The following is a 69,036-nucleotide window of genomic DNA, read 5'->3' on the forward strand; positions in this document are numbered from 1 at the left end:
TCCCAGGAGGCTCCAGGCGCCCAACCCACAGCAGGGCAGTGTTCTCCCCGAAGGGCTGAGTGGAGGGCACAAGGGACCGTGCCGGTCAGGATCCGTCTTTGGCTGCCAAGGCCACACACGTGATTGGGCCCCTGGTCGAGGAGGCCTCCGGAATCCTCTGGGCAGCTGCAGCCGGGCCTGGGAAACGACCTGGTGAGCTTCCAGGTTCCATGCCGAGTCAGCCTGCACCTCTTCCGGACCCCAGGCGCGTGGTGTTGTCAGACGTTGGCGTTGGGTCCTCTTGGGGAGAGAGCCTTAGCTAGGGTTAGGGTTCGGTCCAGGGACGTGGCCAGGGCCGAAGCGACTCCGGTCTCGTGATCTCCCTCGAGGGCTGAAGTGAGGGCCCATGCAGCAAGGCGGCTCCAGTGCAGGGTTAGGGGTCGAGGCCGGCTTAGGTTTCGGTGGAGGGTCCCCGTTCGGTGTGGGGTTAGGGTTAGGGTTAGGTCCCAGGAGGCTCCAGGCGCCGAACCCACAGCAGGGCAGTCGTCTTCCCGAAGGCCTGAGTTGAGGGCACAAGGGACCGTGCCGGTCAGGATCCGTCTTTGGCTGCCAAGGCCACACACGTCGATCGGCCCCTGTTCGAGGAGGCCTCCGGAATCCTCTCGGTCAGCTGCACACGGGCCTGGGAAACCACATGGTGAGCTTGCAGCTTCCATGCCGAGTCAGCCTGCACCGCCTCTGGACCCCAGGCGCGTGGTCTTGTCAGACTTTGGCATGGGGTCCCCATGGGGAGCGAGCCTTAGCTAGGGTTAGGGTTTGGTCCAGGGACGTCGCCAGGGCTGAATCGACTCCAGTCTCGTGATCTCCCTCGAGGGCTGAAGTGAGGGCCCATGCCAGAAGGCGGCTCCATTGCAGGGTTAGGGTTCGAGGCAGGCTTACGTTGCGGTGGAGGGTCCCGGTTCGGGGTACGGTTAGGGTTAGGGTTAGGTCCCAGGAGGCTCCAGGCGCCCAACCCACAGCAGGGCAGTGTTCTCCCCGAAGGGCTGAGTGGAGGGCACAAGGGACCGTGCCGGTCAGGATCCGTCTTTGGCTGCCAAGGCCACACACGTGATTGGGCCCCTGGTCGAGGAGGCCTCCGGAATCCTCTGGGCAGCTGCAGCCGGGCCTGGGAAACGACCTGGTGAGCTTCCAGGTTCCATGCCGAGTCAGCCTGCACCTCTTCCGGACCCCAGGCGCGTGGTGTTGTCAGACGTTGGCGTTGGGTCCTCTTGGGGAGAGAGCCTTAGCTAGGGTTAGGGTTCGGTCCAGGGACGTGGCCAGGGCCGAAGCGACTCCGGTCTCGTGATCTCCCTCGAGGGCTGAAGTGAGGGCCCATGCAGCAAGGCGGCTCCAGTGCAGGGTTAGGGGTCGAGGCCGGCTTAGGTTTCGGTGGAGGGTCCCCGTTCGGTGTGGGGTTAGGGTTAGGGTTAGGTCCCAGGAGGCTCCAGGCGCCGAACCCACAGCAGGGCAGTGGTCTTCCCGAAGGCCTGAGTTGAGGGCACAAGGGACCGTGCCGGTCAGGATCCGTCTTTGGCTGCCAAGGCCACACACGTCGATCGGCCCCTGTTCGAGGAGGCCTCCGGAATCCTCTCGGTCAGCTGCACACGGGCCTGGGAAACCACATGGTGAGCTTGCAGCTTCCATGCCGAGTCAGCCTGCACCGCCTCTGGACCCCAGGCGCGTGGTCTTGTCAGACTTTGGCATGGGGTCCCCATGGGGAGCGAGCCTTAGCTAGGGTTAGGGTTTGGTCCAGGGACGTCGCCAGGGCTGAATCGACTCCAGTCTCGTGATCTCCCTCGAGGGCTGAAGTGAGGGCCCATGCCAGAAGGCGGCTCCATTGCAGGGTTAGGGTTCGAGGCAGGCTTACGTTGCGGTGGAGGGTCCCGGTTCGGGGTACGGTTAGGGTTAGGGTTAGGTCCCAGGAGGCTCCAGGCGCCCAACCCACAGCAGGGCAGTGTTCTCCCCGAAGGGCTGAGTGGAGGGCACAAGGGACCGTGCCGGTCAGGATCCGTCTTTGGCTGCCAAGGCCACACACGTGATTGGGCCCCTGGTCGAGGAGGCCTCCGGAATCCTCTGGGCAGCTGCAGCCGGGCCTGGGAAACGACCTGGTGAGCTTCCAGGTTCCATGCCGAGTCAGCCTGCACCTCTTCCGGACCCCAGGCGCGTGGTGTTGTCAGACGTTGGCGTTGGGTCCTCTTGGGGAGAGAGCCTTAGCTAGGGTTAGGGTTCGGTCCAGGGACGTGGCCAGGGCCGAAGCGACTCCGGTCTCGTGATCTCCCTCGAGGGCTGAAGTGAGGGCCCATGCAGCAAGGCGGCTCCAGTGCAGGGTTAGGGGTCGAGGCCGGCTTAGGTTTCGGTGGAGGGTCCCCGTTCGGTGTGGGGTTAGGGTTAGGGTCAGGTCCCAGGAGGCTCCAGGCGCCGAACCCACAGCAGGGCAGTGGTCTTCCCGAAGGCCTGAGTTGAGGGCACAAGGGACCGTGCCGGTCAGGATCCGTCTTTGGCTGCCAAGGCCACACACGTCGATCGGCCCCTGTTCGAGGAGGCCTCCGGAATCCTCTCGGTCAGCTGCACACGGGCCTGGGAAACCACATGGTGAGCTTGCAGCTTCCATGCCGAGTCAGCCTGCACCGCCTCTGGACCCCAGGCGCGTGGTCTTGTCAGACTTTGGCATGGGGTCCCCATGGGGAGCGAGCCTTAGCTAGGGTTAGGGTTTGGTCCAGGGACGTCGCCAGGGCTGAATCGACTCCAGTCTCGTGATCTCCCTCGAGGGCTGAAGTGAGGGCCCATGCCAGAAGGCGGCTCCATTGCAGGGTTAGGGTTCGAGGCAGGCTTACGTTGCGGTGGAGGGTCCCGGTTCGGGGTACGGTTAGGGTTAGGGTTAGGTCCCAGGAGGCTCCAGGCGCCCAACCCACAGCAGGGCAGTGTTCTCCCCGAAGGGCTGAGTGGAGGGCACAAGGGACCGTGCCGGTCAGGATCCGTCTTTGGCTGCCAAGGCCACACACGTGATTGGGCCCCTGGTCGAGGAGGCCTCCGGAATCCTCTGGGCAGCTGTAGCCGGGCCTGGGAAACGACCTGGTGAGCTTCCAGGTTCCATGCCGAGTCAGCCTGCACCTCTTCCGGACCCCAGGCGCGTGGTGTTGTCAGACGTTGGCGTTGGGTCCTCTTGGGGAGAGAGCCTTAGCTAGGGTTAGGGTTCGGTCCAGGGACGTGGCCAGGGCCGAAGCGACTCCGGTCTCGTGATCTCCCTCGAGGGCTGAAGTGAGGGCCCATGCAGCAAGGCGGCTCCAGTGCAGGGTTAGGGGTCGAGGCCGGCTTAGGTTTCGGTGGAGGGTCCCCGTTCGGTGTGGGGTTAGGGTTAGGGTCAGGTCCCAGGAGGCTCCAGGCGCCGAACCCACAGCAGGGCAGTCGTCTTCCCGAAGGCCTGAGTTGAGGGCACAAGGGACCGTGCCGGTCAGGATCCGTCTTTGGCTGCCAAGGCCACACACGTCGATCGGCCCCTGTTCGAGGAGGCCTCCGGAATCCTCTCGGTCAGCTGCACACGGGCCTGGGAAACCACATGGTGAGCTTGCAGCTTCCATGCCGAGTCAGCCTGCACCGCCTCTGGACCCCAGGCGCGTGGTCTTGTCAGACTTTGGCATGGGGTCCCCATGGGGAGCGAGCCTTAGCTAGGGTTAGGGTTTGGTCCAGGGACGTCGCCAGGGCTGAATCGACTCCAGTCTCGTGATCTCCCTCGAGGGCTGAAGTGAGGGCCCATGCCAGAAGGCGGCTCCATTGCAGGGTTAGGGTTCGAGGCAGGCTTACGTTGCGGTGGAGGGTCCCGGTTCGGGGTACGGTTAGGGTTAGGGGTAGGTCCCAGGAGGCTCCAGGCGCCCAACCCACAGCAGGGCAGTGTTCTCCCCGAAGGGCTGAGTGGAGGGCACAAGGGACCGTGCCGGTCAGGATCCGTCTTTGGCTGCCAAGGCCACACACGTGATTGGGCCCCTGGTCGAGGAGGCCTCCGGAATCCTCTGGGCAGCTGCAGCCGGGCCTGGGAAACGACCTGGTGAGCTTCCAGGTTCCATGCCGAGTCAGCCTGCACCTCTTCCGGACCCCAGGCGCGTGGTGTTGTCAGACGTTGGCGTTGGGTCCTCTTGGGGAGAGAGCCTTAGCTAGGGTTAGGGTTCGGTCCAGGGACGTGGCCAGGGCCGAAGCGACTCCGGTCTCGTGATCTCCCTCGAGGGCTGAAGTGAGGGCCCATGCAGCAAGGCGGCTCCAGTGCAGGGTTAGGGGTCGAGGCCGGCTTAGGTTTCGGTGGAGGGTCCCCGTTCGGTGTGGGGTTAGGGTTAGGGTTAGGTCCCAGGAGGCTCCAGGCGCCGAACCCACAGCAGGGCAGTGGTCTTCCCGAAGGCCTGAGTTGAGGGCACAAGGGACCGTGCCGGTCAGGATCCGTCTTTGGCTGCCAAGGCCACACACGTCGATCGGCCCCTGTTCGAGGAGGCCTCCGGAATCCTCTCGGTCAGCTGCACACGGGCCTGGGAAACCACATGGTGAGCTTGCAGCTTCCATGCCGAGTCAGCCTGCACCGCCTCTGGACCCCAGGCGCGTGGTCTTGTCAGACTTTGGCATGGGGTCCCCATGGGGAGCGAGCCTTAGCTAGGGTTAGGGTTTGGTCCAGGGACGTCGCCAGGGCTGAATCGACTCCAGTCTCGTGATCTCCCTCGAGGGCTGAAGTGAGGGCCCATGCCAGAAGGCGGCTCCATTGCAGGGTTAGGGTTCGAGGCAGGCTTACGTTGCGGTGGAGGGTCCCGGTTCGGGGTACGGTTAGGGTTAGGGTTAGGTCCCAGGAGGCTCCAGGCGCCCAACCCACAGCAGGGCAGTGTTCTCCCCGAAGGGCTGAGTGGAGGGCACAAGGGACCGTGCCGGTCAGGATCCGTCTTTGGCTGCCAAGGCCACACACGTGATTGGGCCCCTGGTCGAGGAGGCCTCCGGAATCCTCTGGGCAGCTGCAGCCGGGCCTGGGAAACGACCTGGTGAGCTTCCAGGTTCCATGCCGAGTCAGCCTGCACCTCTTCCGGACCCCAGGCGCGTGGTGTTGTCAGACGTTGGCGTTGGGTCCTCTTGGGGAGAGAGCCTTAGCTAGGGTTAGGGTTCGGTCCAGGGACGTGGCCAGGGCCGAAGCGACTCCGGTCTCGTGATCTCCCTCGAGGGCTGAAGTGAGGGCCCATGCAGCAAGGCGGCTCCAGTGCAGGGTTAGGGGTCGAGGCCGGCTTAGGTTTCGGTGGAGGGTCCCCGTTCGGTGTGGGGTTAGGGTTAGGGTTAGGTCCCAGGAGGCTCCAGGCGCCGAACCCACAGCAGGGCAGTGGTCTTCCCGAAGGCCTGAGTTGAGGGCACAAGGGACCGTGCCGGTCAGGATCCGTCTTTGGCTGCCAAGGCCACACACGTCGATCGGCCCCTGTTCGAGGAGGCCTCCGGAATCCTCTCGGTCAGCTGCACACGGGCCTGGGAAACCACATGGTGAGCTTGCAGCTTCCATGCCGAGTCAGCCTGCACCGCCTCTGGACCCCAGGCGCGTGGTCTTGTCAGACTTTGGCATGGGGTCCCCATGGGGAGCGAGCCTTAGCTAGGGTTAGGGTTTGGTCCAGGGACGTCGCCAGGGCTGAATCGACTCCAGTCTCGTGATCTCCCTCGAGGGCTGAAGTGAGGGCCCATGCCAGAAGGCGGCTCCATTGCAGGGTTAGGGTTCGAGGCAGGCTTACGTTGCGGTGGAGGGTCCCGGTTCGGGGTACGGTTAGGGTTAGGGTTAGGTCCCAGGAGGCTCCAGGCGCCCAACCCACAGCAGGGCAGTGTTCTCCCCGAAGGGCTGAGTGGAGGGCACAAGGGACCGTGCCGGTCAGGATCCGTCTTTGGCTGCCAAGGCCACACACGTGATTGGGCCCCTGGTCGAGGAGGCCTCCGGAATCCTCTGGGCAGCTGCAGCCGGGCCTGGGAAACGACCTGGTGAGCTTCCAGGTTCCATGCCGAGTCAGCCTGCACCTCTTCCGGACCCCAGGCGCGTGGTGTTGTCAGACGTTGGCGTTGGGTCCTCTTGGGGAGAGAGCCTTAGCTAGGGTTAGGGTTCGGTCCAGGGACGTGGCCAGGGCCGAAGCGACTCCGGTCTCGTGATCTCCCTCGAGGGCTGAAGTGAGGGCCCATGCAGCAAGGCGGCTCCAGTGCAGGGTTAGGGGTCGAGGCCGGCTTAGGTTTCGGTGGAGGGTCCCCGTTCGGTGTGGGGTTAGGGTTAGGGTCAGGTCCCAGGAGGCTCCAGGCGCCGAACCCACAGCAGGGCAGTGGTCTTCCCGAAGGCCTGAGTTGAGGGCACAAGGGACCGTGCCGGTCAGGATCCGTCTTTGGCTGCCAAGGCCACACACGTCGATCGGCCCCTGTTCGAGGAGGCCTCCGGAATCCTCTCGGTCAGCTGCACACGGGCCTGGGAAACCACATGGTGAGCTTGCAGCTTCCATGCCGAGTCAGCCTGCACCGCCTCTGGACCCCAGGCGCGTGGTCTTGTCAGACTTTGGCATGGGGTCCCCATGGGGAGCGAGCCTTAGCTAGGGTTAGGGTTTGGTCCAGGGACGTCGCCAGGGCTGAATCGACTCCAGTCTCGTGATCTCCCTCGAGGGCTGAAGTGAGGGCCCATGCCAGAAGGCGGCTCCATTGCAGGGTTAGGGTTCGAGGCAGGCTTACGTTGCGGTGGAGGGTCCCGGTTCGGGGTACGGTTAGGGTTAGGGGTAGGTCCCAGGAGGCTCCAGGCGCCCAACCCACAGCAGGGCAGTGTTCTCCCCGAAGGGCTGAGTGGAGGGCACAAGGGACCGTGCCGGTCAGGATCCGTCTTTGGCTGCCAAGGCCACACACGTGATTGGGCCCCTGGTCGAGGAGGCCTCCGGAATCCTCTGGGCAGCTGCAGCCGGGCCTGGGAAACGACCTGGTGAGCTTCCAGGTTCCATGCCGAGTCAGCCTGCACCTCTTCCGGACCCCAGGCGCGTGGTGTTGTCAGACGTTGGCGTTGGGTCCTCTTGGGGAGAGAGCCTTAGCTAGGGTTAGGGTTCGGTCCAGGGACGTGGCCAGGGCCGAAGCGACTCCGGTCTCGTGATCTCCCTCGAGGGCTGAAGTGAGGGCCCATGCAGCAAGGCGGCTCCAGTGCAGGGTTAGGGGTCGAGGCCGGCTTAGGTTTCGGTGGAGGGTCCCCGTTCGGTGTGGGGTTAGGGTTAGGGTCAGGTCCCAGGAGGCTCCAGGCGCCGAACCCACAGCAGGGCAGTGGTCTTCCCGAAGGCCTGAGTTGAGGGCACAAGGGACCGTGCCGGTCAGGATCCGTCTTTGGCTGCCAAGGCCACACACGTCGATCGGCCCCTGTTCGAGGAGGCCTCCGGAATCCTCTCGGTCAGCTGCACACGGGCCTGGGAAACCACATGGTGAGCTTGCAGCTTCCATGCCGAGTCAGCCTGCACCGCCTCTGGACCCCAGGCGCGTGGTCTTGTCAGACTTTGGCATGGGGTCCCCATGGGGAGCGAGCCTTAGCTAGGGTTAGGGTTTGGTCCAGGGACGTCGCCAGGGCTGAATCGACTCCAGTCTCGTGATCTCCCTCGAGGGCTGAAGTGAGGGCCCATGCCAGAAGGCGGCTCCATTGCAGGGTTAGGGTTCGAGGCAGGCTTACGTTGCGGTGGAGGGTCCCGGTTCGGGGTACGGTTAGGGTTAGGGGTAGGTCCCAGGAGGCTCCAGGCGCCCAACCCACAGCAGGGCAGTGTTCTCCCCGAAGGGCTGAGTGGAGGGCACAAGGGACCGTGCCGGTCAGGATCCGTCTTTGGCTGCCAAGGCCACACACGTGATTGGGCCCCTGGTCGAGGAGGCCTCCGGAATCCTCTGGGCAGCTGCAGCCGGGCCTGGGAAACGACCTGGTGAGCTTCCAGGTTCCATGCCGAGTCAGCCTGCACCTCTTCCGGACCCCAGGCGCGTGGTGTTGTCAGACGTTGGCGTTGGGTCCTCTTGGGGAGAGAGCCTTAGCTAGGGTTAGGGTTCGGTCCAGGGACGTGGCCAGGGCCGAAGCGACTCCGGTCTCGTGATCTCCCTCGAGGGCTGAAGTGAGGGCCCATGCAGCAAGGCGGCTCCAGTGCAGGGTTAGGGGTCGAGGCCGGCTTAGGTTTCGGTGGAGGGTCCCCGTTCGGTGTGGGGTTAGGGTTAGGGTTAGGTCCCAGGAGGCTCCAGGCGCCGAACCCACAGCAGGGCAGTGGTCTTCCCGAAGGCCTGAGTTGAGGGCACAAGGGACCGTGCCGGTCAGGATCCGTCTTTGGCTGCCAAGGCCACACACGTCGATCGGCCCCTGTTCGAGGAGGCCTCCGGAATCCTCTCGGTCAGCTGCACACGGGCCTGGGAAACCACATGGTGAGCTTGCAGCTTCCATGCCGAGTCAGCCTGCACCGCCTCTGGACCCCAGGCGCGTGGTCTTGTCAGACTTTGGCATGGGGTCCCCATGGGGAGCGAGCCTTAGCTAGGGTTAGGGTTTGGTCCAGGGACGTCGCCAGGGCTGAATCGACTCCAGTCTCGTGATCTCCCTCGAGGGCTGAAGTGAGGGCCCATGCCAGAAGGCGGCTCCATTGCAGGGTTAGGGTTCGAGGCAGGCTTACGTTGCGGTGGAGGGTCCCGGTTCGGGGTACGGTTAGGGTTAGGGTTAGGTCCCAGGAGGCTCCAGGCGCCCAACCCACAGCAGGGCAGTGTTCTCCCCGAAGGGCTGAGTGGAGGGCACAAGGGACCGTGCCGGTCAGGATCCGTCTTTGGCTGCCAAGGCCACACACGTGATTGGGCCCCTGGTCGAGGAGGCCTCCGGAATCCTCTGGGCAGCTGCAGCCGGGCCTGGGAAACGACCTGGTGAGCTTCCAGGTTCCATGCCGAGTCAGCCTGCACCTCTTCCGGACCCCAGGCGCGTGGTGTTGTCAGACGTTGGCGTTGGGTCCTCTTGGGGAGAGAGCCTTAGCTAGGGTTAGGGTTCGGTCCAGGGACGTGGCCAGGGCCGAAGCGACTCCGGTCTCGTGATCTCCCTCGAGGGCTGAAGTGAGGGCCCATGCAGCAAGGCGGCTCCAGTGCAGGGTTAGGGGTCGAGGCCGGCTTAGGTTTCGGTGGAGGGTCCCCGTTCGGTGTGGGGTTAGGGTTAGGGTTAGGTCCCAGGAGGCTCCAGGCGCCGAACCCACAGCAGGGCAGTGGTCTTCCCGAAGGCCTGAGTTGAGGGCACAAGGGACCGTGCCGGTCAGGATCCGTCTTTGGCTGCCAAGGCCACACACGTCGATCGGCCCCTGTTCGAGGAGGCCTCCGGAATCCTCTCGGTCAGCTGCACACGGGCCTGGGAAACCACATGGTGAGCTTGCAGCTTCCATGCCGAGTCAGCCTGCACCGCCTCTGGACCCCAGGCGCGTGGTCTTGTCAGACTTTGGCATGGGGTCCCCATGGGGAGCGAGCCTTAGCTAGGGTTAGGGTTTGGTCCAGGGACGTCGCCAGGGCTGAATCGACTCCAGTCTCGTGATCTCCCTCGAGGGCTGAAGTGAGGGCCCATGCCAGAAGGCGGCTCCATTGCAGGGTTAGGGTTCGAGGCAGGCTTACGTTGCGGTGGAGGGTCCCGGTTCGGGGTACGGTTAGGGTTAGGGTTAGGTCCCAGGAGGCTCCAGGCGCCCAACCCACAGCAGGGCAGTGTTCTCCCCGAAGGGCTGAGTGGAGGGCACAAGGGACCGTGCCGGTCAGGATCCGTCTTTGGCTGCCAAGGCCACACACGTGATTGGGCCCCTGGTCGAGGAGGCCTCCGGAATCCTCTGGGCAGCTGCAGCCGGGCCTGGGAAACGACCTGGTGAGCTTCCAGGTTCCATGCCGAGTCAGCCTGCACCTCTTCCGGAACCCAGGCGCGTGGTGTTGTCAGACGTTGGCGTTGGGTCCTCTTGGGGAGAGAGCCTTAGCTAGGGTTAGGGTTCGGTCCAGGGACGTGGCCAGGGCCGAAGCGACTCCGGTCTCGTGATCTCCCTCGAGGGCTGAAGTGAGGGCCCATGCAGCAAGGCGGCTCCAGTGCAGGGTTAGGGGTCGAGGCCGGCTTAGGTTTCGGTGGAGGGTCCCCGTTCGGTGTGGGGTTAGGGTTAGGGTCAGGTCCCAGGAGGCTCCAGGCGCCGAACCCACAGCAGGGCAGTCGTCTTCCCGAAGGCCTGAGTTGAGGGCACAAGGGACCGTGCCGGTCAGGATCCGTCTTTGGCTGCCAAGGCCACACACGTCGATCGGCCCCTGTTCGAGGAGGCCTCCGGAATCCTCTCGGTCAGCTGCACACGGGCCTGGGAAACCACATGGTGAGCTTGCAGCTTCCATGCCGAGTCAGCCTGCACCGCCTCTGGACCCCAGGCGCGTGGTCTTGTCAGACTTTGGCATGGGGTCCCCATGGGGAGCGAGCCTTAGCTAGGGTTAGGGTTTGGTCCAGGGACGTCGCCAGGGCTGAATCGACTCCAGTCTCGTGATCTCCCTCGAGGGCTGAAGTGAGGGCCCATGCCAGAAGGCGGCTCCATTGCAGGGTTAGGGTTCGAGGCAGGCTTACGTTGCGGTGGAGGGTCCCGGTTCGGGGTACGGTTAGGGTTAGGGGTAGGTCCCAGGAGGCTCCAGGCGCCCAACCCACAGCAGGGCAGTGTTCTCCCCGAAGGGCTGAGTGGAGGGCACAAGGGACCGTGCCGGTCAGGATCCGTCTTTGGCTGCCAAGGCCACACACGTGATTGGGCCCCTGGTCGAGGAGGCCTCCGGAATCCTCTGGGCAGCTGCAGCCGGGCCTGGGAAACGACCTGGTGAGCTTCCAGGTTCCATGCCGAGTCAGCCTGCACCTCTTCCGGACCCCAGGCGCGTGGTGTTGTCAGACGTTGGCGTTGGGTCCTCTTGGGGAGAGAGCCTTAGCTAGGGTTAGGGTTCGGTCCAGGGACGTGGCCAGGGCCGAAGCGACTCCGGTCTCGTGATCTCCCTCGAGGGCTGAAGTGAGGGCCCATGCAGCAAGGCGGCTCCAGTGCAGGGTTAGGGGTCGAGGCCGGCTTAGGTTTCGGTGGAGGGTCCCCGTTCGGTGTGGGGTTAGGGTTAGGGTTAGGTCCCAGGAGGCTCCAGGCGCCGAACCCACAGCAGGGCAGTGGTCTTCCCGAAGGCCTGAGTTGAGGGCACAAGGGACCGTGCCGGTCAGGATCCGTCTTTGGCTGCCAAGGCCACACACGTCGATCGGCCCCTGTTCGAGGAGGCCTCCGGAATCCTCTCGGTCAGCTGCACACGGGCCTGGGAAACCACATGGTGAGCTTGCAGCTTCCATGCCGAGTCAGCCTGCACCGCCTCTGGACCCCAGGCGCGTGGTCTTGTCAGACTTTGGCATGGGGTCCCCATGGGGAGCGAGCCTTAGCTAGGGTTAGGGTTTGGTCCAGGGACGTCGCCAGGGCTGAATCGACTCCAGTCTCGTGATCTCCCTCGAGGGCTGAAGTGAGGGCCCATGCCAGAAGGCGGCTCCATTGCAGGGTTAGGGTTCGAGGCAGGCTTACGTTGCGGTGGAGGGTCCCGGTTCGGGGTACGGTTAGGGTTAGGGTTAGGTCCCAGGAGGCTCCAGGCGCCCAACCCACAGCAGGGCAGTGTTCTCCCCGAAGGGCTGAGTGGAGGGCACAAGGGACCGTGCCGGTCAGGATCCGTCTTTGGCTGCCAAGGCCACACACGTGATTGGGCCCCTGGTCGAGGAGGCCTCCGGAATCCTCTGGGCAGCTGCAGCCGGGCCTGGGAAACGACCTGGTGAGCTTCCAGGTTCCATGCCGAGTCAGCCTGCACCTCTTCCGGACCCCAGGCGCGTGGTGTTGTCAGACGTTGGCGTTGGGTCCTCTTGGGGAGAGAGCCTTAGCTAGGGTTAGGGTTCGGTCCAGGGACGTGGCCAGGGCCGAAGCGACTCCGGTCTCGTGATCTCCCTCGAGGGCTGAAGTGAGGGCCCATGCAGCAAGGCGGCTCCAGTGCAGGGTTAGGGGTCGAGGCCGGCTTAGGTTTCGGTGGAGGGTCCCCGTTCGGTGTGGGGTTAGGGTTAGGGTCAGGTCCCAGGAGGCTCCAGGCGCCGAACCCACAGCAGGGCAGTGGTCTTCCCGAAGGCCTGAGTTGAGGGCACAAGGGACCGTGCCGGTCAGGATCCGTCTTTGGCTGCCAAGGCCACACACGTCGATCGGCCCCTGTTCGAGGAGGCCTCCGGAATCCTCTCGGTCAGCTGCACACGGGCCTGGGAAACCACATGGTGAGCTTGCAGCTTCCATGCCGAGTCAGCCTGCACCGCCTCTGGACCCCAGGCGCGTGGTCTTGTCAGACTTTGGCATGGGGTCCCCATGGGGAGCGAGCCTTAGCTAGGGTTAGGGTTTGGTCCAGGGACGTCGCCAGGGCTGAATCGACTCCAGTCTCGTGATCTCCCTCGAGGGCTGAAGTGAGGGCCCATGCCAGAAGGCGGCTCCATTGCAGGGTTAGGGTTCGAGGCAGGCTTACGTTGCGGTGGAGGGTCCCGGTTCGGGGTACGGTTAGGGTTAGGGTTAGGTCCCAGGAGGCTCCAGGCGCCCAACCCACAGCAGGGCAGTGTTCTCCCCGAAGGGCTGAGTGGAGGGCACAAGGGACCGTGCCGGTCAGGATCCGTCTTTGGCTGCCAAGGCCACACACGTGATTGGGCCCCTGGTCGAGGAGGCCTCCGGAATCCTCTGGGCAGCTGCAGCCGGGCCTGGGAAACGACCTGGTGAGCTTCCAGGTTCCATGCCGAGTCAGCCTGCACCTCTTCCGGACCCCAGGCGCGTGGTGTTGTCAGACGTTGGCGTTGGGTCCTCTTGGGGAGAGAGCCTTAGCTAGGGTTAGGGTTCGGTCCAGGGACGTGGCCAGGGCCGAAGCGACTCCGGTCTCGTGATCTCCCTCGAGGGCTGAAGTGAGGGCCCATGCAGCAAGGCGGCTCCAGTGCAGGGTTAGGGGTCGAGGCCGGCTTAGGTTTCGGTGGAGGGTCCCCGTTCGGTGTGGGGTTAGGGTTAGGGTCAGGTCCCAGGAGGCTCCAGGCGCCGAACCCACAGCAGGGCAGTGGTCTTCCCGAAGGCCTGAGTTGAGGGCACAAGGGACCGTGCCGGTCAGGATCCGTCTTTGGCTGCCAAGGCCACACACGTCGATCGGCCCCTGTTCGAGGAGGCCTCCGGAATCCTCTCGGTCAGCTGCACACGGGCCTGGGAAACCACATGGTGAGCTTGCAGCTTCCATGCCGAGTCAGCCTGCACCGCCTCTGGACCCCAGGCGCGTGGTCTTGTCAGACTTTGGCATGGGGTCCCCATGGGGAGCGAGCCTTAGCTAGGGTTAGGGTTTGGTCCAGGGACGTCGCCAGGGCTGAATCGACTCCAGTCTCGTGATCTCCCTCGAGGGCTGAAGTGAGGGCCCATGCCAGAAGGCGGCTCCATTGCAGGGTTAGGGTTCGAGGCAGGCTTACGTTGCGGTGGAGGGTCCCGGTTCGGGGTACGGTTAGGGTTAGGGTTAGGTCCCAGGAGGCTCCAGGCGCCCAACCCACAGCAGGGCAGTGTTCTCCCCGAAGGGCTGAGTGGAGGGCACAAGGGACCGTGCCGGTCAGGATCCGTCTTTGGCTGCCAAGGCCACACACGTGATTGGGCCCCTGGTCGAGGAGGCCTCCGGAATCCTCTGGGCAGCTGCAGCCGGGCCTGGGAAACGACCTGGTGAGCTTCCAGGTTCCATGCCGAGTCAGCCTGCACCTCTTCCGGACCCCAGGCGCGTGGTGTTGTCAGACGTTGGCGTTGGGTCCTCTTGGGGAGAGAGCCTTAGCTAGGGTTAGGGTTCGGTCCAGGGACGTGGCCAGGGCCGAAGCGACTCCGGTCTCGTGATCTCCCTCGAGGGCTGAAGTGAGGGCCCATGCAGCAAGGCGGCTCCAGTGCAGGGTTAGGGGTCGAGGCCGGCTTAGGTTTCGGTGGAGGGTCCCCGTTCGGTGTGGGGTTAGGGTTAGGGTTAGGTCCCAGGAGGCTCCAGGCGCCGAACCCACAGCAGGGCAGTGGTCTTCCCGAAGGCCTGAGTTGAGGGCACAAGGGACCGTGCCGGTCAGGATCCGTCTTTGGCTGCCAAGGCCACACACGTCGATCGGCCCCTGTTCGAGGAGGCCTCCGGAATCCTCTCGGTCAGCTGCACACGGGCCTGGGAAACCACATGGTGAGCTTGCAGCTTCCATGCCGAGTCAGCCTGCACCGCCTCTGGACCCCAGGCGCGTGGTCTTGTCAGACTTTGGCATGGGGTCCCCATGGGGAGCGAGCCTTAGCTAGGGTTAGGGTTTGGTCCAGGGACGTCGCCAGGGCTGAATCGACTCCAGTCTCGTGATCTCCCTCGAGGGCTGAAGTGAGGGCCCATGCCAGAAGGCGGCTCCATTGCAGGGTTAGGGTTCGAGGCAGGCTTACGTTGCGGTGGAGGGTCCCGGTTCGGGGTACGGTTAGGGTTAGGGTTAGGTCCCAGGAGGCTCCAGGCGCCCAACCCACAGCAGGGCAGTGTTCTCCCCGAAGGGCTGAGTGGAGGGCACAAGGGACCGTGCCGGTCAGGATCCGTCTTTGGCTGCCAAGGCCACACACGTGATTGGGCCCCTGGTCGAGGAGGCCTCCGGAATCCTCTGGGCAGCTGCAGCCGGGCCTGGGAAACGACCTGGTGAGCTTCCAGGTTCCATGCCGAGTCAGCCTGCACCTCTTCCGGACCCCAGGCGCGTGGTGTTGTCAGACGTTGGCGTTGGGTCCTCTTGGGGAGAGAGCCTTAGCTAGGGTTAGGGTTCGGTCCAGGGACGTGGCCAGGGCCGAAGCGACTCCGGTCTCGTGATCTCCCTCGAGGGCTGAAGTGAGGGCCCATGCAGCAAGGCGGCTCCAGTGCAGGGTTAGGGGTCGAGGCCGGCTTAGGTTTCGGTGGAGGGTCCCCGTTCGGTGTGGGGTTAGGGTTAGGGTTAGGTCCCAGGAGGCTCCAGGCGCCGAACCCACAGCAGGGCAGTGGTCTTCCCGAAGGCCTGAGTTGAGGGCACAAGGGACCGTGCCGGTCAGGATCCGTCTTTGGCTGCCAAGGCCACACACGTCGATCGGCCCCCTGTTCGAGGAGGCCTCCGGAATCCTCTCGGTCAGCTGCACACGGGCCTGGGAAACCACATGGTGAGCTTGCAGCTTCCATGCCGAGTCAGCCTGCACCGCCTCTGGACCCCAGGCGCGTGGTCTTGTCAGACTTTGGCATGGGGTCCCCATGGGGAGCGAGCCTTAGCTAGGGTTAGGGTTTGGTCCAGGGACGTCGCCAGGGCTGAATCGACTCCAGTCTCGTGATCTCCCTCGAGGGCTGAAGTGAGGGCCCATGCCAGAAGGCGGCTCCATTGCAGGGTTAGGGTTCGAGGCAGGCTTACGTTGCGGTGGAGGGTCCCGGTTCGGGGTACGGTTAGGGTTAGGGGTAGGTCCCAGGAGGCTCCAGGCGCCCAACCCACAGCAGGGCAGTGTTCTCCCCGAAGGGCTGAGTGGAGGGCACAAGGGACCGTGCCGGTCAGGATCCGTCTTTGGCTGCCAAGGCCACACACGTGATTGGGCCCCTGGTCGAGGAGGCCTCCGGAATCCTCTGGGCAGCTGCAGCCGGGCCTGGGAAACGACCTGGTGAGCTTCCAGGTTCCATGCCGAGTCAGCCTGCACCTCTTCCGGACCCCAGGCGCGTGGTGTTGTCAGACGTTGGCGTTGGGTCCTCTTGGGGAGAGAGCCTTAGCTAGGGTTAGGGTTCGGTCCAGGGACGTGGCCAGGGCCGAAGCGACTCCGGTCTCGTGATCTCCCTCGAGGGCTGAAGTGAGGGCCCATGCAGCAAGGCGGCTCCAGTGCAGGGTTAGGGGTCGAGGCCGGCTTAGGTTTCGGTGGAGGGTCCCCGTTCGGTGTGGGGTTAGGGTTAGGGTCAGGTCCCAGGAGGCTCCAGGCGCCGAACCCACAGCAGGGCAGTCGTCTTCCCGAAGGCCTGAGTTGAGGGCACAAGGGACCGTGCCGGTCAGGATCCGTCTTTGGCTGCCAAGGCCACACACGTCGATCGGCCCCTGTTCGAGGAGGCCTCCGGAATCCTCTCGGTCAGCTGCACACGGGCCTGGGAAACCACATGGTGAGCTTGCAGCTTCCATGCCGAGTCAGCCTGCACCGCCTCTGGACCCCAGGCGCGTGGTCTTGTCAGACTTTGGCATGGGGTCCCCATGGGGAGCGAGCCTTAGCTAGGGTTAGGGTTTGGTCCAGGGACGTCGCCAGGGCTGAATCGACTCCAGTCTCGTGATCTCCCTCGAGGGCTGAAGTGAGGGCCCATGCCAGAAGGCGGCTCCATTGCAGGGTTAGGGTTCGAGGCAGGCTTACGTTGCGGTGGAGGGTCCCGGTTCGGGGTACGGTTAGGGTTAGGGGTAGGTCCCAGGAGGCTCCAGGCGCCCAACCCACAGCAGGGCAGTGTTCTCCCCGAAGGGCTGAGTGGAGGGCACAAGGGACCGTGCCGGTCAGGATCCGTCTTTGGCTGCCAAGGCCACACACGTGATTGGGCCCCTGGTCGAGGAGGCCTCCGGAATCCTCTGGGCAGCTGCAGCCGGGCCTGGGAAACGACCTGGTGAGCTTCCAGGTTCCATGCCGAGTCAGCCTGCACCTCTTCCGGACCCCAGGCGCGTGGTGTTGTCAGACGTTGGCGTTGGGTCCTCTTGGGGAGAGAGCCTTAGCTAGGGTTAGGGTTCGGTCCAGGGACGTGGCCAGGGCCGAAGCGACTCCGGTCTCGTGATCTCCCTCGAGGGCTGAAGTGAGGGCCCATGCAGCAAGGCGGCTCCAGTGCAGGGTTAGGGGTCGAGGCCGGCTTAGGTTTCGGTGGAGGGTCCCCGTTCGGTGTGGGGTTAGGGTTAGGGTTAGGTCCCAGGAGGCTCCAGGCGCCGAACCCACAGCAGGGCAGTGGTCTTCCCGAAGGCCTGAGTTGAGGGCACAAGGGACCGTGCCGGTCAGGATCCGTCTTTGGCTGCCAAGGCCACACACGTCGATCGGCCCCTGTTCGAGGAGGCCTCCGGAATCCTCTCGGTCAGCTGCACACGGGCCTGGGAAACCACATGGTGAGCTTGCAGCTTCCATGCCGAGTCAGCCTGCACCGCCTCTGGACCCCAGGCGCGTGGTCTTGTCAGACTTTGGCATGGGGTCCCCATGGGGAGCGAGCCTTAGCTAGGGTTAGGGTTTGGTCCAGGGACGTCGCCAGGGCTGAATCGACTCCAGTCTCGTGATCTCCCTCGAGGGCTGAAGTGAGGGCCCATGCCAGAAGGCGGCTCCATTGCAGGGTTAGGGTTCGAGGCAGGCTTACGTTGCGGTGGAGGGTCCCGGTTCGGGGTACGGTTAGGGTTAGGGTTAGGTCCCAGGAGGCTCCAGGCGCCCAACCCACAGCAGGGCAGTGTTCTCCCCGAAGGGCTGAGTGGAGGGCACAAGGGACCGTGCCGGTCAGGATCCGTCTTTGGCTGCCAAGGCCACACACGTGATTGGGCCCCTGGTCGAGGAGGCCTCCGGAATCCTCTGGGCAGCTGCAGCCGGGCCTGGGAAACGACCTGGTGAGCTTCCAGGTTCCATGCCGAGTCAGCCTGCACCTCTTCCGGACCCCAGGCGCGTGGTGTTGTCAGACGTTGGCGTTGGGTCCTCTTGGGGAGAGAGCCTTAGCTAGGGTTAGGGTTCGGTCCAGGGACGTGGCCAGGGCCGAAGCGACTCCGGTCTCGTGATCTCCCTCGAGGGCTGAAGTGAGGGCCCATGCAGCAAGGCGGCTCCAGTGCAGGGTTAGGGGTCGAGGCCGGCTTAGGTTTCGGTGGAGGGTCCCCGTTCGGTGTGGGGTTAGGGTTAGGGTCAGGTCCCAGGAGGCTCCAGGCGCCGAACCCACAGCAGGGCAGTGGTCTTCCCGAAGGGCTGAGTGGAGGGCACAAGGGACCGTGCCGGTCAGGATCCGTCTTTGGCTGCCAAGGCCACACACGTGATTGGGCCCCTGGTCGAGGAGGCCTCCGGAATCCTCTGGGCAGCTGCAGCCGGGCCTGGGAAACGACCTGGTGAGCTTCCAGGTTCCATGCCGAGTCAGCCTGCACCTCTTCCGGACCCCAGGCGCGTGGTGTTGTCAGACGTTGGCGTTGGGTCCTCTTGGGGAGAGAGCCTTAGCTAGGGTTAGGGTTCGGTCCAGGGACGTGGCCAGGGCCGAAGCGACTCCGGTCTCGTGATCTCCCTCGAGGGCTGAAGTGAGGGCCCATGCAGCAAGGCGGCTCCAGTGCAGGGTTAGGGGTCGAGGCCGGCTTAGGTTTCGGTGGAGGGTCCCCGTTCGGTGTGGGGTTAGGGTTAGGGTCAGGTCCCAGGAGGCTCCAGGCGCCGAACCCACAGCAGGGCAGTGGTCTTCCCGAAGGCCTGAGTTGAGGGCACAAGGGACCGTGCCGGTCAGGATCCGTCTTTGGCTGCCAAGGCCACACACGTCGATCGGCCCCTGTTCGAGGAGGCCTCCGGAATCCTCTCGGTCAGCTGCACACGGGCCTGGGAAACCACATGGTGAGCTTGCAGCTTCCATGCCGAGTCAGCCTGCACCGCCTCTGGACCCCAGGCGCGTGGTCTTGTCAGACTTTGGCATGGGGTCCCCATGGGGAGCGAGCCTTAGCTAGGGTTAGGGTTTGGTCCAGGGACGTCGCCAGGGCTGAATCGACTCCAGTCTCGTGATCTCCCTCGAGGGCTGAAGTGAGGGCCCATGCCAGAAGGCGGCTCCATTGCAGGGTTAGGGTTCGAGGCAGGCTTACGTTGCGGTGGAGGGTCCCGGTTCGGGGTACGGTTAGGGTTAGGGGTAGGTCCCAGGAGGCTCCAGGCGCCCAACCCACAGCAGGGCAGTGTTCTCCCCGAAGGGCTGAGTGGAGGGCACAAGGGACCGTGCCGGTCAGGATCCGTCTTTGGCTGCCAAGGCCACACACGTGATTGGGCCCCTGGTCGAGGAGGCCTCCGGAATCCTCTGGGCAGCTGCAGCCGGGCCTGGGAAACGACCTGGTGAGCTTCCAGGTTCCATGCCGAGTCAGCCTGCACCTCTTCCGGACCCCAGGCGCGTGGTGTTGTCAGACGTTGGCGTTGGGTCCTCTTGGGGAGAGAGCCTTAGCTAGGGTTAGGGTTCGGTCCAGGGACGTGGCCAGGGCCGAAGCGACTCCGGTCTCGTGATCTCCCTCGAGGGCTGAAGTGAGGGCCCATGCAGCAAGGCGGCTCCAGTGCAGGGTTAGGGGTCGAGGCCGGCTTAGGTTTCGGTGGAGGGTCCCCGTTCGGTGTGGGGTTAGGGTTAGGGTCAGGTCCCAGGAGGCTCCAGGCGCCGAACCCACAGCAGGGCAGTGGTCTTCCCGAAGGCCTGAGTTGAGGGCACAAGGGACCGTGCCGGTCAGGATCCGTCTTTGGCTGCCAAGGCCACACACGTCGATCGGCCCCTGTTCGAGGAGGCCTCCGGAATCCTCTCGGTCAGCTGCACACGGGCCTGGGAAACCACATGGTGAGCTTGCAGCTTCCATGCCGAGTCAGCCTGCACCGCCTCTGGACCCCAGGCGCGTGGTCTTGTCAGACTTTGGCATGGGGTCCCCATGGGGAGCGAGCCTTAGCTAGGGTTAGGGTTTGGTCCAGGGACGTCGCCAGGGCTGAATCGACTCCAGTCTCGTGATCTCCCTCGAGGGCTGAAGTGAGGGCCCATGCCACAAGGCGGCTCCATTGCAGGGTTAGGGTTCGAGGCAGGCTTACGTTGCGGTGGAGGGTCCCGGTTCGGGGTACGGTTAGGGTTAGGGGTAGGTCCCAGGAGGCTCCAGGCGCCCAACCCACAGCAGGGCAGTGTTCTCCCCGAAGGGCTGAGTGGAGGGCACAAGGGACCGTGCCGGTCAGGATCCGTCTTTGGCTGCCAAGGCCACACACGTGATTGGGCCCCTGGTCGAGGAGGCCTCCGGAATCCTCTGGGCAGCTGCAGCCGGGCCTGGGAAACGACCTGGTGAGCTTCCAGGTTCCATGCCGAGTCAGCCTGCACCTCTTCCGGACCCCAGGCGCGTGGTGTTGTCAGACGTTGGCGTTGGGTCCTCTTGGGGAGAGAGCCTTAGCTAGGGTTAGGGTTCGGTCCAGGGACGTGGCCAGGGCCGAAGCGACTCCGGTCTCGTGATCTCCCTCGAGGGCTGAAGTGAGGGCCCATGCAGCAAGGCGGCTCCAGTGCAGGGTTAGGGGTCGAGGCCGGCTTAGGTTTCGGTGGAGGGTCCCCGTTCGGTGTGGGGTTAGGGTTAGGGTTAGGTCCCAGGAGGCTCCAGGCGCCGAACCCACAGCAGGGCAGTGGTCTTCCCGAAGGCCTGAGTTGAGGGCACAAGGGACCGTGCCGGTCAGGATCCGTCTTTGGCTGCCAAGGCCACACACGTCGATCGGCCCCTGTTCGAGGAGGCCTCCGGAATCCTCTCGGTCAGCTGCACACGGGCCTGGGAAACCACATGGTGAGCTTGCAGCTTCCATGCCGAGTCAGCCTGCACCGCCTCTGGACCCCAGGCGCGTGGTCTTGTCAGACTTTGGCATGGGGTCCCCATGGGGAGCGAGCCTTAGCTAGGGTTAGGGTTTGGTCCAGGGACGTCGCCAGGGCTGAATCGACTCCAGTCTCGTGATCTCCCTCGAGGGCTGAAGTGAGGGCCCATGCCAGAAGGCGGCTCCATTGCAGGGTTAGGGTTCGAGGCAGGCTTACGTTGCGGTGGAGGGTCCCGGTTCGGGGTACGGTTAGGGTTAGGGTTAGGTCCCAGGAGGCTCCAGGCGCCCAACCCACAGCAGGGCAGTGTTCTCCCCGAAGGGCTGAGTGGAGGGCACAAGGGACCGTGCCGGTCAGGATCCGTCTTTGGCTGCCAAGGCCACACACGTGATTGGGCCCCTGGTCGAGGAGGCCTCCGGAATCCTCTGGGCAGCTGCAGCCGGGCCTGGGAAACGACCTGGTGAGCTTCCAGGTTCCATGCCGAGTCAGCCTGCACCTCTTCCGGACCCCAGGCGCGTGGTGTTGTCAGACGTTGGCGTTGGGTCCTCTTGGGGAGAGAGCCTTAGCTAGGGTTAGGGTTCGGTCCAGGGACGTGGCCAGGGCCGAAGCGACTCCGGTCTCGTGATCTCCCTCGAGGGCTGAAGTGAGGGCCCATGCAGCAAGGCGGCTCCAGTGCAGGGTTAGGGGTCGAGGCCGGCTTAGGTTTCGGTGGAGGGTCCCCGTTCGGTGTGGGGTTAGGGTTAGGGTTAGGTCCCAGGAGGCTCCAGGCGCCGAACCCACAGCAGGGCAGTGGTCTTCCCGAAGGCCTGAGTTGAGGGCACAAGGGACCGTGCCGGTCAGGATCCGTCTTTGGCTGCCAAGGCCACACACGTCGATCGGCCCCTGTTCGAGGAGGCCTCCGGAATCCTCTCGGTCAGCTGCACACGGGCCTGGGAAACCACATGGTGAGCTTGCAGCTTCCATGCCGAGTCAGCCTGCACCGCCTCTGGACCCCAGGCGCGTGGTCTTGTCAGACTTTGGCATGGGGTCCCCATGGGGAGCGAGCCTTAGCTAGGGTTAGGGTTTGGTCCAGGGACGTCGCCAGGGCTGAATCGACTCCAGTCTCGTGATCTCCCTCGAGGGCTGAAGTGAGGGCCCATGCCAGAAGGCGGCTCCATTGCAGGGTTAGGGTTCGAGGCAGGCTTACGTTGCGGTGGAGGGTCCCGGTTCGGGGTACGGTTAGGGTTAGGGTTAGGTCCCAGGAGGCTCCAGGCGCCCAACCCACAGCAGGGCAGTGTTCTCCCCGAAGGGCTGAGTGGAGGGCACAAGGGACCGTGCCGGTCAGGATCCGTCTTTGGCTGCCAAGGCCACACACGTGATTGGGCCCCTGGTCGAGGAGGCCTCCGGAATCCTCTGGGCAGCTGCAGCCGGGCCTGGGAAACGACCTGGTGAGCTTCCAGGTTCCATGCCGAGTCAGCCTGCACCTCTTCCGGAACCCAGGCGCGTGGTGTTGTCAGACGTTGGCGTTGGGTCCTCTTGGGGAGAGAGCCTTAGCTAGGGTTAGGGTTCGGTCCAGGGACGTGGCCAGGGCCGAAGCGACTCCGGTCTCGTGATCTCCCTCGAGGGCTGAAGTGAGGGCCCATGCAGCAAGGCGGCTCCAGTGCAGGGTTAGGGGTCGAGGCCGGCTTAGGTTTCGGTGGAGGGTCCCCGTTCGGTGTGGGGTTAGGGTTAGGGTCAGGTCCCAGGAGGCTCCAGGCGCCGAACCCACAGCAGGGCAGTCGTCTTCCCGAAGGCCTGAGTTGAGGGCACAAGGGACCGTGCCGGTCAGGATCCGTCTTTGGCTGCCAAGGCCACACACGTCGATCGGCCCCTGTTCGAGGAGGCCTCCGGAATCCTCTCGGTCAGCTGCACACGGGCCTGGGAAACCACATGGTGAGCTTGCAGCTTCCATGCCGAGTCAGCCTGCACCGCCTCTGGACCCCAGGCGCGTGGTCTTGTCAGACTTTGGCATGGGGTCCCCATGGGGAGCGAGCCTTAGCTAGGGTTAGGGTTTGGTCCAGGGACGTCGCCAGGGCTGAATCGACTCCAGTCTCGTGATCTCCCTCGAGGGCTGAAGTGAGGGCCCATGCCAGAAGGCGGCTCCATTGCAGGGTTAGGGTTCGAGGCAGGCTTACGTTGCGGTGGAGGGTCCCGGTTCGGGGTACGGTTAGGGTTAGGGGTAGGTCCCAGGAGGCTCCAGGCGCCCAACCCACAGCAGGGCAGTGTTCTCCCCGAAGGGCTGAGTGGAGGGCACAAGGGACCGTGCCGGTCAGGATCCGTCTTTGGCTGCCAAGGCCACACACGTGATTGGGCCCCTGGTCGAGGAGGCCTCCGGAATCCTCTGGGCAGCTGCAGCCGGGCCTGGGAAACGACCTGGTGAGCTTCCAGGTTCCATGCCGAGTCAGCCTGCACCTCTTCCGGACCCCAGGCGCGTGGTGTTGTCAGACGTTGGCGTTGGGTCCTCTTGGGGAGAGAGCCTTAGCTAGGGTTAGGGTTCGGTCCAGGGACGTGGCCAGGGCCGAAGCGACTCCGGTCTCGTGATCTCCCTCGAGGGCTGAAGTGAGGGCCCATGCAGCAAGGCGGCTCCAGTGCAGGGTTAGGGGTCGAGGCCGGCTTAGGTTTCGGTGGAGGGTCCCCGTTCGGTGTGGGGTTAGGGTTAGGGTTAGGTCCCAGGAGGCTCCAGGCGCCGAACCCACAGCAGGGCAGTGGTCTTCCCGAAGGCCTGAGTTGAGGGCACAAGGGACCGTGCCGGTCAGGATCCGTCTTTGGCTGCCAAGGCCACACACGTCGATCGGCCCCTGTTCGAGGAGGCCTCCGGAATCCTCTCGGTCAGCTGCACACGGGCCTGGGAAACCACATGGTGAGCTTGCAGCTTCCATGCCGAGTCAGCCTGCACCGCCTCTGGACCCCAGGCGCGTGGTCTTGTCAGACTTTGGCATGGGGTCCCCATGGGGAGCGAGCCTTAGCTAGGGTTAGGGTTTGGTCCAGGGACGTCGCCAGGGCTGAATCGACTCCAGTCTCGTGATCTCCCTCGAGGGCTGAAGTGAGGGCCCATGCCAGAAGGCGGCTCCATTGCAGGGTTAGGGTTCGAGGCAGGCTTACGTTGCGGTGGAGGGTCCCGGTTCGGGGTACGGTTAGGGTTAGGGTTAGGTCCCAGGAGGCTCCAGGCGCCCAACCCACAGCAGGGCAGTGTTCTCCCCGAAGGGCTGAGTGGAGGGCACAAGGGACCGTGCCGGTCAGGATCCGTCTTTGGCTGCCAAGGCCACACACGTGATTGGGCCCCTGGTCGAGGAGGCCTCCGGAATCCTCTGGGCAGCTGCAGCCGGGCCTGGGAAACGACCTGGTGAGCTTCCAGGTTCCATGCCGAGTCACCTGCACCTCTTCCGGACCCCAGGCGCGTGGTGTTGTCAGACGTTGGCGTTGGGTCCTCTTGGGGAGAGAGCCTTAGCTAGGGTTAGGGTTCGGTCCAGGGACGTGGCCAGGGCCGAAGCGACTCCGGTCTCGTGATCTCCCTCGAGGGCTGAAGTGAGGGCCCATGCAGCAAGGCGGCTCCAGTGCAGGGTTAGGGGTCGAGGCCGGCTTAGGTTTCGGTGGAGGGTCCCCGTTCGGTGTGGGGTTAGGGTTAGGGTCAGGTCCCAGGAGGCTCCAGGCGCCGAACCCACAGCAGGGCAGTGGTCTTCCCGAAGGCCTGAGTTGAGGGCACAAGGGACCGTGCCGGTCAGGATCCGTCTTTGGCTGCCAAGGCCACACACGTCGATCGGCCCCTGTTCGAGGAGGCCTCCGGAATCCTCTCGGTCAGCTGCACACGGGCCTGGGAAACCACATGGTGAGCTTGCAGCTTCCATGCCGAGTCAGCCTGCACCGCCTCTGGACCCCAGGCGCGTGGTCTTGTCAGACTTTGGCATGGGGTCCCCATGGGGAGCGAGCCTTAGCTAGGGTTAGGGTTTGGTCCAGGGACGTCGCCAGGGCTGAATCGACTCCAGTCTCGTGATCTCCCTCGAGGGCTGAAGTGAGGGCCCATGCCAGAAGGCGGCTCCATTGCAGGGTTAGGGTTCGAGGCAGGCTTACGTTGCGGTGGAGGGTCCCGGTTCGGGGTACGGTTAGGGTTAGGGTTAGGTCCCAGGAGGCTCCAGGCGCCCAACCCACAGCAGGGCAGTGTTCTCCCCGAAGGGCTGAGTGGAGGGCACAAGGGACCGTGCCGGTCAGGATCCGTCTTTGGCTGCCAAGGCCACACACGTGATTGGGCCCCTGGTCGAGGAGGCCTCCGGAATCCTCTGGGCAGCTGCAGCCGGGCCTGGGAAACGACCTGGTGAGCTTCCAGGTTCCATGCCGAGTCAGCCTGCACCTCTTCCGGACCCCAGGCGCGTGGTGTTGTCAGACGTTGGCGTTGGGTCCTCTTGGGGAGAGAGCCTTAGCTAGGGTTAGGGTTCGGTCCAGGGACGTGGCCAGGGCCGAAGCGACTCCGGTCTCGTGATCTCCCTCGAGGGCTGAAGTGAGGGCCCATGCAGCAAGGCGGCTCCAGTGCAGGGTTAGGGGTCGAGGCCGGCTTAGGTTTCGGTGGAGGGTCCCCGTTCGGTGTGGGGTTAGGGTTAGGGTCAGGTCCCAGGAGGCTCCAGGCGCCGAACCCACAGCAGGGCAGTGGTCTTCCCGAAGGCCTGAGTTGAGGGCACAAGGGACCGTGCCGGTCAGGATCCGTCTTTGGCTGCCAAGGCCACACACGTCGATCGGCCCCTGTTCGAGGAGGCCTCCGGAATCCTCTCGGTCAGCTGCACACGGGCCTGGGAAACCACATGGTGAGCTTGCAGCTTCCATGCCGAGTCAGCCTGCACCGCCTCTGGACCCCAGGCGCGTGGTCTTGTCAGACTTTGGCATGGGGTCCCCATGGGGAGCGAGCCTTAGCTAGGGTTAGGGTTTGGTCCAGGGACGTCGCCAGGGCTGAATCGACTCCAGTCTCGTGATCTCCCTCGAGGGCTGAAGTGAGGGCCCATGCCAGAAGGCGGCTCCATTGCAGGGTTAGGGTTCGAGGCAGGCTTACGTTGCGGTGGAGGGTCCCGGTTCGGGGTACGGTTAGGGTTAGGGTTAGGTCCCAGGAGGCTCCAGGCGCCCAACCCACAGCAGGGCAGTGTTCTCCCCGAAGGGCTGAGTGGAGGGCACAAGGGACCGTGCCGGTCAGGATCCGTCTTTGGCTGCCAAGGCCACACACGTGATTGGGCCCCTGGTCGAGGAGGCCTCCGGAATCCTCTGGGCAGCTGCAGCCGGGCCTGGGAAACGACCTGGTGAGCTTCCAGGTTCCATGCCGAGTCAGCCTGCACCTCTTCCGGACCCCAGGCGCGTGGTGTTGTCAGACGTTGGCGTTGGGTCCTCTTGGGGAGAGAGCCTTAGCTAGGGTTAGGGTTCGGTCCAGGGACGTGGCCAGGGCCGAAGCGACTCCGGTCTCGTGATCTCCCTCGAGGGCTGAAGTGAGGGCCCATGCAGCAAGGCGGCTCCAGTGCAGGGTTAGGGGTCGAGGCCGGCTTAGGTTTCGGTGGAGGGTCCCCGTTCGGTGTGGGGTTAGGGTTAGGGTTAGGTCCCAGGAGGCTCCAGGCGCCGAACCCACAGCAGGGCAGTGGTCTTCCCGAAGGCCTGAGTTGAGGGCACAAGGGACCGTGCCGGTCAGGATCCGTCTTTGGCTGCCAAGGCCACACACGTCGATCGGCCCCTGTTCGAGGAGGCCTCCGGAATCCTCTCGGTCAGCTGCACACGGGCCTGGGAAACCACATGGTGAGCTTGCAGCTTCCATGCCGAGTCAGCCTGCACCGCCTCTGGACCCCAGGCGCGTGGTCTTGTCAGACTTTGGCATGGGGTCCCCATGGGGAGCGAGCCTTAGCTAGGGTTAGGGTTTGGTCCAGGGACGTCGCCAGGGCTGAATCGACTCCAGTCTCGTGATCTCCCTCGAGGGCTGAAGTGAGGGCCCATGCCAGAAGGCGGCTCCATTGCAGGGTTAGGGTTCGAGGCAGGCTTACGTTGCGGTGGAGGGTCCCGGTTCGGGGTACGGTTAGGGTTAGGGTTAGGTCCCAGGAGGCTCCAGGCGCCCAACCCACAGCAGGGCAGTGTTCTCCCCGAAGGGCTGAGTGGAGGGCACAAGGGACCGTGCCGGTCAGGATCCGTCTTTGGCTGCCAAGGCCACACACGTGATTGGGCCCCTGGTCGAGGAGGCCTCCGGAATCCTCTGGGCAGCTGCAGCCGGGCCTGGGAAACGACCTGGTGAGCTTCCAGGTTCCATGCCGAGTCAGCCTGCACCTCTTCCGGACCCCAGGCGCGTGGTGTTGTCAGACGTTGGCGTTGGGTCCTCTTGGGGAGAGAGCCTTAGCTAGGGTTAGGGTTCGGTCCAGGGACGTGGCCAGGGCCGAAGCGACTCCGGTCTCGTGATCTCCCTCGAGGGCTGAAGTGAGGGCCCATGCAGCAAGGCGGCTCCAGTGCAGGGTTAGGGGTCGAGGCCGGCTTAGGTTTCGGTGGAGGGTCCCCGTTCGGTGTGGGGTTAGGGTTAGGGTTAGGTCCCAGGAGGCTCCAGGCGCCGAACCCACAGCAGGGCAGTGGTCTTCCCGAAGGCCTGAGTTGAGGGCACAAGGGACCGTGCCGGTCAGGATCCGTCTTTGGCTGCCAAGGCCACACACGTCGATCGGCCCCTGTTCGAGGAGGCCTCCGGAATCCTCTCGGTCAGCTGCACACGGGCCTGGGAAACCACATGGTGAGCTTGCAGCTTCCATGCCGAGTCAGCCTGCACCGCCTCTGGACCCCAGGCGCGTGGTCTTGTCAGACTTTGGCATGGGGTCCCCATGGGGAGCGAGCCTTAGCTAGGGTTAGGGTTTGGTCCAGGGACGTCGCCAGGGCTGAATCGACTCCAGTCTCGTGATCTCCCTCGAGGGCTGAAGTGAGGGCCCATGCCAGAAGGCGGCTCCATTGCAGGGTTAGGGTTCGAGGCAGGCTTACGTTGCGGTGGAGGGTCCCGGTTCGGGGTACGGTTAGGGTTAGGGGTAGGTCCCAGGAGGCTCCAGGCGCCCAACCCACAGCAGGGCAGTGTTCTCCCCGAAGGGCTGAGTGGAGGGCACAAGGGACCGTGCCGGTCAGGATCCGTCTTTGGCTGCCAAGGCCACACACGTGATTGGGCCCCTGGTCGAGGAGGCCTCCGGAATCCTCTGGGCAGCTGCAGCCGGGCCTGGGAAACGACCTGGTGAGCTTCCAGGTTCCATGCCGAGTCAGCCTGCACCTCTTCCGGACCCCAGGCGCGTGGTGTTGTCAGACGTTGGCGTTGGGTCCTCTTGGGGAGAGAGCCTTAGCTAGGGTTAGGGTTCGGTCCAGGGACGTGGCCAGGGCCGAAGCGACTCCGGTCTCGTGATCTCCCTCGAGGGCTGAAGTGAGGGCCCATGCAGCAAGGCGGCTCCAGTGCAGGGTTAGGGGTCGAGGCCGGCTTAGGTTTCGGTGGAGGGTCCCCGTTCGGTGTGGGGTTAGGGTTAGGGTCAGGTCCCAGGAGGCTCCAGGCGCCGAACCCACAGCAGGGCAGTCGTCTTCCCGAAGGCCTGAGTTGAGGGCACAAGGGACCGTGCCGGTCAGGATCCGTCTTTGGCTGCCAAGGCCACACACGTCGATCGGCCCCTGTTCGAGGAGGCCTCCGGAATCCTCTCGGTCAGCTGCACACGGGCCTGGGAAACCACATGGTGAGCTTGCAGCTTCCATGCCGAGTCAGCCTGCACCGCCTCTGGACCCCAGGCGCGTGGTCTTGTCAGACTTTGGCATGGGGTCCCCATGGGGAGCGAGCCTTAGCTAGGGTTAGGGTTTGGTCCAGGGACGTCGCCAGGGCTGAATCGACTCCAGTCTCGTGATCTCCCTCGAGGGCTGAAGTGAGGGCCCATGCCAGAAGGCGGCTCCATTGCAGGGTTAGGGTTCGAGGCAGGCTTACGTTGCGGTGGAGGGTCCCGGTTCGGGGTACGGTTAGGGTTAGGGGTAGGTCCCAGGAGGCTCCAGGCGCCCAACCCACAGCAGGGCAGTGTTCTCCCCGAAGGGCTGAGTGGAGGGCACAAGGGACCGTGCCGGTCAGGATCCGTCTTTGGCTGCCAAGGCCACACACGTGATTGGGCCCCTGGTCGAGGAGGCCTCCGGAATCCTCTGGGCAGCTGCAGCCGGGCCTGGGAAACGACCTGGTGAGCTTCCAGGTTCCATGCCGAGTCAGCCTGCACCTCTTCCGGACCCCAGGCGCGTGGTGTTGTCAGACGTTGGCGTTGGGTCCTCTTGGGGAGAGAGCCTTAGCTAGGGTTAGGGTTCGGTCCAGGGACGTGGCCAGGGCCGAAGCGACTCCGGTCTCGTGATCTCCCTCGAGGGCTGAAGTGAGGGCCCATGCAGCAAGGCGGCTCCAGTGCAGGGTTAGGGGTCGAGGCCGGCTTAGGTTTCGGTGGAGGGTCCCCGTTCGGTGTGGGGTTAGGGTTAGGGTTAGGTCCCAGGAGGCTCCAGGCGCCGAACCCACAGCAGGGCAGTGGTCTTCCCGAAGGCCTGAGTTGAGGGCACAAGGGACCGTGCCGGTCAGGATCCGTCTTTGGCTGCCAAGGCCACACACGTCGATCGGCCCCTGTTCGAGGAGGCCTCCGGAATCCTCTCGGTCAGCTGCACACGGGCCTGGGAAACCACATGGTGAGCTTGCAGCTTCCATGCCGAGTCAGCCTGCACCGCCTCTGGACCCCAGGCGCGTGGTCTTGTCAGACTTTGGCATGGGGTCCCCATGGGGAGCGAGCCTTAGCTAGGGTTAGGGTTTGGTCCAGGGACGTCGCCAGGGCTGAATCGACTCCAGTCTCGTGATCTCCCTCGAGGGCTGAAGTGAGGGCCCATGCCAGAAGGCGGCTCCATTGCAGGGTTAGGGTTCGAGGCAGGCTTACGTTGCGGTGGAGGGTCCCGGTTCGGGGTACGGTTAGGGTTAGGGTTAGGTCCCAGGAGGCTCCAGGCGCCCAACCCACAGCAGGGCAGTGTTCTCCCCGAAGGGCTGAGTGGAGGGCACAAGGGACCGTGCCGGTCAGGATCCGTCTTTGGCTGCCAAGGCCACACACGTGATTGGGCCCCTGGTCGAGGAGGCCTCCGGAATCCTCTGGGCAGCTGCAGCCGGGCCTGGGAAACGACCTGGTGAGCTTCCAGGTTCCATGCCGAGTCAGCCTGCACCTCTTCCGGACCCCAGGCGCGTGGTGTTGTCAGACGTTGGCGTTGGGTCCTCTTGGGGAGAGAGCCTTAGCTAGGGTTAGGGTTCGGTCCAGGGACGTGGCCAGGGCCGAAGCGACTCCGGTCTCGTGATCTCCCTCGAGGGCTGAAGTGAGGGCCCATGCAGCAAGGCGGCTCCAGTGCAGGGTTAGGGGTCGAGGCCGGCTTAGGTTTCGGTGGAGGGTCCCCGTTCGGTGTGGGGTTAGGGTTAGGGTCAGGTCCCAGGAGGCTCCAGGCGCCGAACCCACAGCAGGGCAGTGGTCTTCCCGAAGGGCTGAGTGGAGGGCACAAGGGACCGTGCCGGTCAGGATCCGTCTTTGGCTGCCAAGGCCACACACGTGATTGGGCCCCTGGTCGAGGAGGCCTCCGGAATCCTCTGGGCAGCTGCAGCCGGGCCTGGGAAACGACCTGGTGAGCTTCCAGGTTCCATGCCGAGTCAGCCTGCACCTCTTCCGGACCCCAGGCGCGTGGTGTTGTCAGACGTTGGCGTTGGGTCCTCTTGGGGAGAGAGCCTTAGCTAGGGTTAGGGTTCGGTCCAGGGACGTGGCCAGGGCCGAAGCGACTCCGGTCTCGTGATCTCCCTCGAGGGCTGAAGTGAGGGCCCATGCAGCAAGGCGGCTCCAGTGCAGGGTTAGGGGTCGAGGCCGGCTTAGGTTTCGGTGGAGGGTCCCCGTTCGGTGTGGGGTTAGGGTTAGGGTCAGGTCCCAGGAGGCTCCAGGCGCCGAACCCACAGCAGGGCAGTCGTCTTCCCGAAGGCCTGAGTTGAGGGCACAAGGGACCGTGCCGGTCAGGATCCGTCTTTGGCTGCCAAGGCCACACACGTCGATCGGCCCCTGTTCGAGGAGGCCTCCGGAATCCTCTCGGTCAGCTGCACACGGGCCTGGGAAACCACATGGTGAGCTTGCAGCTTCCATGCCGAGTCAGCCTGCACCGCCTCTGGACCCCAGGCGCGTGGTCTTGTCAGACTTTGGCATGGGGTCCCCATGGGGAGCGAGCCTTAGCTAGGGTTAGGGTTTGGTCCAGGGACGTCGCCAGGGCTGAATCGACTCCAGTCTCGTGATCTCCCTCGAGGGCTGAAGTGAGGGCCCATGCCAGAAGGCGGCTCCATTGCAGGGTTAGGGTTCGAGGCAGGCTTACGTTGCGGTGGAGGGTCCCGGTTCGGGGTACGGTTAGGGTTAGGGTTAGGTCCCAGGAGGCTCCAGGCGCCCAACCCACAGCAGGGCAGTGTTCTCCCCGAAGGGCTGAGTGGAGGGCACAAGGGACCGTGCCGGTCAGGATCCGTCTTTGGCTGCCAAGGCCACACACGTGATTGGGCCCCTGGTCGAGGAGGCCTCCGGAATCCTCTGGGCAGCTGCAGCCGGGCCTGGGAAACGACCTGGTGAGCTTCCAGGTTCCATGCCGAGTCAGCCTGCACCTCTTCCGGACCCCAGGCGCGTGGTGTTGTCAGACGTTGGCGTTGGGTCCTCTTGGGGAGAGAGCCTTAGCTAGGGTTAGGGTTCGGTCCAGGGACGTGGCCAGGGCCGAAGCGACTCCGGTCTCGTGATCTCCCTCGAGGGCTGAAGTGAGGGCCCATGCAGCAAGGCGGCTCCAGTGCAGGGTTAGGGGTCGAGGCCGGCTTAGGTTTCGGTGGAGGGTCCCCGTTCGGTGTGGGGTTAGGGTTAGGGTCAGGTCCCAGGAGGCTCCAGGCGCCGAACCCACAGCAGGGCAGTGTTCTCCCCGAAGGGCTGAGTGGAGGGCACAAGGGACCGTGCCGGTCAGGATCCGTCTTTGGCTGCCAAGGCCACACACGTGATTGGGCCCCTGGTCGAGGAGGCCTCCGGAATCCTCTGGGCAGCTGCAGCCGGGCCTGGGAAACGACCTGGTGAGCTTCCAGGTTCCATGCCGAGTCAGCCTGCACCTCTTCCGGACCCCAGGCGCGTGGTGTTGTCAGACGTTGGCGTTGGGTCCTCTTGGGGAGAGAGCCTTAGCTAGGGTTAGGGTTCGGTCCAGGGACGTGGCCAGGGCCGAAGCGACTCCGGTCTCGTGATCTCCCTCGAGGGCTGAAGTGAGGGCCCATGCAGCAAGGCGGCTCCAGTGCAGGGTTAGGGGTCGAGGCCGGCTTAGGTTTCGGTGGAGGGTCCCCGTTCGGTGTGGGGTTAGGGTTAGGGTCAGGTCCCAGGAGGCTCCAGGCGCCGAACCCACAGCAGGGCAGTCGTCTTCCCGAAGGCCTGAGTTGAGGGCACAAGGGACCGTGCCGGTCAGGATCCGTCTTTGGCTGCCAAGGCCACACACGTCGATCGGCCCCTGTTCGAGGAGGCCTCCGGAATCCTCTCGGTCAGCTGCACACGGGCCTGGGAAACCACATGGTGAGCTTGCAGCTTCCATGCCGAGTCAGCCTGCACCGCCTCTGGACCCCAGGCGCGTGGTCTTGTCAGACTTTGGCATGGGGTCCCCATGGGGAGCGAGCCTTAGCTAGGGTTAGGGTTTGGTCCAGGGACGTCGCCAGGGCTGAATCGACTCCAGTCTCGTGATCTCCCTCGAGGGCTGAAGTGAGGGCCCATGCCAGAAGGCGGCTCCATTGCAGGGTTAGGGTTCGAGGCAGGCTTACGTTGCGGTGGAGGGTCCCGGTTCGGGGTACGGTTAGGGTTAGGGTTAGGTCCCAGGAGGCTCCAGGCGCCCAACCCACAGCAGGGCAGTGTTCTCCCCGAAGGGCTGAGTGGAGGGCACAAGGGACCGTGCCGGTCAGGATCCGTCTTTGGCTGCCAAGGCCACACACGTGATTGGGCCCCTGGTCGAGGAGGCCTCCGGAATCCTCTGGGCAGCTGCAGCCGGGCCTGGGAAACGACCTGGTGAGCTTCCAGGTTCCATGCCGAGTCAGCCTGCACCTCTTCCGGACCCCAGGCGCGTGGTGTTGTCAGACGTTGGCGTTGGGTCCTCTTGGGGAGAGAGCCTTAGCTAGGGTTAGGGTTCGGTCCAGGGACGTGGCCAGGGCCGAAGCGACTCCGGTCTCGTGATCTCCCTCGAGGGCTGAAGTGAGGGCCCATGCAGCAAGGCGGCTCCAGTGCAGGGTTAGGGGTCGAGGCCGGCTTAGGTTTCGGTGGAGGGTCCCCGTTCGGTGTGGGGTTAGGGTTAGGGTCAGGTCCCAGGAGGCTCCAGGCGCCGAACCCACAGCAGGGCAGTGTTCTCCCCGAAGGGCTGAGTGGAGGGCACAAGGGACCGTGCCGGTCAGGATCCGTCTTTGGCTGCCAAGGCCACACACGTGATTGGGCCCCTGGTCGAGGAGGCCTCCGGAATCCTCTGGGCAGCTGCAGCCGGGCCTGGGAAACGACCTGGTGAGCTTGCAGCTTCCATGCCGAGTCAGCCTGCACCTCTTCCGGACCCCAGGCGCGTGGTCTTGTCAGACTTTGGCATGGGGTCCCCATGGGGAGCGAGCCTTAGCTAGGGTTAGGGTTTGGTCCAGGGACGTCGCCAGGGCTGAATCGACTCCAGTCTCGTGATCTCCCTCGAGGGCTGAAGTGAGGGCCCATGCCAGAAGGCGGCTCCATTGCAGGGTTAGGGTTCGAGGCAGGCTTACGTTGCGGTGGAGGGTCCCGGTTCGGGGTACGGTTAGGGTTAGGGGTAGGTCCCAGGAGGCTCCAGGCGCCCAACCCACAGCAGGGCAGTGTTCTCCCCGAAGGGCTGAGTGGAGGGCACAAGGGACCGTGCCGGTCAGGATCCGTCTTTGGCTGCCAAGGCCACACACGTGATTGGGCCCCTGGTCGAGGAGGCCTCCGGAATCCTCTGGGCAGCTGCAGCCGGGCCTGGGAAACGACCTGGTGAGCTTCCAGGTTCCATGCCGAGTCAGCCTGCACCTCTTCCGGACCCCAGGCGCGTGGTGTTGTCAGACGTTGGCGTTGGGTCCTCTTGGGGAGAGAGCCTTAGCTAGGGTTAGGGTTCGGTCCAGGGACGTGGCCAGGGCCGAAGCGACTCCGGTCTCGTGATCTCCCTCGAGGGCTGAAGTGAGGGCCCATGCAGCAAGGCGGCTCCAGTGCAGGGTTAGGGGTCGAGGCCGGCTTAGGTTTCGGTGGAGGGTCCCCGTTCGGTGTGGGGTTAGGGTTAGGGTCAGGTCCCAGGAGGCTCCAGGCGCCGAACCCACAGCAGGGCAGTGTTCTCCCCGAAGGGCTGAGTGGAGGGCACAAGGGACCGTGCCGGTCAGGATCCGTCTTTGGCTGCCAAGGCCACACACGTGATTGGGCCCCTGGTCGAGGAGGCCTCCGGAATCCTCTGGGCAGCTGCAGCCGGGCCTGGGAAACGACCTGGTGAGCTTCCAGGTTCCATGCCGAGTCAGCCTGCACCTCTTCCGGACCCCAGGCGCGTGGTGTTGTCAGACGTTGGCGTTGGGTCCTCTTGGGGAGAGAGCCTTAGCTAGGGTTAGGGTTCGGTCCAGGGACGTGGCCAGGGCCGAAGCGACTCCGGTCTCGTGATCTCCCTCGAGGGCTGAAGTGAGGGCCCATGCAGCAAGGCGGCTCCAGTGCAGGGTTAGGGGTCGAGGCCGGCTTAGGTTTCGGTGGAGGGTCCCCGTTCGGTGTGGGGTTAGGGTTAGGGTCAGGTCCCAGGAGGCTCCAGGCGCCGAACCCACAGCAGGGCAGTGGTCTTCCCGAAGGCCTGAGTTGAGGGCACAAGGGACCGTGCCGGTCAGGATCCGTCTTTGGCTGCCAAGGCCACACACGTCGATCGGCCCCTGTTCGAGGAGGCCTCCGGAATCCTCTCGGTCAGCTGCACACGGGCCTGGGAAACCACATGGTGAGCTTGCAGCTTCCATGCCGAGTCAGCCTGCACCGCCTCTGGACCCCAGGCGCGTGGTCTTGTCAGACTTTGGCATGGGGTCCCCATGGGGAGCGAGCCTTAGCTAGGGTTAGGGTTTGGTCCAGGGACGTCGCCAGGGCTGAATCGACTCCAGTCTCGTGATCTCCCTCGAGGGCTGAAGTGAGGGCCCATGCCAGAAGGCGGCTCCATTGCAGGGTTAGGGTTCGAGGCAGGCTTACGTTGCGGTGGAGGGTCCCGGTTCGGGGTACGGTTAGGGTTAGGGTTAGGTCCCAGGAGGCTCCAGGCGCCCAACCCACAGCAGGGCAGTGTTCTCCCCGAAGGGCTGAGTGGAGGGCACAAGGGACCGTGCCGGTCAGGATCCGTCTTTGGCTGCCAAGGCCACACACGTGATTGGGCCCCTGGTCGAGGAGGCCTCCGGAATCCTCTGGGCAGCTGCAGCCGGGCCTGGGAAACGACCTGGTGAGCTTCCAGGTTCCATGCCGAGTCAGCCTGCACCTCTTCCGGACCCCAGGCGCGTGGTGTTGTCAGACGTTGGCGTTGGGTCCTCTTGGGGAGAGAGCCTTAGCTAGGGTTAGGGTTCGGTCCAGGGACGTGGCCAGGGCCGAAGCGACTCCGGTCTCGTGATCTCCCTCGAGGGCTGAAGTGAGGGCCCATGCAGCAAGGCGGCTCCAGTGCAGGGTTAGGGGTCGAGGCCGGCTTAGGTTTCGGTGGAGGGTCCCCGTTCGGTGTGGGGTTAGGGTTAGGGTCAGGTCCCAGGAGGCTCCAGGCGCCGAACCCACAGCAGGGCAGTCGTCTTCCCGAAGGCCTGAGTTGAGGGCACAAGGGACCGTGCCGGTCAGGATCCGTCTTTGGCTGCCAAGGCCACACACGTCGATCGGCCCCTGTTCGAGGAGGCCTCCGGAATCCTCTCGGTCAGCTGCACACGGGCCTGGGAAACCACATGGTGAGCTTGCAGCTTCCATGCCGAGTCAGCCTGCACCGCCTCTGGACCCCAGGCGCGTGGTCTTGTCAGACTTTGGCATGGGGTCCCCATGGGGAGCGAGCCTTAGCTAGGGTTAGGGTTTGGTCCAGGGACGTCGCCAGGGCTGAATCGACTCCAGTCTCGTGATCTCCCTCGAGGGCTGAAGTGAGGGCCCATGCCAGAAGGCGGCTCCATTGCAGGGTTAGGGTTCGAGGCAGGCTTACGTTGCGGTGGAGGGTCCCGGTTCGGGGTACGGTTAGGGTTAGGGTTAGGTCCCAGGAGGCTCCAGGCGCCCAACCCACAGCAGGGCAGTGTTCTCCCCGAAGGGCTGAGTGGAGGGCACAAGGGACCGTGCCGGTCAGGATCCGTCTTTGGCTGCCAAGGCCACACACGTGATTGGGCCCCTGGTCGAGGAGGCCTCCGGAATCCTCTGGGCAGCTGCAGCCGGGCCTGGGAAACGACCTGGTGAGCTTCCAGGTTCCATGCCGAGTCAGCCTGCACCTCTTCCGGACCCCAGGCGCGTGGTGTTGTCAGACGTTGGCGTTGGGTCCTCTTGGGGAGAGAGCCTTAGCTAGGGTTAGGGTTCGGTCCAGGGACGTGGCCAGGGCCGAAGCGACTCCGGTCTCGTGATCTCCCTCGAGGGCTGAAGTGAGGGCCCATGCAGCAAGGCGGCTCCAGTGCAGGGTTAGGGGTCGAGGCCGGCTTAGGTTTCGGTGGAGGGTCCCCGTTCGGTGTGGGGTTAGGGTTAGGGTCAGGTCCCAGGAGGCTCCAGGCGCCGAACCCACAGCAGGGCAGTGTTCTCCCCGAAGGGCTGAGTGGAGGGCACAAGGGACCGTGCCGGTCAGGATCCGTCTTTGGCTGCCAAGGCCACACACGTGATTGGGCCCCTGGTCGAGGAGGCCTCCGGAATCCTCTGGGCAGCTGCAGCCGGGCCTGGGAAACGACCTGGTGAGCTTCCAGGTTCCATGCCGAGTCAGCCTGCACCTCTTCCGGACCCCAGGCGCGTGGTGTTGTCAGACGTTGGCGTTGGGTCCTCTTGGGGAGAGAGCCTTAGCTAGGGTTAGGGTTCGGTCCAGGGACGTGGCCAGGGCCGAAGCGACTCCGGTCTCGTGATCTCCCTCGAGGGCTGAAGTGAGGGCCCATGCAGCAAGGCGGCTCCAGTGCAGGGTTAGGGGTCGAGGCCGGCTTAGGTTTCGGTGGAGGGTCCCCGTTCGGTGTGGGGTTAGGGTTAGGGTCAGGTCCCAGGAGGCTCCAGGCGCCGAACCCACAGCAGGGCAGTCGTCTTCCCGAAGGCCTGAGTTGAGGGCACAAGGGACCGTGCCGGTCAGGATCCGTCTTTGGCTGCCAAGGCCACACACGTCGATCGGCCCCTGTTCGAGGAGGCCTCCGGAATCCTCTCGGTCAGCTGCACACGGGCCTGGGAAACCACATGGTGAGCTTGCAGCTTCCATGCCGAGTCAGCCTGCACCGCCTCTGGACCCCAGGCGCGTGGTCTTGTCAGACTTTGGCATGGGGTCCCCATGGGGAGCGAGCCTTAGCTAGGGTTAGGGTTTGGTCCAGGGACGTCGCCAGGGCTGAATCGACTCCAGTCTCGTGATCTCCCTCGAGGGCTGAAGTGAGGGCCCATGCCAGAAGGCGGCTCCATTGCAGGGTTAGGGTTCGAGGCAGGCTTACGTTGCGGTGGAGGGTCCCGGTTCGGGGTACGGTTAGGGTTAGGGTTAGGTCCCAGGAGGCTCCAGGCGCCCAACCCACAGCAGGGCAGTGTTCTCCCCGAAGGGCTGAGTGGAGGGCACAAGGGACCGTGCCGGTCAGGATCCGTCTTTGGCTGCCAAGGCCACACACGTGATTGGGCCCCTGGTCGAGGAGGCCTCCGGAATCCTCTGGGCAGCTGCAGCCGGGCCTGGGAAACGACCTGGTGAGCTTCCAGGTTCCATGCCGAGTCAGCCTGCACCTCTTCCGGACCCCAGGCGCGTGGTGTTGTCAGACGTTGGCGTTGGGTCCTCTTGGGGAGAGAGCCTTAGCTAGGGTTAGGGTTCGGTCCAGGGACGTGGCCAGGGCCGAAGCGACTCCGGTCTCGTGATCTCCCTCGAGGGCTGAAGTGAGGGCCCATGCAGCAAGGCGGCTCCAGTGCAGGGTTAGGGGTCGAGGCCGGCTTAGGTTTCGGTGGAGGGTCCCCGTTCGGTGTGGGGTTAGGGTTAGGGTCAGGTCCCAGGAGGCTCCAGGCGCCGAACCCACAGCAGGGCAGTGTTCTCCCCGAAGGGCTGAGTGGAGGGCACAAGGGACCGTGCCGGTCAGGATCCGTCTTTGGCTGCCAAGGCCACACACGTGATTGGGCCCCTGGTCGAGGAGGCCTCCGGAATCCTCTGGGCAGCTGCAGCCGGGCCTGGGAAACGACCTGGTGAGCTTGCAGCTTCCATGCCGAGTCAGCCTGCACCTCTTCCGGACCCCAGGCGCGTGGTCTTGTCAGACTTTGGCATGGGGTCCCCATGGGGAGCGAGCCTTAGCTAGGGTTAGGGTTTGGTCCAGGGACGTCGCCAGGGCTGAATCGACTCCAGTCTCGTGATCTCCCTCGAGGGCTGAAGTGAGGGCCCATGCCAGAAGGCGGCTCCATTGCAGGGTTAGGGTTCGAGGCAGGCTTACGTTGCGGTGGAGGGTCCCGGTTCGGGGTACGGTTAGGGTTAGGGGTAGGTCCCAGGAGGCTCCAGGCGCCCAACCCACAGCAGGGCAGTGTTCTCCCCGAAGGGCTGAGTGGAGGGCACAAGGGACCGTGCCGGTCAGGATCCGTCTTTGGCTGCCAAGGCCACACACGTGATTGGGCCCCTGGTCGAGGAGGCCTCCGGAATCCTCTGGGCAGCTGCAGCCGGGCCTGGGAAACGACCTGGTGAGCTTCCAGGTTCCATGCCGAGTCAGCCTGCACCTCTTCCGGACCCCAGGCGCGTGGTGTTGTCAGACGTTGGCGTTGGGTCCTCTTGGGGAGAGAGCCTTAGCTAGGGTTAGGGTTCGGTCCAGGGACGTGGCCAGGGCCGAAGCGACTCCGGTCTCGTGATCTCCCTCGAGGGCTGAAGTGAGGGCCCATGCAGCAAGGCGGCTCCAGTGCAGGGTTAGGGGTCGAGGCCGGCTTAGGTTTCGGTGGAGGGTCCCCGTTCGGTGTGGGGTTAGGGTTAGGGTCAGGTCCCAGGAGGCTCCAGGCGCCGAACCCACAGCAGGGCAGTGTTCTCCCCGAAGGGCTGAGTGGAGGGCACAAGGGACCGTGCCGGTCAGGATCCGTCTTTGGCTGCCAAGGCCACACACGTGATTGGGCCCCTGGTCGAGGAGGCCTCCGGAATCCTCTGGGCAGCTGCAGCCGGGCCTGGGAAACGACCTGGTGAGCTTCCAGGTTCCATGCCGAGTCAGCCTGCACCTCTTCCGGACCCCAGGCGCGTGGTGTTGTCAGACGTTGGCGTTGGGTCCTCTTGGGGAGAGAGCCTTAGCTAGGGTTAGGGTTCGGTCCAGGGACGTGGCCAGGGCCGAAGCGACTCCGGTCTCGTGATCTCCCTCGAGGGCTGAAGTGAGGGCCCATGCAGCAAGGCGGCTCCAGTGCAGGGTTAGGGGTCGAGGCCGGCTTAGGTTTCGGTGGAGGGTCCCCCGTTCGGTGTGGGGTTAGGGTTAGGGTCAGGTCCCAGGAGGCTCCAGGCGCCGAACCCACAGCAGGGCAGTGGTCTTCCCGAAGGCCTGAGTTGAGGGCACAAGGGACCGTGCCGGTCAGGATCCGTCTTTGGCTGCCAAGGCCACACACGTCGATCGGCCCCTGTTCGAGGAGGCCTCCGGAATCCTCTCGGTCAGCTGCACACGGGCCTGGGAAACCACATGGTGAGCTTGCAGCTTCCATGCCGAGTCAGCCTGCACCGCCTCTGGACCCCAGGCGCGTGGTCTTGTCAGACTTTGGCATGGGGTCCCCATGGGGAGCGAGCCTTAGCTAGGGTTAGGGTTTGGTCCAGGGACGTCGCCAGGGCTGAATCGACTCCAGTCTCGTGATCTCCCTCGAGGGCTGAAGTGAGGGCCCATGCCAGAAGGCGGCTCCATTGCAGGGTTAGGGTTCGAGGCAGGCTTACGTTGCGGTGGAGGGTCCCGGTTCGGGGTACGGTTAGGGTTAGGGTTAGGTCCCAGGAGGCTCCAGGCGCCCAACCCACAGCAGGGCAGTGTTCTCCCCGAAGGGCTGAGTGGAGGGCACAAGGGGACCGTGCCGGTCAGGATCCGTCTTTGGCTGCCAAGGCCACACACGTGATTGGGCCCCTGGTCGAGGAGGCCTCCGGAATCCTCTGGGCAGCTGCAGCCGGGCCTGGGAAACGACCTGGTGAGCTTCCAGGTTCCATGCCGAGTCAGCCTGCACCTCTTCCGGACCCCAGGCGCGTGGTGTTGTCAGACGTTGGCGTTGGGTCCTCTTGGGGAGAGAGCCTTAGCTAGGGTTAGGGTTCGGTCCAGGGACGTGGCCAGGGCCGAAGCGACTCCGGTCTCGTGATCTCCCTCGAGGGCTGAAGTGAGGGCCCATGCAGCAAGGCGGCTCCAGTGCAGGGTTAGGGGTCGAGGCCGGCTTAGGTTTCGGTGGAGGGTCCCCGTTCGGTGTGGGGTTAGGGTTAGGGTCAGGTCCCAGGAGGCTCCAGGCGCCGAACCCACAGCAGGGCAGTCGTCTTCCCGAAGGCCTGAGTTGAGGGCACAAGGGACCGTGCCGGTCAGGATCCGTCTTTGGCTGCCAAGGCCACACACGTCGATCGGCCCCTGTTCGAGGAGGCCTCCGGAATCCTCTCGGTCAGCTGCACACGGGCCTGGGAAACCACATGGTGAGCTTGCAGCTTCCATGCCGAGTCAGCCTGCACCGCCTCTGGACCCCAGGCGCGTGGTCTTGTCAGACTTTGGCATGGGGTCCCCATGGGGAGCGAGCCTTAGCTAGGGTTAGGGTTTGGTCCAGGGACGTCGCCAGGGCTGAATCGACTCCAGTCTCGTGATCTCCCTCGAGGGCTGAAGTGAGGGCCCATGCCAGAAGGCGGCTCCATTGCAGGGTTAGGGTTCGAGGCAGGCTTACGTTGCGGTGGAGGGTCCCCGGTTCGGGGTACGGTTAGGGTTAGGGGTAGGTCCCAGGAGGCTCCAGGCGCCCAACCCACAGCAGGGCAGTGTTCTCCCCGAAGGGCTGAGTGGAGGGCACAAGGGACCGTGCCGGTCAGGATCCGTCTTTGGCTGCCAAGGCCACACACGTGATTGGGCCCCTGGTCGAGGAGGCCTCCGGAATCCTCTGGGCAGCTGCAGCCGGGCCTGGGAAACGACCTGGTGAGCTTCCAGGTTCCATGCCGAGTCAGCCTGCACCTCTTCCGGACCCCAGGCGCGTGGTGTTGTCAGACGTTGGCGTTGGGTCCTCTTGGGGAGAGAGCCTTAGCTAGGGTTAGGGTTCGGTCCAGGGACGTGGCCAGGGCCGAAGCGACTCCGGTCTCGTGATCTCCCTCGAGGGCTGAAGTGAGGGCCCATGCAGCAAGGCGGCTCCAGTGCAGGGTTAGGGGTCGAGGCCGGCTTAGGTTTCGGTGGAGGGTCCCCGTTCGGTGTGGGGTTAGGGTTAGGGTTAGGTCCCAGGAGGCTCCAGGCGCCGAACCCACAGCAGGGCAGTGGTCTTCCCGAAGGCCTGAGTTGAGGGCACAAGGGACCGTGCCGGTCAGGATCCGTCTTTGGCTGCCAAGGCCACACACGTCGATCGGCCCCTGTTCGAGGAGGCCTCCGGAATCCTCTCGGTCAGCTGCACACGGGCCTGGGAAACCACATGGTGAGCTTGCAGCTTCCATGCCGAGTCAGCCTGCACCGCCTCTGGACCCCAGGCGCGTGGTCTTGTCAGACTTTGGCATGGGGTCCCCATGGGGAGCGAGCCTTAGCTAGGGTTAGGGTTTGGTCCAGGGACGTCGCCAGGGCTGAATCGACTCCAGTCTCGTGATCTCCCTCGAGGGCTGAAGTGAGGGCCCATGCCAGAAGGCGGCTCCATTGCAGGGTTAGGGTTCGAGGCAGGCTTACGTTGCGGTGGAGGGTCCCGGTTCGGGGTACGGTTAGGGTTAGGGGTAGGTCCCAGGAGGCTCCAGGCGCCCAACCCACAGCAGGGCAGTGTTCTCCCCGAAGGGCTGAGTGGAGGGCACAAGGGACCGTGCCGGTCAGGATCCGTCTTTGGCTGCCAAGGCCACACACGTGATTGGGCCCCTGGTCGAGGAGGCCTCCGGAATCCTCTGGGCAGCTGCAGCCGGGCCTGGGAAACGACCTGGTGAGCTTCCAGGTTCCATGCCGAGTCAGCCTGCACCTCTTCCGGACCCCAGGCGCGTGGTGTTGTCAGACGTTGGCGTTGGGTCCTCTTGGGGAGAGAGCCTTAGCTAGGGTTAGGGTTCGGTCCAGGGACGTGGCCAGGGCCGAAGCGACTCCGGTCTCGTGATCTCCCTCGAGGGCTGAAGTGAGGGCCCATGCAGCAAGGCGGCTCCAGTGCAGGGTTAGGGGTCGAGGCCGGCTTAGGTTTCGGTGGAGGGTCCCCGTTCGGTGTGGGGTTAGGGTTAGGGTTAGGTCCCAGGAACCCACAGCAGGGCAGTGGTCTTCCCGAAGGCCTGAGTTGAGGGCACAAGGGACCGTGCCGGTCAGGATCCGTCTTTGGCTGCCAAGGCCACACACGTCGATCGGCCCCTGTTCGAGGAGGCCTCCGGAATCCTCTCGGTCAGCTGCACACGGGCCTGGGAAACCACATGGTGAGCTTGCAGCTTCCATGCCGAGTCAGCCTGCACCGCCTCTGGACCCCAGGCGCGTGGTCTTGTCAGACTTTGGCATGGGGTCCCCATGGGGAGCGAGCCTTAGCTAGGGTTAGGGTTTGGTCCAGGGACGTCGCCAGGGCTGAATCGACTCCAGTCTCGTGATCTCCCTCGAGGGGCTGAAGTGAGGGGCCCATGCCAGAAGGCGGCTCCATTGCAGGGTTAGGGTTCGAGGCAGGCTTACGTTGCGGTGGAGGGTCCCGGTTCGGGGTACGGTTAGGGTTAGGGTTAGGTCCCAGGAGGCTCCAGGCGCCCAACCCACAGCAGGGCAGTGTTCTCCCCCGAAGGGCTGAGTGGAGGGCACAAGGGGACCGTGCCGGTCAGGATCCGTCTTTGGCTGCCAAGGCCACACACGTGATTGGGCCCCTGGTCGAGGAGGCCTCCGGAATCCTCTGGGCAGCTGCAGCCGGGCCTGGGAAACGACCTGGTGAGCTTCCAGGTTCCATGCCGAGTCAGCCTGCACCTCTTCCGGACCCCAGGCGCGTGGTGTTGTCAGACGTTGGCGTTGGGTCCTCTTGGGGAGAGAGCCTTAGCTAGGGTTAGGGTTCGGTCCAGGGACGTGGCCAGGGCCGAAGCGACTCCGGTCTCGTGATCTCCCTCGAGGGCTGAAGTGAGGGCCCATGCAGCAAGGCGGCTCCAGTGCAGGGTTAGGGGTCGAGGCCGGCTTAGGTTTCGGTGGAGGGTCCCCGTTCGGTGTGGGGTTAGGGTTAGGGTCAGGTCCCAGGAGGCTCCAGGCGCCGAACCCACAGCAGGGCAGTCGTCTTCCCCGAAGGCCTGAGTTGAGGGCACAAGGGACCGTGCCGGTCAGGATCCGTCTTTGGCTGCCAAGGCCACACACGTCGATCGGCCCCTGTTCGAGGAGGCCTCCGGAATCCTCTCGGTCAGCTGCACACGGGCCTGGGAAACCACATGGTGAGCTTGCAGCTTCCATGCCGAGTCAGCCTGCACCGCCTCTGGACCCCAGGCGCGTGGTCTTGTCAGACTTTGGCATGGGGTCCCCATGGGGAGCGAGCCTTAGCTAGGGTTAGGGTTTGGTCCAGGGACGTCGCCAGGGCTGAATCGACTCCAGTCTCGTGATCTCCCTCGAGGGCTGAAGTGAGGGCCCATGCCAGAAGGCGGCTCCATTGCAGGGTTAGGGTTCGAGGCAGGCTTACGTTGCGGTGGAGGGTCCCGGTTCGGGGTACGGTTAGGGTTAGGGGTAGGTCCCAGGAGGCTCCAGGCGCCCAACCCACAGCAGGGCAGTGTTCTCCCCGAAGGGCTGAGTGGAGGGCACAAGGGACCGTGCCGGTCAGGATCCGTCTTTGGCTGCCAAGGCCACACACGTGATTGGGCCCCTGGTCGAGGAGGCCTCCGGAATCCTCTGGGCAGCTGCAGCCGGGCCTGGGAAACGACCTGGTGAGCTTCCAGGTTCCATGCCGAGTCAGCCTGCACCTCTTCCGGACCCCAGGCGCGTGGTGTTGTCAGACGTTGGCGTTGGGTCCTCTTGGGGAGAGAGCCTTAGCTAGGGTTAGGGTTCGGTCCAGGGACGTGGCCAGGGCCGAAGCGACTCCGGTCTCGTGATCTCCCTCGAGGGCTGAAGTGAGGGCCCATGCAGCAAGGCGGCTCCAGTGCAGGGTTAGGGGTCGAGGCCGGCTTAGGTTTCGGTGGAGGGTCCCCGTTCGGTGTGGGGTTAGGGTTAGGGTTAGGTCCCAGGAGGCTCCAGGCGCCGAACCCACAGCAGGGCAGTGGTCTTCCCGAAGGCCTGAGTTGAGGGCACAAGGGACCGTGCCGGTCAGGATCCGTCTTTGGCTGCCAAGGCCACACACGTCGATCGGCCCCCTGTTCGAGGAGGCCTCCGGAATCCTCTCGGTCAGCTGCACACGGGCCTGGGAAAACCACATGGTGAGCTTGCAGCTTCCATGCCGAGTCAGCCTGCACCGCCTCTGGACCCCAGGCGCGTGGTCTTGTCAGACTTTGGCATGGGGTCCCCATGGGGAGCGAGCCTTAGCTAGGGTTAGGGTTTGGTCCAGGGACGTCGCCAGGGCTGAATCGACTCCAGTCTCGTGATCTCCCTCGAGGGCTGAAGTGAGGGCCCATGCCACAAGGCGGCTCCATTGCAGGGTTAGGGTTCGAGGCAGGCTTACGTTGCGGTGGAGGGTCCCGGTTCGGGGTACGGTTAGGGTTAGGGGTAGGTCCCAGGAGGCTCCAGGCGCCCAACCCCACAGCAGGGCAGTGTTCTCCCCGAAGGGCTGAGTGGAGGGCACAAGGGACCGTGCCGGTCAGGATCCGTCTTTGGCTGCCAAGGCCACACACGTGATTGGCCCCTGGTCGAGGAGGCCTCCGGAATCCTCTGGGCAGCTGCAGCCGGGCCTGGGAAACGACCTGGTGAGCTTCCAGGTTCCATGCCGAGTCAGCCTGCACCTCTTCCGGACCCCAGGCGCGTGGTGTTGTCAGACGTTGGCGTTGGGTCCTCTTGGGGAGAGAGCCTTAGCTAGGGTTAGGGTTCGGTCCAGGGACGTGGCCAGGGCCGAAGCGACTCCGGTCTCGTGATCTCCCTCGAGGGCTGAAGTGAGGGCCCATGCAGCAAGGCGGCTCCAGTGCAGGGTTAGGGGTCGAGGCCGGCTTAGGTTTCGGTGGAGGGTCCCCGTTCGGTGTGGGGTTAGGGTTAGGGTTAGGTCCCAGGAGGCTCCAGGCGCCGAACCCACAGCAGGGCAGTGGTCTTCCCGAAGGCCTGAGTTGAGGGCACAAGGGACCGTGCCGGTCAGGATCCGTCTTTGGCTGCCAAGGCCACACACGTCGATCGGCCCCTGTTCGAGGGAGGCCTCCGGAATCCTCTCGGTCAGCTGCACACGGGCCTGGGAAACCACATGGTGAGCTTGCAGCTTCCATGCCGAGTCAGCCTGCACCGCCTCTGGACCCCAGGCGCGTGGTCTTGTCAGACTTTGGCATGGGGGTCCCCATGGGGAGCGAGCCTTAGCTAGGGTTAGGGTTTGGTCCAGGGACGTCGCCAGGGCTGAATCGACTCCAGTCTCGTGATCTCCCTCGAGGGCTGAAGTGAGGGCCCATGCCAGAAGGCGGCTCCATTGCAGGGTTAGGGTTCGAGGCAGGCTTACGTTGCGGTGGAGGGTCCCGGTTCGGGGTACGGTTAGGGTTAGGGGTAGGTCCCAGGAGGCTCCAGGCGCCCAACCCACAGCAGGGCAGTGTTCTCCCCGAAGGGGCTGAGTGGAGGGCACAAGGGACCGTGCCGGTCAGGATCCGTCTTTGGCTGCCAAGGCCACACACGTGATTGGGCCCCTGGTCGAGGAGGCCTCCGGAATCCTCTGGGCAGCTGCAGCCGGGCCTGGGGAAACGACCTGGTGAGCTTCCAGGTTCCATGCCGAGTCAGCCTGCACCTCTTCCGGACCCCAGGCGCGTGGTGTTGTCAGACGTTGGCGTTGGGTCCTCTTGGGGAGAGAGCCTTAGCTAGGGTTAGGGTTCGGTCCAGGGACGTGGCCAGGGCCGAAGCGACTCCGGTCTCGTGATCTCCCTCGAGGGCTGAAGTGAGGGCCCATGCAGCAAGGCGGCTCCAGTGCAGGGTTAGGGGTCGAGGCCGGCTTAGGTTTCGGTGGAGGGTCCCCGTTCGGTGTGGGGTTAGGGTTAGGGTCAGGTCCCAGGAGGCTCCAGGCGCCGAACCCACAGCAGGGCAGTGGTCTTCCCGAAGGCCTGAGTTGAGGGCACAAGGGACCGTGCCGGTCAGGATCCGTCTTTGGCTGCCAAGGCCACACACGTCGATCGGCCCCCTGTTCGAGGAGGCCCCTCCGGAATCCTCTCGGTCAGCTGCACACGGGCCTGGGAAACCACATGGTGAGCTTGCAGCTTCCATGCCGAGTCAGCCTGCACCGCCTCTGGACCCAGGCGCGTGGTCTTGTCAGACTTTGGCATGGGGTCCCCATGGGGAGCGAGCCTTAGCTAGGGTTAGGGTTTGGTCCAGGGACGTCGCCAGGGCTGAATCGACTCCAGTCTCGTGATCTCCCTCGAGGGCTGAAGTGAGGGCCCATGCCAGAAGGCGGCTCCATTGCAGGGTTAGGGTTCGAGGCAGGCTTACGTTGCGGTGGAGGGTCCCGGTTCGGGGTACGGTTAGGGTTAGGGTTAGGTCCCAGGAGGCTCCAGGCGCCCAACCCACAGCAGGGCAGTGTTCTCCCCGAAGGGCTGAGTGGAGGGCACAAGGGACCGTGCCGGTCAGGATCCGTCTTTGGCTGCCAAGGCCACACACGTGATTGGGCCCCTGGTCGAGGAGGCCTCCGGAATCCTCTGGGCAGCTGCAGCCGGGCCTGGGGAAACGACCTGGTGAGCTTCCAGGTTCCATGCCGAGTCAGCCTGCACCTCTTCCGGACCCCAGGCGCGTGGTGTTGTCAGACGTTGGCGTTGGGTCCTCTTGGGGAGAGAGCCTTAGCTAGGGTTAGGGTTCGGTCCAGGGACGTGGCCAGGGCCGAAGCGACTCCGGTCTCGTGATCTCCCTCGAGGGCTGAAGTGAGGGCCCATGCAGCAAGGCGGCTCCAGTGCAGGGTTAGGGGTCGAGGCCGGCTTAGGTTTCGGTGGAGGGTCCCCGTTCGGTGTGGGGTTAGGGTTAGGGTCAGGTCCCAGGAGGCTCCAGGCGCCGAACCCACAGCAGGGCAGTCGTCTTCCCGAAGGCCTGAGTTGAGGGCACAAGGGACCGTGCCGGTCAGGATCCGTCTTTGGCTGCCAAGGCCACACACGTCGATCGGCCCCTGTTCGAGGAGGCCTCCGGAATCCTCTCGGTCAGCTGCACACGGGCCTGGGAAACCACATGGTGAGCTTGCAGCTTCCATGCCGAGTCAGCCTGCACCGCCTCTGGACCCCAGGCGCGTGGTCTTGTCAGACTTTGGCATGGGGTCCCCATGGGGAGCGAGCCTTAGCTAGGGTTAGGGTTTGGTCCAGGGACGTCGCCAGGGCTGAATCGACTCCAGTCTCGTGATCTCCCTCGAGGGCTGAAGTGAGGGCCCATGCCAGAAGGCGGCTCCATTGCAGGGTTAGGGTTCGAGGCAGGCTTACGTTGCGGTGGAGGGTCCCGGTTCGGGGTACGGTTAGGGTTAGGGGTAGGTCCCAGGAGGCTCCAGGCGCCCCAACCCACAGCAGGGCAGTGTTCTCCCCGAAGGGCTGAGTGGAGGGCACAAGGGACCGTGCCGGTCAGGATCCGTCTTTGGCTGCCAAGGCCACACACGTGATTGGGCCCCTGGTCGAGGAGGCCTCCGGAATCCTCTGGGCAGCTGCAGCCGGGCCTGGGAAACGACCTGGTGAGCTTCCAGGTTCCATGCCGAGTCAGCCTGCACCTCTTCCGGGACCCCAGGCGCGTGGTGTTGTCAGACGTTGGCGTTGGGTCCTCTTGGGGAGAGAGCCTTAGCTAGGGTTAGGGTTCGGTCCAGGGACGTGGCCAGGGCCGAAGCGACTCCGGTCTCGTGATCTCCCTCGAGGGCTGAAGTGAGGGCCCATGCAGCAAGGCGGCTCCAGTGCAGGGTTAGGGGTCGAGGCCGGCTTAGGTTTCGGTGGAGGGTCCCCGTTCGGTGTGGGGGTTAGGTTAGGGTTAGGTCCCAGGAGGCTCCAGGCGCCGAACCCACAGCAGGGCAGTGGTCTTCCCGAAGGCCTGAGTTGAGGGCACAAGGGACCGTGCCGGTCAGGATCCGTCTTTGGCTGCCAAGGCCACACACGTCGATCGGCCCCTGTTCGAGGAGGCCTCCGGAATCCTCTCGGTCAGCTGCACACGGGCCTGGGAAACCACATGGTGAGCTTGCAGCTTCCATGCCGAGTCAGCCTGCACCGCCTCTGGACCCCAGGCGCGTGGTCTTGTCAGACTTTGGCATGGGGTCCCCATGGGGAGCGAGCCTTAGCTAGGGTTAGGGTTTGGTCCAGGGACGTCGCCAGGGCTGAATCGACTCCAGTCTCGTGATCTCCCTCGAGGGCTGAAGTGAGGGCCCATGCCACAAGGCGGCTCCATTGCAGGGTTAGGGTTCGAGGCAGGCTTACGTTGCGGTGGAGGGTTCCCGGTTCGGGGTACGGTTAGGGTTAGGGTTAGGTCCCAGGAGGCTCCAGGCGCCCAACCCACAGCAGGGCAGTGTTCTCCCCGAAGGGCTGAGTGGAGGGCACAAGGGACCGTGCCGGTCAGGATCCGTCTTTGGCTGCCAAGGCCACACACGTGATTGGGCCCCTGGTCGAGGAGGCCTCCGGAATCCTCTGGGCAGCTGCAGCCGGGCCTGGGAAACGACCTGGTGAGCTTCCAGGTTCCATGCCGAGTCAGCCTGCACCTCTTCCGGACCCCAGGCGCGTGGTGTTGTCAGACGTTGGCGTTGGGTCCTCTTGGGGAGAGAGCCTTAGCTAGGGTTAGGGTTCGGTCCAGGGACGTGGCCAGGGCCGAAGCGACTCCGGTCTCGTGATCTCCCTCGAGGGCTGAAGTGAGGGCCCATGCAGCAAGGCGGCTCCAGTGCAGGGTTAGGGGTCGAGGCCGGCTTAGGTTTCGGTGGAGGGTCCCCGTTCGGTGTGGGGTTAGGGTTAGGGTTAGGTCCCAGGAGGCTCCAGGCGCCGAACCCACAGCAGGGCAGTGGTCTTCCCGAAGGCCTGAGTTGAGGGCACAAGGGACCGTGCCGGTCAGGATCCGTCTTTGGCTGCCAAGGCCACACACGTCGATCGGCCCCTGTTCGAGGAGGCCTCCGGAATCCTCTCGGTCAGCTGCACACGGGCCTGGGAAACCACATGGTGAGCTTGCAGCTTCCATGCCGAGTCAGCCTGCACCGCCTCTGGACCCCAGGCGCGTGGTCTTGTCAGACTTTGGCATGGGGTCCCCATGGGGAGCGAGCCTTAGCTAGGGTTAGGGTTTGGTCCAGGGACGTCGCCAGGGCTGAATCGACTCCAGTCTCGTGATCTCCCTCGAGGGCTGAAGTGAGGGCCCATGCCAGAAGGCGGCTCCATTGCAGGGTTAGGGTTCGAGGCAGGCTTACGTTGCGGTGGAGGGTCCCGGTTCGGGGTACGGTTAGGGTTAGGGTTAGGTCCCAGGAGGCTCCAGGCGCCCAACCCACAGCAGGGCAGTGTTCTCCCCGAAGGGCTGAGTGGAGGGCACAAGGGACCGTGCCGGTCAGGATCCGTCTTTGGCTGCCAAGGCCACACACGTGATTGGGCCCCTGGTCGAGGAGGCCTCCGGAATCCTCTGGGCAGCTGCAGCCGGGCCTGGGAAACGACCTGGTGAGCTTCCAGGTTCCATGCCGAGTCAGCCTGCACCTCTTCCGGACCCCAGGCGCGTGGTGTTGTCAGACGTTGGCGTTGGGTCCTCTTGGGGAGAGAGCCTTAGCTAGGGTTAGGGTTCGGTCCAGGGACGTGGCCAGGGCCGAAGCGACTCCGGTCTCGTGATCTCCCTCGAGGGCTGAAGTGAGGGCCCATGCAGCAAGGCGGCTCCAGTGCAGGGTTAGGGGTCGAGGCCGGCTTAGGTTTCGGTGGAGGGTCCCCGTTCGGTGTGGGGTTAGGGTTAGGGTTAGGTCCCAGGAGGCTCCAGGCGCCGAACCCACAGCAGGGCAGTGGTCTTCCCGAAGGCCTGAGTTGAGGGCACAAGGGACCGTGCCGGTCAGGATCCGTCTTTGGCTGCCAAGGCCACACACGTCGATCGGCCCCTGTTCGAGGAGGCCTCCGGAATCCTCTCGGTCAGCTGCACACGGGCCTGGGAAACCACATGGTGAGCTTGCAGCTTCCATGCCGAGTCAGCCTGCACCGCCTCTGGACCCCAGGCGCGTGGTCTTGTCAGACTTTGGCATGGGGTCCCCATGGGGAGCGAGCCTTAGCTAGGGTTAGGGTTTGGTCCAGGGACGTCGCCAGGGCTGAATCGACTCCAGTCTCGTGATCTCCCTCGAGGGCTGAAGTGAGGGCCCATGCCAGAAGGCGGCTCCATTGCAGGGTTAGGGTTCGAGGCAGGCTTACGTTGCGGTGGAGGGTCCCGGTTCGGGGTACGGTTAGGGTTAGGGTTAGGTCCCAGGAGGCTCCAGGCGCCCAACCCACAGCAGGGCAGTGTTCTCCCCGAAGGGCTGAGTGGAGGGCACAAGGGACCGTGCCGGTCAGGATCCGTCTTTGGCTGCCAAGGCCACACACGTGATTGGGCCCCTGGTCGAGGAGGCCTCCGGAATCCTCTGGGCAGCTGCAGCCGGGCCTGGGAAACGATATGGTGAGCTTCCAGGTTCCATGCCGAGTCAGCCTGCACCTCTTCCGGACCCCAGGCGCGTGGTGTTGTCAGACGTTGGCGTTGGGTCCTCTTGGGGAGAGAGCCTTAGCTAGGGTTAGGGTTCGGTCCAGGGACGTGGCCAGGGCCGAAGCGACTCCGGTCTCGTGATCTCCCTCGAGGGCTGAAGTGAGGGCCCATGCAGCAAGGCGGCTCCAGTGCAGGGTTAGGGGTCGAGGCCGGCTTAGGTTTCGGTGGAGGGTCCCCGTTCGGTGTGGGGTTAGGGTTAGGGTTAGGTCCCAGGAGGCTCCAGGCGCCGAACCCACAGCAGGGCAGTGGTCTTCCCGAAGGCCTGAGTTGAGGGCACAAGGGACCGTGCCGGTCAGGATCCGTCTTTGGCTGCCAAGGCCACACACGTCGATCGGCCCCTGTTCGAGGAGGCCTCCGGAATCCTCTCGGTCAGCTGCACACGGGCCTGGGAAACCACATGGTGAGCTTGCAGCTTCCATGCCGAGTCAGCCTGCACCGCCTCTGGACCCCAGGCGCGTGGTCTTGTCAGACTTTGGCATGGGGTCCCCATGGGGAGCGAGCCTTAGCTAGGGTTAGGGTTTGGTCCAGGGACGTCGCCAGGGCTGAATCGACTCCAGTCTCGTGATCTCCCTCGAGGGCTGAAGTGAGGGCCCATGCCACAAGGCGGCTCCATTGCAGGGTTAGGGTTCGAGGCAGGCTTACGTTGCGGTGGAGGGTCCCGGTTCCTGGGTACGGTTAGGGTTAGGGGTAGGTCCCAGGAGGCTCCAGGCGCCCAACCCACAGCAGGGCAGTGTTCTCCCCGAAGGGCTGAGTGGAGGGCACAAGGGACCGTGCCGGTCAGGATCCGTCTTTGGCTGCCAAGGCCACACACGTGATTGGGCCCCTGGTCGAGGAGGCCTCCGGAATCCTCTGGGCAGCTGCAGCCGGGCCTGGGAAACGACCTGGTGAGCTTCCAGGTTCCATGCCGAGTCAGCCTGCACCTCTTCCGGACCCCAGGCGCGTGGTGTTGTCAGACGTTGGCGTTGGGTCCTCTTGGGGAGAGAGCCTTAGCTAGGGTTAGGGTTCGGTCCAGGGACGTGGCCAGGGCCGAAGCGACTCCGGTCTCGTGATCTCCCTCGAGGGCTGAAGTGAGGGCCCATGCAGCAAGGCGGCTCCAGTGCAGGGTTAGGGGTCGAGGCCGGCTTAGGTTTCGGTGGAGGGTCCCCGTTCGGTGTGGGGTTAGGGTTAGGGTTAGGTCCCAGGAGGCTCCAGGCGCCGAACCCACAGCAGGGCAGTGGTCTTCCCGAAGGCCTGAGTTGAGGGCACAAGGGACCGTGCCGGTCAGGATCCGTCTTTGGCTGCCAAGGCCACACACGTCGATCGGCCCCTGTTCGAGGAGGCCTCCGGAATCCTCTCGGTCAGCTGCACACGGGCCTGGGAAACCACATGGTGAGCTTGCAGCTTCCATGCCGAGTCAGCCCGCACCGCCTCTGCACCCCAGGCGCGTGGTCTTGTCAGACTTTGGCATGGGGTCCCCATGGGGAGGGAGCCTTAGCTAGGGTTAGGGTTTGGTCCAGGGACGTGGCCAGGGCTGAATCGACTCCAGGCTCGTGATCTCCCTCGAGGGCTGAAGTGAGGGCCCATGCCAGAAGGCGGCTCCATTGCAGGGTTGGGGTTCGAGGCAGGCTTAGGTTGCGGTGGAGGGTCCCGGTTCGGGGTACGGTTAGGGTTAGGGTTAGGTCCCAGGAGGCTCCAGGCGCCCAAACCACAGCAGGGCAGTGGTCTCCCCCAAGGGCTGAGTTGAGGGCACAAGGGACCGTGCCGGTCAGGATCCGTCTATGGCTGCCAAGGCCACACACGTGATTGGGCCCCTGGTCGAGGAGGCCTCCGGAATCCTCTCGGCAGCTGCAGCCGGGCCTGGGAAACGACATGGTGCGCTTCCAGGTTCCATGCCGAGTCATCCTGCACCTCTTCCGGACCCCAGGCGCGTGGTGTTGTCAGACGTTGGCATTGGGTCCTCTTGGGGAGAGAGCCTTAGCTAGGGTTAGGGTTCGGTCCAGGGACGTGGCCAGGGCCGAAGCGACTCCGGTCTCGTGATCTCCCCCGAGGGCTGAAGTGAGGGCCCATGCAGCAAGGCGGCTCAAGTGCAGGGTTAGGGGTCGAGGGCGGCTTAGGTTTCGGTGGAGGGTCCCCGTTCGGTGTGGGGTTAGGGTTAGGGTTAGGTCCCAGGAGGCTCCAGGCGCCGAACCCACAGCAGGGCAGTCGTCTTCCCGAAGGCCTGAGTTGAGGGCACAAGGGACCGTGCCGGTCAGGATCCGTCTTTGGCTGCCAAGGCCACAGACGTCGATCGGCCCCTGTTCGAGGAGGCCTCCGGAATCCTCTCGGTCAGCTGCACACGGGCCTGGGAAACCACATGGTGAGCTTGCAGCTTCCATGCCGAGTCAGCCCGCACCGCCTCTGGACCCCAGGCGCGTGGTCTTGTCAGACTTTGGCATGGGGTCCCCATGGGGAGGGAGCCTTAGCTAGGGTTAGGGTTTGGTCCAGGGACGTGGCCAGGGCTGAATCGACTCCAGGCTCGTGATCTCCCTCGAGGGCTGAAGTGAGGGCCCATGCCAGAAGGCGGCTCCATTGCAGGGTTGGGGTTCGAGGCAGGCTTAGGTTGCGGTGGAGGGTCCCGGTTCGGGGTACGGTTAGGGTTAGGGTTAGGTCCCAGGAGGCTCCAGGCGCCCAAACCACAGCAGGGCAGTGGTCTCCCCCAAGGGCTGAGTTGAGGCCACAAGGGACCGTGCCGGTCAGGATCCGTCTATGGCTGCCAAGGCCACACACGTGATTGGGCCCCTGGTCGAGGAGGCCTCCGGAATCCTCTCGGCAGCTGCAGCCGGGCCTGGGAAACGACATGGTGCGCTTCCAGGTTCCATGCCGAGTCAGCCTGCACCTCTTCCGGACCCCAGGCGCGTGGTGTTGTCAGACGTTGGCATTGGGTCCTCTTGGGGAGAGAGCCTTAGCTAGGGTTAGGGTTCGGTCCAGGGACGTGGCCAGGGCCGAAGCGACTCCGGTCTCGTGATCTCCCTCGAGGGCTGAAGTGAGGGCCCATGCAGCAAGGCGGCTCCAGTGCAGGGTTAGGGGTCGAGGCCGGCTTAGGTTTCGGTGGAGGGTCCCCGTTCGGTGTGGGGTTAGGGTTAGGGTTAGGTCCCAGGAGGCTCCAGGCGCCGAACCCACAGCAGGGCAGTGGTCTTCCCGAAGGCCTGAGTTGAGGGCACAAGGGACCGTGCCGGTCAGGATCCGTCTTTGGCTGCCAAGGCCACAGACGTCGATCGGCCCCTGTTCGAGGAGGCCTCCGGAATCCTCTCGGTCATCTGCACACGGGCCTGGGAAACCACATGGTGAGCTTGCCGCTTCCATGCCGAGTCAGCCTGCACCGTCTCTGGACCCCAGGCGCGTGGTCTTGTCAGACTTTGGCATGGGGTCCCCATGGGGAGGGAGCCTTAGCTAGGGTTAGGGTTTGGTCCAGGGACGTGGCCAGGGCTGAATCGACTCCAGGCTCGTGATCTCCCTCGAGGGCTGAAGTGAGGGCCCATGCCAGAAGGCGGCTCCATTGCAGGGTTGGGGTTCGAGGCAGGCTTACGTTGCGGTGGAGGGTCCCGGTTCGGGGTACGGTTAGGGTTAGGGTTAGGTCCCAGGAGGCTCCAGGCGCCCAAACCACAGCAGGGCAGTGGTCTCCCCCAAGGGCTGAGTTGAGGGCACAAGGGACCGTGCCGGTCAGGATCCGTCTATGGCTGCCAAGGCCACACACGTGATTGGGCCCCTGGTCGAGGAGGCCTCCGGAATCCTCTCGGCAGCTGCAGCCGGGCCTGGGAAACGACATGGTGCGCTTCCAGGTTCCATGCCGAGTCAGCCTGCACCTCTTCCGGACCCCAGGCGCGTGGTGTTGTCAGACGTTGGCATTGGGTCCTCTTGGGGAGAGAGCCTTAGCTAGGGTTAGGGTTCGGTCCAGGGACGTGGCCAGGGCCGAAGCGACTCCGGTCTCGTGATCTCCCTCGAGGGCTGACGTGAGGGCCCATGCAGCAAGGCGGCTCAAGTGCAGGGTTAGGGGTCGAGGCCGGCTTAGGTTTCGGTGGAGGGTCCCCGTTCGGTGTGGGGTTAGGGTTGGGGTTAGGTCCCAGGAGCCTCCAGGCGCCGATCCCACACCAGGGCGGTGGTCTTCCCGAAGGCCTGAGTTGAGGGCACAAGGGACCGTGCCGGTCAGGATCCGTCTTTGGCTGCCAAGGCCACAGACGTCGATCGGCCCCTGTTCGAGGAGGCCTCCGGAATCCTCTCGGTCAGCTGCACACGGGCCTGGGAAACCACATGGTGAGCTTGCAGCTTCCATGCCGAGTCAGCCCGCACCGCCTCTGGACCCCAGGCGCGTGGTCTTGTCAGACTTTGGCATGGGGTCCCCATGGGGAGGGAGCCTTAGCTAGGGTTAGGGTTTGGTCCAGGGACGTGGCCAGGGCTGAATCGACTCCAGTCTCGTGATCTCCCTCGAGGGCTGAAGTGAGGGCCCATGCCAGAAGGCCGCTCCATTGCAGGGTTAGGGTTCGAGGCAGGCTTAGGTTGGGGTGGAGGGTCCCGGTTCGGGGTACGGTTAGGGTTAGGGTTAGGTCCCAGGAGGCTCCAGGCGCCCAACCCACAGCAGGGCAGTGGTCTCCCCCAAGGGCTGAGTTGAGGGTACAAGGGACCGTGCCGGTCAGGATCCGTCTTTCGCTGCCAAGGCCACACACGTGATTTGGCCCCTGGTCGAGGAGGCCTCCGGCATCCTCTCGGCAGCTGCAGCCGGGCCTGGAAAACAACATGGTGCGCTTCCAGGTTCCATGGCGAGTCAGCCTGCACCTCTTCCGAACCCCAGGCGCGTGGTGTTGTCAGACGTTGGCATTGGGTCCTCTTGGGGAGAGAGCCTTAGCTAGGGTTAGGGTTCGGTCCAGGGACGTGGCCAGGGCCGAAGCAACTCCGGTGTCGTGATCTCCCTCGAGGGCTGAAGTGAGGGCCCATGCCAGAAGGCGGCTCCATTGCAGGGTTTGGGTTCGAGGCAGGCTTAGGTTGCGGTGGAGGGTCCCAGTTCGGGGTACGGTTAGGGTTAGGGTTAGGTCCCAGGAGGCTCCAGGCGTTGAACCCACAGTTGTGCAGTGGTCTCCCCGAAGGTCTGAGTAGAGGGTACAGGGAGGGTGCCAATCAAGACCAGTCTTCGACTTCCAATTTCATACAAATATATGGCCTCTTGTAGGTTAAGCCTCAGGAATCCTGTCGGGCAGCTGCAGCCGGGCCTGGGAAATGATATCGTGAGGTTCCACGTTCCATTCCGAGTGACCCTTTACTGCTTCTGGACCCCAGCCACGTGATTTTGTCAGAAGTTTATGGTTCGGTCCAGGAAAGTAGCCAGTGTCGAAGCAACATCAGTGTTTTGAATTCCATGGAAGGCTGAAATGAGGGCACATGTTCCGACATGGATCTGTTGTAAAGTTAGTGTGATATATAGGGTTAGGTGTAGCGTGAGTATTCTGGTTAGGGTTACCATTAGGTTTAGGGTTAGCTCCCTGGAGGCTCCGGGTTGTTACCCCAGAGCAGAGCACGTGTATCCCCAAAGGGCTGAGTGGAGTCACAAGGGTGTGTGCCGGTCAAGATTATTCTATGGGTTCCAAGGCTAGACATATGTATGTGCCACCCTTACTGTAGGCTTCAGGAATCCTCTCGTGCAGCTGCCGTCTCGCTTTGGAAATGACATGGTGATATTCCACGTTCCATGTCGAGTATTTCTTCATCAATTCTGGAACCCATGTGCATGCTGTTATTAGAAAATGTACAAATGTATATTTTCTGGTGGAATGATATCTCCCTTGATGTCTTTGCAGTGTTAAAGTGCTCTTCTATGTATGTATATCAATTCTTTACTTTAGGTTTTCAGTGTTTTGTGTATTGAATTCTCTCAGGTTGAGCACATGTATGTTTACAATTGTTGTATCTTTCGTTGGATTATACCTTTTATCATTATAATTTCCTTCTTTCCCTCTTCTTAGAGTTTTATTTTTAAATGTAAAAGGATGTCAACTTTTCATTGAAATATTCTTCACACATTTGTTGTATTAGTTTTAGGCATACATTGTAGTCATTCCATATGTCTATAAATTATGTTGTCCTTCAGCACAAGTGAAAGCATGCAACAGTATTATTACAGGATTAACTCTATTCGATTGGCTATCTCTTGTATCCCTAGGACTCATTCGTTCCATAGCTGGAAGCAGTTATCTCTCTCTCAAAGGTGTCAATTCTTTATCTAACCTAAATACTCTGGTGGTAAACACAATTACTTGCTCAGCATGTGTAAATTGGCCGTCTATTTTTCTGTGGACATTGCTTAAAACATTACAAATGATGTCATTATGTTAATAAATTCTGTTTCATTCTTCACTCAAAAACAAGGAGAAGGAAAAGGTTTCTTTGTGTCCCAGGCCCTGTCACTAAGACCCTTCCCATTGTGGAGAACAGGCGGAGTTGCCCAGAACACCTTCAGTCCCTCAGCTGAGCGACGAAGGCCTTCAACTTTGCAGGAATTCCCATGGTAGCCAGCATAGAGAGCTCAAGCATCACAGACCCGGAGGGGCGGCCTCCTCTGCCTAGGCAGTGATGGCCAGCAGAGGGCGCACCATCAGCTTTTTCTGACCCAGGGCACTTCAGAGCAGGAAGGGCTGCTGCTGCTCCCAGAGGACACAGGGCCTCTACCACTGTCTCAGGACAGAGAGCAGAGCTGTGTTTCGAGCGGGTTCTGCCGCCCGCCCCAGGGGAGACCTTGGGAGCTTTGCAGCAACTTGGCATCTCCTGAGTCGCCAGAGAGAAGCTGCCTTGTTGTACTGAGTGCTGAGGAGGGGGCACTGGGTGGCTTCCCTGGGCATGATGGTTGCAAAACAGCATAGGCCCTTGCATTTTCTGGGTTGTTCCCGTGTTTCATTCCTCAACTTCCTGGACAGTATTTGAACAAGTCGTATTTTATTAAAGGACTTGTGGATTGCAGGGTTCCACGACATCACCTCATAGATACAGTCGATGGTTTGTTCCAGATTCAGACTTGTTTCCGGGAAGAAACCCTGACAGAAATTGAGAAGAACGGGAGCTGCATTCCATTAGGACTTGAATACACGAAATGTTTGTCTCAGGACCTTCTAGAAGAATGAGCTGTGACCCACTTTCCGAGTCCTGCTGGAACCAGTGACCTAGGTAAGGGCACAAACTGTCCCCCACAACATACATGCTTTTTTAAAAAATTTATGGTTATTTTTCCAACCTAATGAAGTGATTGAAAACTACAGAAAACCCCGTAGGTAGGTGTCTTAACCTTCTGATATCTATTGCTTTAAATTGCACTTAGTAAACATACAGTGTAATATTAGTTTCAGGTGTACAATGTAGAGCAACACTTCCATGCGTCACCTGGTGCTCATCCCAGGTGCACTTCGTAATCCCCAGAAGCTGTTTCATCCATTCCCCCACCTCATTGTGGAACCCCTCAGTTTGTTTTCTAGTTAAGAGTGTTTGTCACTGTCTCCTCCCCCCCCCCCCAATTTGTTTTGTTTCATTTCCATGTGTTAGTGAAATCATCTGGTATTTGTGTTTCTCTGACAGGCTTATTTCACCCAGCATAACATTCTCTCCATCCACCTCGTGGAAAATGACAAGATTTCATGTTTTTATGGCTAAATAATATTACATTCCATATACTACATCTCAGTTTATTCATCAGTTGATGGATGCTTGGTCAGTTTCCGTAATTTGGCTTTTGTAGAAAATGCTGCTGTAAACTCATGGTGCATGTATCCCTTTGAAGAATTATTTTTGTATTCTTTCTGTAAATACCTCGTAGTGAAATTGCTGGATCGTAACATAGTTCTATTTCCATTTTTTTTTTTGACGAATCTCCATGTTGTTTTCCAGAGTGGCTGCACCAGTTTGCATTCCTTCCCACAATGCAAGAGGGTTCCTCTTTCCCCACATCCTTGCCAACACCTGCTGTCTCATCATTCATTGATTTTAGTCATTTTCACAGATGTGACGTGTTATCTCATTGTACTTTTGAATTGTATTTCCCTGAAGACGAGTAATGCTGAGCATCTTTTCATGTGTCTCTTGGCTATGTTTATGTCACCTTGGGAAAATGTCCATTCGTGTCATCTGCCCATTTTTAATTGGATTTCTCATTTTTTTGGGTGCTGTATAACTTTATATATTTTGGACAGTAAACCTTTATCAGATGTCGTTTACAAATATTATTCTGTAGGTGTTTTAGTTTTGTTGATTATTTCCTTTGTGACAGAAGCTTTTTATTTTTATGAAGTCCCATTATTTTTGCTTGTGTTTCCCTTACCTCAGGAGATATATCTACAAAGATGTTTGTACAGCCAATGTCAAATAAGATACTGCCTGTGTTAGGTATCCTCTGGGATTTTTATGGTTTCAGGTTTCACACATAGTTCTTTATTCATGTTGGATTTATTTTTGTGTATGTTGTAAGAAAGTGGTCCGTTTGTGTTTTTGTTTTGTTTTGCAGGTTGCTGTCTAGTTTTTCCAAAACCACATGTTGAGGAGACTTTTTTTAAGTTTATGTATTTATTTTTGAGAGAGAGAGAGAGAGAACATGCAGAAGAGGGTCAGAGAGAAATGGAGAGAGAGAATCCCACGCATGCTCTGCACTGCCCTGAGATCATGGTTGGAGCTGAATCCACAGTCACACGCTGTGGAGACACACATGTGTCCCAAGAGTATCTTTTTTTACCCATTGGATATCCTTTCCTGCTTTGTTGAGAATTAATTGACCATATATGTATGAGTTCATGCCTGGGTTTCCATTCTATTGGTCTCTGCGTCTATGTTTTTGTTGTTGTTGTTGGTTGCCAGTACCATACTGTTCTGTTCAGTACAGCTTTGTAATATAACCTAAAGTCTAGAAGCGTGATGTCTCCAGCTTTAGTTTTGGTCTTCAATTTCTTTTGGCTGTTTGGGGTCTTTGTCACTCCATACATATTTTGGGACTATTTGTTCTAGTTCTGTGACAAATGTTTTGTTTGTGTGATAGGGATTTCATTACATGTGTAGATTGTTTTGTGGAGTGTAGACCTTTTAACAGTATTTTGTTCTTCCTATCCGGGAACATGAAATGTATTTCCTTTTCTTTGCGTCCTCTTCCATTTCTTTCATCAGTGTTTCAAAGCCTTTAGAGTACAGATCTTTTACCTCTTTGGTTAGGTTTATTCCAGGTATCTTGGGGTATTTGGTGCACCTGTCAATGGGATTGACCCCTTACTTTCTCTTTCTGTTAATTCATTATTTGTCTACAGAAATGCAATAGATTTATGTACATTGATTTCTGTATATTTTGATTTGTTGAATTCATGTATCAATTCTAACAATTTTGAGGGGAATCTTTCATGTTTTCTATAGAGAGCATCATGTCATTTCCAAATAGTGAAAGTTCTATTTCTTCCTTGCCAGTTTGGATGCTTCTTATTTCTTTTTGTTGTCTGATTGCTGTGGCTATAACTTACAGTACTATGTGGAATAACAGTGGTGAGAGGGATCATCCCTGTCTTGTCCCTGACCTTGGAAGAAAAATTTCAATTTTTCCCCATTGAGGATGAGATGAGCTGTGGGTTTTTCATAGATGGCCTTTATTATGTGCAGGTAGGTTGAGTACCAATATACTTGCTAGGGGGTTTTATCGTGAATGGACGTGACATTTTGTCAAATCGTTTTCCTGCATGTCTTGAAAGCATCATATTGTTCTTATCCTTTCTTCTATTACTGTGGTGCATCATGTTGATTGATCTCTGAATGTGGAACCACACTTGCAGTCCGGGAATATATCCCACTTGATTATGGTAAATGATTCTATTAATGTATTATTGACTTTAATTTGAAGGTATTTTGATGTGGATTTATGCATACATATTCATCAGGATATAGGTCTGTAGTTTTATTTAATTTTTTTTAACATATTCAAAGTATTTATTTACTTAGAGACATAGAGTACATAAAAGTGAGGGAGGGGCAGAGAGACAGGGAGAGGGAGAATCCTGGCCATGCTCCACACTGTCAGCACAGGGTCCAACGTTGGACTCGAACCCATGCACTGCAAGATAATGTCCTAATCCAAAATTAAGATTTGGACACTAAACCCACTGAGCCACACAGGAGCCCCGGCAGTTTTCATTTTTAGTGGAGGCTTTAACTGGTTTTGGTATCAGCGTAATGATGGCCTCATAAGATGAATTTGTAAGTTTTCCTTCTTTTTTTATTTTTTTTGTAATAATTCAAGAAGAATACATATTATCTCTTCCTTAAATGGATGGTAGAATTCATTAGTGAAGCCATCTGGCCCTGAACTCTTGTGTTGGTGGGAAATTTTTTTTATTACTGATTTGATTTCTTTCTGTTTTCAGATTTTATGTATCTTCCCATTTCAGTTTTGGTAGTTTGTGTGTTTCTAGGAATTGTTCCATTTTTCTCAGAGTGTCCAATTTGTTGCATATAGATTTTCATAATATTATCTTCTAACTGTATTTTTGTGGTGTTGACTGTTATTTCTCCTGTGTTATTTGTGATTTTATTTACTTGAGTCCTTTCCTTCTTCTTTGTGAAAACTCTGCCTAGGAGGTTTTCATGTTGATTACTGTTTTCAAGGAACCAGCCCCTGGTTTCATTGATTTGGTCTAGTGTCTTTTTGGTTTCTATGTTCCTTATTTCTGCCGTAATCTCTATTATTTCCTTCCTTCGGCTGTTCTTCTCATTCCTTTAGTTATAAGTTAGGATTGTTTGGGATTTTTCTTGCTCTTTATGGTAGGCTTGTACTGCTATATACTTCCATCATAGACTGCTTCTGCCGCATTCCAAATATTTTTACCAGTGTATTTTCATTTTCATTAGATTTAGTGTATTTTCTCATTGATTTCCTGTTTGACCCATTCATTTGGTAGCATGTTATTTAACCTCCCTTTATTTGTGGCCTTTCCCCCTTAGTGTGTGTGTGTGTGTGTGCGCGCGCACGCTCATGTGGTTAACTTCAAGTTTCTTAGCTTCGTGGTCAGAAAAAAATGCTTGGTCTGATCTCTGTCTTTGGATACCTGTTGAGGCCTGCTTTGTGACCTAGAATATGATCAGTTACGGAGAATGCCCCATGTGCACTTGAAAAGAATGTGTACTCTGTCATTTTAGTATGGAGTGTTCTGAATATATCTGTTAAACCCACCTGGTCCAGTGTGTCATTCAAAGCCATTGTTTCCTTGTTGATTTTCTATTTACAGGTTCTGTCCATCGATGTGAGTTATGTGTTAAAGTCCTCTAACATCGTTATGTTATTATAAATGAGTTCTTTTATGGTTGTTGTTAAATGTTTTATATACTTGCTGGTTGCATGTTTGGGGCATCAAAATTTAAAATCATTGGATCTTCTTGTTTGGTTGTCCCCTTTAGTATGAGATAGTGTTCGTCTTCATCTCTTGTTACAGCTTTATTTATTTTTTAAATTTAAGTCTTAGTTGACATACAGTGCATTCTCGGATTCGTGAGTAGAATTCAGTGATTCATCCCTTACATACAACACCCAGTGCTCATCGCAACAAGTGCTCTTCTTAATACAGGTCCCCCATCTAGCCCAGAGCTGACCCATCTCCCTCCATGAACCTTCACTTTTTTTTCTCTATCATTAAGGGACACATGTGATTTGTTACCACTCTTCTCTTTTCCTGCCCCCTTCCCATGTTTTCATCTGTTTTGTTTCTTCAATTCCACATGAGTGAAATCATATATTTGTCTTTCTCTGATTGACATATTTCACTTAGCATAACACATTCTAGATCCATCCACATCGTTGCAAATGGCAGGATTTCATTCTTTTTGAAGCTGAGACATATTTGATTGTATATACATATGTATGTATGTATGTATGAATATATGCACATAACACACACACACATGCGTATACATGAATACACAGACACACACATACACAGACCCCACAACTTCTTTATACCTTCATCAAACGATGGATACTTGGGCTTTCCCCATAATTTAGCTACTGTTGATAAAACTGCTATAAATATTGGGTGCATGCAATTTTACTACTAGGTATTGACGTAAGGGTACCAAACTACAGTCTCGATTTTAAAGTTTTTTTGCCCGATATAAGTATTGGTACTGAGTTTCTTTTGATACTATTGGCATGATAAATGTTTTTTCATTCCCTCAATTTAAATCTGCAGGTGACTTAAGTCCAAATAAGGCTTTGTAGGCAGCACCTAGATAGGCCTTGTTTTTTTTGTTTGTTTCTTTTTTTTTTTTTTTTTGTCCATTCTGTCCCCCTATCCAATGTCTTTTGATTGGAGAATTTAGTCGATCTACATTAGAGTAATTATTGATAGGTATATATTTAGTGCCCTACTAGTTGTTTTACCATTGTATCTTGATGTTTTCTCTGATCCTTTCTTGTCTGTAACAATTTTGGTCTTTCATTTCCACTAAAAGAGCCCGATTTATATATTCTTTTCTTTTGACTGGTAGTATATTTCTTTACTTATTTTTAATATTTTTTCTTTTTTAAAATTTAAGTCCAAGTTAGTTACCTTATAGTGGAATACAGTTTCAGGATTAGAATTTAGTGATCCGTCAATTACAAAATATATCCAGTACTCATCCTAAGTGCTGTCTCTAATGCCCATCACCCATTAGGCCATACCCCTATTCAGTAACCCTCCAGGAACCTTTAGCTTCTTCCCTCTATTTAACGGTGTCTTATCGTTTGACTCCATCTCTGTTTGTATCTTATTTTTGCTTTCCTTTCACTACGTTCTTCACTGTTATGAATTTTCTCATCTGTGGAATTTAATATGATGTGTCTTTCTCTGACATATTTTGCTTATCATAATAAAGTCCAGTTCACTCCACGTTGTTGAAAATAGCAAGATTTCACTCCTTTTGATCGCCGTGTAATATTCCAGTGTATGAATATACATCTTCTTTATCGATTCATCTGTCAATGGTCATTTGGCATCTTTGCATAATGTAGCTATTGTTGATAATGCTGCTATAAACATTGGAGTGCATGTGCCACTTGGAGTTAGCATTAATGTATCCTTTGTGTAAATACCTAGTAGTGCAATTGCTGGGTCCTAGTGCAGTTCTATTTTTGGTTTTTGTAGCGAATCTCCATACTATTTTCCAGAGTGGCTACACCATTTTGCATTCCCACCAGCATTGCAAAAGCTTTCCCTTTGCATCCTTGCCAACATCTGTCATTTCCTGAGATGTTAATTTTAGCCATTCTGATAGGTGTGAGGGGATATCTCATTGTGGTTTTGATGTGTATTTCACTTATGAGGAATGAGTTTGAGCATCTTTTCACGTGTGACCAATCTGGATGTCCTGTGTGTTAAAGTGTCTCTTCATGTCTTTTTCCCATTTATTCTCTGGATTATTTGGCTTTTGAGTGCTGAGTGTGATAAGTTCTTGATAGATTGTGGATACTAACCTTTTATCTGATATGTCACCTGCAAATATTTTCTCCCATTCCATTAAGTTTCCTTTTAGTTTTCCTGATTGTGTCCTCTGCTGTGCAGAAGCTTTTTATCTTGAGGTCCCAATAGTTTATTTTGGTTTTATTGCCCTTGCTTCTGGAGAAATGACAAGCAAGAAGTTGTTGCGGTCAGGATCAAAGAGGTAGGTTGCCTGTTTTCTCCTCTAGGATTTTGATGGTTTCCTGTCTTACATTTAGATCTTTCATCCATTTTGAGGTGTGGTGTGTGTGTGTGTGTGTGTGTGTGTGTGTGTGTGAGAGAGAGAGAGAGAGAGAGAGAGAGAGAGAGAGAGAAAGTTTAAGAACATAGTCCAGGTTCATACTTCTCACTGTCCAGGTTTCCCAGTACCATTTGTTGAAGAGACTCTTCTTTTTCCTTTGGATATTCTTTCCTGCTTTGTGAAAGATTATTCAGCCATATGTTTTAGGCTCCATTTTTGGGTTCCCTATTCTGGTCCTTTGATCTATGTGTCCGTTCTTGTGCCCGTACCATACTGTCTTGATGATTGCGGCTTTCTAATGCACCATGAAGTCCAGAGTTGTAATGTCTCCATCTTTGTTTTTCCTTTTCAACATTACTTTGGCTCTTTGGGGTCTTTTCTGGTTCCATACAATTTTAGGATTGTTGTCTCTAGCTCTGTGAAAAATGCTGGTGTTGTTTTGATAGGAATTACATTGAATTTGTCGATTGCTTTGGATAGTATTGACATTTTAACAATATTTGTTCTTCTAATCCATGTGCATGGGATGTTTTTTTTTCATTTCTTTGTGTCTTCTTCAACTTCTTTTATAGACGTTGTATGGTTTGTTCTTTTAATTTTTTTAATGTTTATATTTGAGAGAGTGAGCGAGCAAGTGAGAGCGCATGAGCGGGGGGGGGGGGGGCAGAGAGAGAGAGAGGGAGACACAGACTCTGAGGCAGGCTCCAGGCTCTGAGCTGTCAGCACAGAGCCCGTCAAGGGACTCAATCCCACAAATGCAGGATCATACCCAGAACCGAAGACGGCACTTAACCGACTGAGCCACCCAGGAGACCCTGTATTGTTTTAACTGTACTGATCTTTTCCCTCTTTGGTTGGGTTTATCCCTGGGTATTTTATGGTTTTCAGTGCAGTTGTAAATGACATCAATTCCTTGATTTCTCTGTTGATTCATTACTGGTGTATAGAAATGCAATCAACTTCTGCATATTGATTGTATATTCTGATACTTTCCTGAATTCCTGTATCAATCCTAGAAGTTTTTTGGTGGAGTCGTTCGGATTTTCCACGGAGAGTATCGTGTCTGTGAGCAGGGAAAGATTGATTCGTCCTTGCCAACTTGGACACCTTGTATTCTTTTTGATGTCTGATTGCTGAGGCTAAGACTTCCAACAGCATGGTGAATAACAGTGCTGAGAGTGGACATCCCCGTCGTGTTCCTGACCTTAGGGGGAAAGCTCAGTTTTTCACCATTGAAGATGATATTAGCTGTGGGACTTTCATATCTGGATATTCTCATGTTGAGGCATGATACTTCTATCCCTCCTTTCATGAGGTTTTTTTTTCATCAAGAAAGGATGCTGCTGCATTTTGTCAAACGTTTATTCTGCATCTATTGAGAGGATCATGTGGTTGTTATCCTTTCTTTTATCAATGTGATGTATCACATTAGTTGATTTGCAGATATTGAATCTATTGTGCATTCCAGGAATAAAATCCACCTCATTGTCCTGAATAATCCTTTTTATGTATTGTTGGATCCGGTTTGCTACTTTTTGTTGAGAATTTTTGCATCCAGGTTCATCAGGGAAATTGGTCTGTAGTTTTCCTTTCTGGTGGGGTCTTTGTCCAGTTTGGACTCAAGGCCATGCCGGCCTCATAGAATGAGTTTGGAAGTGTTCCTTCCATGTCTTTGGCCATGACCTTATCTTGTTCTTTCACTTGGGATGCATTCCTCTTGTCTTGGCATTTTGGTTGAGTATTTGCCTTCTCTGTTACCAAAGCTCATTATGTTACCTGCCTCTGGGATGAATGGCTATATGAAGAGGAGATCATCTAGTGTCCAGGGCCTGGCACATCACGGAGTGTCTGCGGTGTGTGTTGCATGCACTGTTTTGTGTTCTGGCTGCACTATCCTTCAAGCCAGTTGTATGAGCAATGTATGGTCCTTGGCCAGAATGTTGTGAGACTTTTCTAGGTCTGCTCCGATCTGCTTGTTAAGTGAGACTTGAAATGATTGCCACTAGAAGTGAAGCCCTGCATAACTGTCTGGTCAAGAGAGGTGTTATGGTCATGGGCTTCCCCTGGTCTTCTGGGGAATGGGCCAGCTCCATTGTGACTGAAGCAAGATTGAATGACCTTGAAGGCCAGTCTCGCCAGAACACAGGAAGTTGGGGTTGTCGTAAGCAGCTTAGGCACCCAGTGTGGGGATTGCCTTGGTTCCAGCAGATGGCTCTGTGGTTTTTTTTTGCCTGGGGGGTGTGCAGAGCAGGGTAATGGTGCCACGCAGCTCCTCTGTCCTAGCTCTTTGTCCCCTCATTGTGAACACTGCTTCTCAGGGATGCTCTCCACGATGAGTGTATAATCTCCCCCACGGTGTGCACCAGGAGTTGTACAGATCACTGATTCAATGCCATCTGCCTGCAAGTTGTTGGCTGCCTTCTCTTCAGGAGTAGGCCAGTGCCCTCATGGCTGTATCCCAGCCAAGCATGCTAACCTTTGAAACTACACATTCTCAGGGTGCCTAGATGGCTTGGTTAAGTTTCTGACATTTGATACTGGCTCAGATCATGACCTCTTGGTTGTGGGATTCCCTCTTTCCCTGTTGTCTTGCCCCTCCTTTGCATCTGCTCTCTGTCTCTAACTTGAATAAACTTAAAAAAGAAATAGTGGCATGGAATACCTAATTTAGGCAAGACTGCCTCTCTGAGGGGAATGGCAGGGATCTATCAGTTAAATTTCCAGCACTGACTAGGGAATTCTTTGCTGACTGGTTAAAGGTTACATTACTGAAGGAATGAAATTAGGTTTAGTGACATGTGGCCTTACCGTAAGTAACTCCATGATGGGCCTGTGATTTTTCTTAACATTCCAAACCCAAATTTTTACACATACATTTTTTTCATTAAATGTATAGCCCTAAATAATACTTTAGGCATCTACTGCCGGCCCAAAGATCATATCCTGTGAAACTGTGACCATCTCCTAATCATAGGTAAAGATCGACTCTGTGGCTCTAAGATCTTTGTGGCTCTAATTTACTTTGATCTATGTTACTAAGATCTTTGTGAGTATGGGTTACTGCTGGCCTTTTGAAGTCTTTGACGCAGGGACCCCCGGCCAGGTTGCTGACCCATCACTTAGGCACAGAAGCACCCTTTACAAGTCACCCCGCCCTAAAGCGTTGTCTTTCCCTCTGGTACTTCTGGGGCTTACCCTTTGGCAAGTCACATATCCTCATGCAAACATGTCAGTGTGGACCAGAGAAAGCTCCTTGCCTGTGACTCCCCCTTCATGGTCAACTCTTATCCTTCTGAAACCCTTTGAACTCCCTATCGTTCGTCCAGTCTTTGGATGTCTCTTTGATTTGGAAATATTTGATTCTCTTGTATTCCTGCTAAAAATATACGTGAAAATATTAAAGCAAGGGTTCTTTACAATAAGTGAGCCAGTCACAATGCTTCATCTGGCCGCGTGTATGTTTTTATTTTTGACGATGTTCAGGCATGATGTGAAGTACATCCTGTAAACTCTGAGTATCATTCATTATCTAGCATGACCACCTTTATGGAAAGCCATTCAATGACATGATCATTCAAGATCAGAAAAACACTTAATTTACATACCACATAATAGAGTGGTATATATGTACGTTATTATCTTAAAATATGTAAAGTAGATGTTTCTATGAAGTGTTTATCATGCATTCAGTTTTCTGTACCATGAAAGCTAGTATTTAAATTAAACAATAGTAAGAACAACAAGAATAGGTACATGTACATCACGAGTAACTAATACTGGAACTGGTGATATAATCTTATGTGTAGAAAAACCATGATTACTAATAATCTATTCTATCATGATGGGTTTCTATTTACCAAAAAAAATTGGGAACATAATACTGAGTATCCACATACATCAGACTGTTTTCTCACTATTGATGTCATAATGGTTGGTACATGATCACAATCAATGTATCAAAGAGATATGGTAGTATGAAGTAAAGTTTATATTTGTATTCAGATTGCTTCGGTTTTAACCTCTCCTAGCCCAGACTCATCCCAGCTGGCACGTTACAGTCATCCTGTCTCCTTAGGCTCTACTAGGCCATGACAATTTTTAGATTTTTCCATATTTTTCATAAGGTGCAAAGTTTTGAGGGTACGTTTGTAGAATGTATTTTGTAGAATGATCCTTGGTTGGGATATGTCTAACGTTTGTTCAAATGCTTAAGCCAGAGTTATTGTGTTTTGAAGCAGAAGATCCAGAGGCATAGTGCCATCCATAATTATCACTTCACATAAAGATTGTTTATTTTGAAGATTGGGGTCTTTTTTGGTTCCATACAAATTTTAGGACTGTTGTTCTGTGAAAACTGCTGTCGGTAATTTGATAGAAATTCCATTAATTCTGTCAATTGCTTTGGGAAGTATAGACTTTTTCACTATATTTGTACTTCTGATCCGTGAGTATGGAATGTCCTTCCATTTCTTTGTGTCATCTTGAATTTCTTTCATCACTGTTTTATACTTTCTGAGTATAGGTCGCTCACCACTTAGGTTAGATTTATTCATAGATATCTTATTTTTGGTGTATGACTGTAAATGGGACTGTTTTCTTAATGTCTCTTTCTACTGCTTCTGTATTGTCTACAAATGCAACAGATTTCTGTACAATGATTTTGTATCCTGTGACATTGCTGAATTCATTTATCAGTTCTAGCAGTTATTAGGTGGACTCTTTAGGGTTTTCTATATATAGTTTCATGT

This window comes from Panthera pardus, unplaced genomic scaffold (assembly GCF_024362965.1).
Source record: "Panthera pardus isolate Hobbes unplaced genomic scaffold, ASM2436296v1 HiC_scaffold_316, whole genome shotgun sequence".
Classification (NCBI taxonomy): domain Eukaryota; kingdom Metazoa; phylum Chordata; class Mammalia; order Carnivora; family Felidae; genus Panthera; species Panthera pardus.